Source organism: Enoplosus armatus, chromosome 20 (genome assembly GCF_043641665.1).
Source record: "Enoplosus armatus isolate fEnoArm2 chromosome 20, fEnoArm2.hap1, whole genome shotgun sequence".
In the NCBI taxonomy this organism is placed as follows: domain Eukaryota; kingdom Metazoa; phylum Chordata; class Actinopteri; order Centrarchiformes; family Enoplosidae; genus Enoplosus; species Enoplosus armatus.
Window position 1 is genome coordinate 4052963 of NC_092199.1, and position 64787 is coordinate 4117749.

Genomic DNA, 64787 nt, shown 5'->3' on the forward strand with positions numbered 1-64787 from the left:
CACGAGTTAACTCCTCTTAGAAAGACGTAGCTTTCATGACAGTTCAAAGCAGATAATGTACACGTAAACACCTGCAGTGAATAGAGGCCCTTCTGTTGGAAATGGTGATTGTTTAAACAGGTAACTGAGTGTTATTACAAGCGTAAAGAAGGTTTTATGTCCACATTAAGTGCTTCTTTACAATAAGGATGGGTACGACTAATAGATTAATCAATTAATAATCTGACATGTATGGATATGGGAAAACCTGTTCTAAAACTACCATATTGGCTTGAAAATTAGACTGTAGATTAGATTTTTTTGGGGGGAAATTGCATTTGAAAAAGGAGTCTCCTCCTCCTTATCTGTCAGGTAGCCAAGAGGTACCAGTGAGAAAATGTCAGAAAAAGTACTTCCAACAAGAGTGTGTGAGATGTGGGATTTACATCATGCTTTAATGGAAGCATTTCATGTTTTACCTCTATGTCTTATAGCCAGGGTTTGGCCAAAACTGTAGATTTCTTCTCTGTGCGATTACTCCATATATTACATGACCTAACCCTAACCCTACTCTATCTGTGAAAAAATGTGAGAAACAACATCCCTACTTTATATTATCCCTCCTTGGACACCCATGTGGGTATTCAGAGCACACGCAAATACAATTAATACCTTGTGAAATCTGACACTGGTGATAGACAGAAATAAAAGAGAACAGATTTAGGTTTAATCTGCAACTACAATCTCCTAGCTGACCAAAAAAAAAGAAAGAAAGAGAGGGAGTCAGAGCAGGTCACCTGTTCAGTATCCCACAGATAAATGTAAGATTAAGCTTGTTTGGACACAATAAACAAATGGACATAATCTAAATCCATATTTGTCACAATTACAAGTAAGAATCACTTTTAATTACCAAGTATAACAAATAATACATGACATATTACAGGGATTCTTATTGTAGAAACCTGAGGTTTCGTAATACACAGAAAGAACGATTTCCAAAATGTCTCTGTTTTTATATCAACTTTTGACTGTTGGTTAAAAATCTTTTGGTAACCCTTGTAGCAGTTATTTTTGACATGTTTTTAGAGTAGTAGAGATTGTTGGCCACATGGGGGCAGCGGGAAAAAAGCTATGAACACAAAATTGACATATTATCACCTTATAAAGTTGATATGGCAAACTTGTTAGCAAACAGCTGCCTATTCACATATCCAGCAGACATGGCACAACATTAGCATTCGCACCTGATCTCTCTATTTTTAGCCCTGTTTAGCAGGAAATGTCTCCCTTTTAAGCTGATAAATGCTCCACTATGTTCACCAGCTAGTCGATAACTTTGTCTGAATACCTTTTGGTGCTGGATAGTTAGTTTGGTAGCTTTTTCACTGATACCAGCTGTCTGCTACAGCTGGAAACAACGCTTTTACATAAAAGCAGACATGTGATCCATTGTTAATATAAATACATTGCTTATAGTGTGATCAAAATTTTAGATAATCAATGCAGGCAACGCCAGCACCTCATAAATACAACTGAATGAACATATTTATATCCTGATTACATTCATAAACATTCAGTATTAGTTTGTGCAGTTGCCTATTTGAGCATCATGGCATACAGCACATTTATAGCTACACTGTGCATTTAGATACCTATTGGGAAGGCCAGCGTAATAGAGAAGAAGAAATGAAGATAAATGAGGTGTGTTGAACACACACACACACACACACACACACACACACACACAGCCAGTGGACTATTAAGGAGAAGGGTGGCGGCCCACTTCTTCCCTATCCAAACACTGCCACCCCACAGAATGTAGGTTTATTATTCTAATGTTCAGCCGTTTGCCAAAGGCTCCAGACAAGCTAATAAACCCCGTAAGAGATGGTGGAACCAACACACCCTGAACAAAGGCTATTCTGAAAATAAGGAAGTAGTGCAGCATAAAGGGACATGATACAAACAGATGTGTTGACAATACTGTACTCTGGATACATGACACAATGCAAAAAATTCACACCAGGCTATTAGAACAACTGAAAACATGTCATTAATTTTCATTTTACAGCTGCTTGCTTGTACATGGTTGTGGTCAAGAACATAATGACAGCAAAACCAACTCACAGAGAAAAATGGATGTTTGTGCCCAGATATTCTGAAATCATACAGCTGTTTATTTAAAAAGGATAAAATGGGCAGAGGGTGGGAAGTGAATCCACTGGGAAAACTGGCATGTCTGCCTTGTTTGGACAGTGAGAAGATGGCCCACATGGAAAGCATCACGTTCCATCTTAAACAGCAAAAAATCTCTGCCTTTTCTCAGACATCCTCATTTAGGATCATCCAGGCCAAACCTCAAACATCCTCCCACATTTTAGAAACCTACAGAGAGAAAACTGCATCCATTCCCACTGTCGCGTGAGTAGTGTGGGATTGAGGATGAGGAGGAAACAAGGAAGGACCAGTGGACTGAGTGCAGCTGTCAGTGAAGAGGTGGTGTTTTTTTTTTGGAAGAAATGTTAAATAAGATGTCGACCATTAAGTGGCTGTAATCTGTATCAAACTGATATTAAATGTATTTAAAAATGACTGCAGAAAAGAGACTGGGCATCTCCTAGGTTGAGTAAGCTAAACATGATAATGAAGGCTGCATGGGAAGGTAATAATGGCTTTTATGTTCATGTGTCAACTTATAAGAAGAGATAAAAAATAAATCCATACATAATGAAAACAGAAAAAGTCAACAGTGTCGCCTGCTCTGTTATGTGTGGATGGATGAACTGTACATTGTTTGAATGGTCGACATCTCTCGCCCTGTCTGAGTGCACAGGCAGGACTAACGGCTCGGCACGCTAATTACTTCAGATCCACTTCCCCTCTGCCTGCGTAAGCCCTTATGCAACGCTGTGACGCCGCTGCTGCCCAACCGTGCATCCCACCACCCACGTAGCTTCTGATCCGCACCCTCAATCTTCCCTGCCACCTCTGCAGCCTGCCTCCCACCACATGGTCAGCCTCTACCACTTCAGGACTGTGTGTCTTGTATGTTTGAGACGTCATGTTTTCGGAGCTTGTGTTTAAAAGAGAGAGTGTTTGTGAGTCGTCCATCTCGTGGCCTCTCAGCAGGAGAATATAATCAGGCCAGAAATCACACAGAGAGCGAGGAGAAATGTATTTAAAAATATCCAAACAACCAACCTCAGGGAGGGGTCGTCCCACTTACACCATGTACCTCTAACTGCACGAAAACTAAACGAAGACGAAAAGGGAAAAGGACAGAGACAGAACAGTTAAAACGTTTTTTAAGATTGGTCAAACAATCTTTTCAAGATATTTTAGGAACGCTTGTACAGATGCCATTCAAGACTGATGTGCCAGCTCTGAAGTCCAGAAACAACAGGGGAAAATTAAATTGAAATAAAAAAGCCAAGTTTGGAGGAGCTCCACAGCTAAAAACTACTGATTCAGTCAGTGACGACAGAGATTCAGTTCAGTCAGTTCAGACACAGCAAGTACAGTGAGTCAAAGCTGAAGCAAGGATTCGGTCTGTAAACTGTAATGGATATTTACAGACATTTTGGGTAACACATTTACTGTTCGCTTTCGTTTTGTCTTCCAAATAAGTTTGGCTAAACGGACAGCTCATGTTTCTTACCACATCTGACTTCTTTTTACCAATGTTGCCACGTTCTCAGCAATTAACTTTGTCTGTAAAAAGTTATCATAACTGATAGAAATGATGATGTTATAAACTGGATTTGCTGCCAGGGGACAGGATACAGCGATACACAACTACAATCTCAAATAGCTGACCTGTTTGTCTGTTTTCTCATGTTTCTGACCGCCGCCTGTGAGGATGGCCGTGGGCTACACCACAGTCAGAAGGTGTGAGATGGATTACAGCAGGATGCCAGGCAGTTGACACAGGACAAGAGTAAGTGAGTGGGAAAATGACTGTAAGTGAGAAAGAGGAGAAAAAGAGTGTGAGAGCAACAAGGGAACGGAAAAGAGGAGAGAAGTAGGAGTCAGAGAGGCTCCAGGCCTGTACTGTACATCAGCACATATGGGCCTCCCTGCAGCAGCTGTGAATGTCATGATCACACTAACTACCACAGCTGCTCATGGGAAAAGGGCATGTTGTTTTTTATGCTTTTTTTTATGCTCTTTTTAAAACACACGTAATCATCCACAAGTGACGACAGATGATGCAACACACTGCATGTACATGCCTTGTAAAACATTCTCCTGACGCAACTTACTTTTTGGTGTAAGCTCAGACTTGGGATCAAGGCCAAACATAACAAAATTGTGCCCACGTCCTGTGAATTACCCTGACATCTGAGCACATTTAATCCAACCACTTACGCTGTACTGCTCTTTCCATCAATCAGAGGAATATTTTTTAATTCTGGGGGCTGTACCACAAAGAAACATCAGGGTAACACCAAAGTTATTACAAATCATAGTGATAGGGACCATGAATGTACAAAAAAAACAACTTTTCCACGTCGATCAAAGAGGTGGACCGAGCAACCGACAGAGCCACACAGCTAAAATGCTCAGTGGAGTTCCAACCAGAGCTGATGTAGTATGACTAATTCGATGGCTTCAGGGTCCACTTTCAAGATATCCCGGATAAGAAGTGTTTTCTCCTCCAAGGACATTTCCACCCACCAAGTTACTTAGTGACGTTGACGACAGTGACTTTGCTGTGAGTCCAGCCATTCTGGCATCTTATCAGGGCTGTTTACGAAACTGTAAATCTAATCACTACTGCAGCGGTTCCTTGGGACTCATTGTTAAAGTGGCTCCATGAAAGGATGCAGCGACGTGGGTCAATTCTGAGGGGAAAAATGGGCACATGTGCGGAACAGATGTAAAAATGTGGTTATAATAGCAGAGCAGTGATTGAGTAAAGAGACACAGAAGAGGTCCAATCTCCATTTCTCTATGCAGCATATTAGAAACTTACAGGGAGAAGGGTTCTTTTATTATTTCACAGTCATCAGTATTCAACGGATGAACGCTGTACTGCTTGTAGAATAAAAAACAGCATCGCTTGCGTCATGTTCAGATATAAAAACAACCCTGAATTTTTTAAATGCTGTGAGTAATCTGCGGATTTGTGGAAGTGAATGACTGCACTGTAGTGCAGCAGGTAATGTTACAGAAATCGAATATTTTCTTCCAACTTCTCAAATCTTTTTCTTTGTCATATCTGACATTAAAATGAAGGTTTTGGGGAATTCACTTTTGGTCAGACATAACATGACATTGACAATTGATGGGAGATTATGATTGGCATTTTTCGACTTTTTTTTTTGACAAAACAAGAAAATAATTGGTTTATAATTTGGTTAATTTTTGTGCTACATGGAAATCTGGCTAGTGTGCAAGTGACAATGTGTCAATTAGGAATCCAGAGCACTAAAATCACTTAAATGAACAAACGTCATCAACATGAAACCATCGTGGTACTGTACAGAGCATGTATTTGTTTCTTTACAGAGATGAAGAAAAGGGTGACATAAATGATTGAACTGGTAAAGAGGCAGATAAAGTTCCAGTGGACTTTTATTCAAACTCAAACAGGTTTCCAACAAGCTTTCTAAAAAGAGAAACTTTTGGCAGAAGCTTTGGAAAAGGCACGAGATTGTGGACTGGCATTAGAAAGTAAAAAGTTTTAAAATATGGATGTTGGTTGTTTTGGTACCAATGTTCCATTTGCATTGAAATGGGGCCATTAGTCAAAGGAGGTGACAGAATATTTGGGAGTAAAACATGTCGACAGATTAATGGCCGTGGTGCTCTGCACCTGAAAAGTGGGACAAAGTAAAAATCACATGAGGTTTGAGCAGAGAGAACTAAGCGGGAGGCCTTGTGTGTGTCATATATCTGTTGCTAAATCCTCTAAATACTTTTTATCAATATTTTTCAAATATTCATGATCACAGACATCACTTTCTTGGATCAAGACAGAGACTCATCTCCAGCTTAGACAGAAAAGGAAGACACAAAAGAGTCCTGAGCTGTTCCCAGGCTCAGGGATCTTGGGTCGCTGGTGCCCTCAAACAGCTGTGCAGTCCAGCTGTGCTCAAAACTCAGATGGCTAAGAATACCAAACCAATCCTGGGGAGGAGATAAGGTCACAAGCCCTACATCTGTAAAGGAGGCTGACGGATGGGATAGATTTTTAATTGCGGATCACTGTTGGAAAACAATCTAGCAATTAATAATTTGGTTTATCGAGTGTCAACATCACAAGTTTGCAGAGCCCACAGAGACGTCTTCAAATGTCTTGTTTTGTCCAACCAACAGTCTAAAAGCCAAAAATATTCAGTTTACTGTCATATAAGACAAAGAAAACCAGAAAATATTCACATTTGAGAAGCTGGAACTAGTGAATTTTTGCCACTTTTGCTTAAAAACTACATAAATGATTGATGGATCATCAAAATAGTTGCAGATTAAATGTCTGTCGATCAACTCGACTAATTGTTTCAGCTCCACTTTCAATATAAGATTGTGGTATGAAACTAGATAGATGTCTAGGATCTTTGTTTTCATAATACTGTATCATGTACATATATCAAAAGGCACATTATGAAGTGTCTGACCACTAGTGGTGTTTTGTTTGTATCTCATGCTCTACTACCACACAGATGAGTACAAGTAATGCACTGACTGCAGGGGGTAGTAATGCAAAATAAAACAGGGGATATGCGAGGTCCTTCAGTTTCATGCTATTGAATGCCACTGATTGACAGTTGGTCAATCAGTAGCAATAAGCAAGCAAACAGCAGAGAAGAAGAGGACTGCTGGACGATGTAAACAATACTGGTTTCAAAATATATAATTTTCTAAAGTGTGTTTTGGTGAGAAACCCTGAATGTAAACATTACAATGTTTGTTTACAAGAAAACTCCGCAGGGTAACTTTAAATGTTTTTGTTTTGTGGTCTGAAGGGCTGCATTACAGCTAAGTGACCCAAATTTCAGCAATCATATCTCAGTGAAAATAAATCAATACAATACAAGATTTTTCCTCAGTGAGTGTGATATAACAAATACAAATATGATTAAAGTTTAGGATTTAAAGTTGGCAGATAAATTATATAAAATAATGTGTTTTAGTCACCAGTTTGTGTTGACAAGAAGAACATGAATTGCCCCCATGTTATTCACAGACACGTGCACCCAGCAGACCAGGATCAACGAGTGTTTACAAAACTGATTTCTGTGACTGACAACTTAATCAGACCTGATAAGAATCTGGTCTTCCACACAGGTTTCAAAGAAACATTTGAAACTAGATGAAAAGCTCAAGATATTTGCTCTAAAGGAAGAAAAGTAGGACTGACATTGAAGGCCAACTGCGCTTACTTTGTTTTGTCAACATACAGCATGTGTTGTGTATTCAGCATATTGCCTGAGTTTTATACAGTGTGTTGTGACACGACAACAGATCCTTAACAACCAGCAGCCTGCCAACTGCACCGTGAAATCCTCCAAACACAAAAATCCACATACAGCAAGTCTTCCTTTAGCAGAGTTACATTTGAAGACATTTGAGACATCATTCCAGGAGCTAAATACATTATTTAAGTCTTTAACTCACGATGTATTCCTTCTTTAGTCTTGTAGAGGCTAAACAGACATAAGCCTGTATACTATTCTGCGTCACAGCTTATTGTTTGAGAAGCCACGGCGAGTCACAGGATCATTATTTCAGACTGTTTTAAATACTGCGGTGTGGGAAACTGTGCAACATCACTAATTACAGAAAGCAACCAGCGACAGAGGAGTAAAGTCAACACAACGGGACGCCACATAAACAAAGAAACCCATAAAATACTAAATCAGCATTTCATTTGGCATGATGGGCCCTCAGGAAAACTAAAAACACAGCACGTCTTGATGTTGCCTGACAGCAAAACACCTCCCACTGTGTTCCCATTGTTGTCTTGTCTTCTAAAGTTTCTCTCTTTATTTGTTCTTCAAGGAGACGGTTTGCGTGGCCTGATACAAAGAATGGAGGGACTTGACCTTCAGTTTAAACGGCTCAAACCTCCATCCCTTAATCGACAAAGTTAAACCAGAAACCAACAAGGTGTGTTCCTACAAACAGATAATTAAGACGGTATATGAACACATACTGAGTGCACACACACACACACACACACACACACACACACAGGTATACTTTCCAAACATCTCTCCTACTGCCAGCACATACTGTCCCTTCAAGGCTGCCCACATCTTACAGATGTAAGTGTGCCTTATTGTACTTTAACAACAGCAATTATCACACAAAAAGGTGAGACGTAGCTACCTCATAACATATTTTGATGATAATGGCTTTAATCCCAAAGGCCACGGGAGTATGCACACATATTTGCCACCGTGATTTAGAAGCCATGTACTTTTTATTTTCAACACGGAGTGGAAGAGTGGGAGTATATACAATGTCATCTCATGCCTGCCAACTCAGACATGAATAAGCTCAAAAACAAAGCAGACAGCAGCTTATAATGCTGATGAAGGAATGCAAAATGAAATATTAAATAGGAAGGCTTATTTTCCATCGGCTACTCAGCAAAGTAATTGCCAAGATTTGGGAACACTGCAACATCGCAAGAAAGTCCATAGGGGCAAGAAAAACTAGCAGTTAGATAATCAGACAGGTTGTAAACAAGCCAAAAGTTTAAGCAAATTGTCTACATTATCAATACTTTTATTTGGAGGTAAACTGAAAATGAGAGCACCTGAAATGTCAAATAGTCTCTCATAGCACAGGTAAACTGTGTGCATGCACGACTACGGTGAATCCATTAGGTCAAAGATGAAGCAGGAAGTTTCTTCGTTATCTTTTCCAAATACACCTGGGGGTGTTTAAAACCTGTTCTCCAAACTACAAAACTAAGACCCATGTTGTAATAAACCACAATTATACTTTAAAGCCTGGAATTATACTAAAGAGTCTGATTTTAAATCTGGTTCCACGTCGGTAAAACACACAGATTTGTGAAGGTCGATAAATCTCCTATTGAATAATTTATCTCCTCTTTCTTACAAGCAAAGAGTATTATACTTTCGAGTCCTTTAAATGTCAATCTTTGAGCTGTATTTCTTAAATACTAAGTTCATTATAATTTTTACTCTTTTACTCTTAAAATGTCCAGAATCTGAAGTTGGCCTTGTATGCTTGGTCATATTCTCAAGATTGTTTACTAATTCTGTGTTCAGATGGTCTAATCTGACCTAAATCTGGAAACCTTTCAGATTAGACTATATTCTAGTTCTTTAGACTTCTTTCTTTATTGGTTTAAGTTCTCTATTCACCACTGATGCATTAAGCAGTTTATTTCCCAAACTATGGTACTGAAAAAAGTCCAGTGTAATTTTAGTTTCAGAACCAAAACTCAGGTATTGTATTGGCACCTTTTTGAAAGGTTTCAAATGATACCCAGCACTACTTAATATTTGTTGGAAACTTTATTTTATTACTGTACCGAATGCAATATAAAATACATATTATTTAACCAAGAAATGATCTCCTCCTCACACATACTACATTTAAAGATTTAATACTGGATTCAGATTCGATAAAAGGCTATTGAACACGCAGAGTCATAATATTCCTGTCATGTCATAGACAAAGCATGGACACGTATGCTAACACCCTCATATCCTGACGAAGCAGTCCCTCTGAGAGGTGTGCTTATTAAATCACTTGAGAAATTAGAAATTATCAATGCAGATAAACTGTGGCCTCCCGTTGTCAAAGCTCACAGTCCGCCCTTTTCAAACCTGCTGAGGTAAGCGGTTGACCTCTGCGTGTGTTTAGGCTGAAGAGATTTGAATATAACATCCTGCAGAGTTGGGGGTTTAGGGCTGAGACTTGCTCTGCTGTTTGTTTGCTCTTCTTTGTCATGTTATCATCTTATTTCAAGTGTTTGGCCTTCGTTTACAGATGAGGCAGCTGCGCACAAAAATAGACGAGGGGCTTTTTTTTAACCTCATTACTTAAATGAGCACTCTTGGGATTTTCTTTGTTATAAACACACCACAGAGCCGCTGTGCACATACAGTATGCACCATGAATCCCTCTTAGTTTACCAACAAGCTAACTTTTGTGCACAAAACACTGAGCTATATTCTTGTTTCCCTGAGTGAAACACAAACTGTGGAGCTCTGGTTCCACAGAGCTCCTGGAAATGCAATAATACCATGAAAAGTGCCTCCGTGTCGAGCCAAAAGTGGCTGTAGACAGCATCAGAGGGGGAATGCCATTCATTTTAAGAATTCACATGTGTTATTGCTGCACCCCAAGGCAGGTCAGTTAATACTTGTGAACCACTTTCTCTTACAGACAAGCTAGAAAACAGACCGTGGACTGTTTTGTGTTGTCACTGGGATGTAAAATCTGCCACAGTCCAAACAGACAATGAACAGTGTACTCAGTTTAGTGCCACGATAAGATTTTTGTGAGCTCTTGCACACAAAAAGATGTTTAAATTCTGGTTGCTAATAGAGCTAGAATGACACCGCAATTAGGCATTTGTAGCTCCTGCAAAGTCTGAACCCCATTCATTGTCTATGGAACAGACCTAGATCTCAAGTCCCAAATGATGCTACAAGTTTAAGGATTTTCTTTGTGATTTCCAGCTTTAAGAAAGAGAAGAACAAGCTCACCAACACTGGACAATCTGTCCTAGACCAGAAAAATAATGTGCACTTGCAAACAATAACTAACTTGCAATGATGTCCCATAGACTTCACAATTGGGAACAACTGGAGAGCAGTACAAGGAGCAGTATCCAGGCCTCTATTTCTAAAAAGAGAAGATAATAGCAATACGATTTGTTTTGTGGAGATGGATGGAGAGGCCACGATAAGGAAATTGTTGATTTCTGATCTGTCTGAGCAGGAAATGAGTCTGGCTATATTTGCTGTAAGAGGCACTTTGTTATGTCTAAAGCCAGTCAACCTGCCATGTCTGATGCACACGTTTGATAAAAAGGGGAACTGTGGTATTTAGAGAGGACCAGAAAGCCTCCAGGCGGCATTTTACATTGTAAAAGGATTTGTTTGGGAGACTTACACTTAGACTTACACGTCCTGCTGTGTTTTTAACTAAAGAGAACAACATCAACCCTGAGGAATTCATTTAACCTTCACACACCTGTGCAGACGGACGGAAAGACCTTTTATACCTTAATTTCAAGTATCCATAAACTTACAGCAGGACACACAGCTACAACAACGTCGACAAAAAACCTTTCCTTAACTCCTTACATTATTATATTATAAGTTAGTTACAATTCAAACCCAGTAAAAGCCTAACTTACCATCAACGGTAGAGTGGACAGTCCGGGGCAGCTGCTCTGTTCTATAAAGTCTGCTGAGAAAATCTGGATGCGACGGCTTCTTTGTCCGTTTTAAATCGTCTTATCCACAAACTCGTAACTTTACGAAGGTGTCTGTTGACAAAACTACACATTAAATGTCTTTCTTTCTCGCCCTCGCTTCTCTTCCTGCCGCGGGAAGCGCGTTTGTTGTTGTGCGGGGAGCTGGACAGGCGGTGCTCGTGTTTAGAGACCAGAGGTAAGCTAGCAAGAAAAGTAACGGCTACATCCGGCTACGGCTTTCAAAATAAGATAGCCTACTTATTTCCTCAAGTATGAATTTCATCATGATCCAGTGGTTCATGATCCTATTTGGTTTGTGATCCTTTAACTTGGGATCTTTTGTTGTGACCAGTTTAACCTAAGAGTTATTTTTCCTTCTCGAATTATTTCATTTCAAGGATATTTTTTTTGGCCCAAGGAGGTAAAAACATGAAGGATTTCACACAAAAAGGCAGAAAAACAGATTAACAGATATATGTGTTTTTCTCAGCAGTGGAAGTATTCAAATCCTTTGTTAAGTAAAATATCATTACCACACTGTGAAAATACTCCACTACAAGTAACAAATCCTGCATTCAAAACCTTACTTAAGTAAAAGTATGTAAGTATTATCAGCAAAATGTACTTAAAGTATCAAAAGTAAAAGTACTCATTCAGAAAAATAGTCCTTGTCAGTGTGTTACTATTATATATGACGTTTCTGGATTAATACTACTGCTGCATTAATGTGTATGTTGCATTTTACTACTGTAGGTGTTTAAGGTTGTGCTATTATGATGTACTTTATATACTGTTGGGTAGTTTAATCTACAGCAATACAACATGTTCTATAAGATCAAAATGTGTTTGTAGCGTTGCTGCGAGAACCACATTTCTCTAAAAAGTCAACCTTTCATGAGCTCAGACCATCAACCCTTCAGTTTATGAGAAATACATTTGGGAATACATGGTTTTCACTGGACAAGAACAGTATGAACGATTGTAACCTGAAAAGTAACTAAAACTGTCAGACGAATATATTGGAGTGAAAAGTACAATATTTGCCGCCAGGATGTAGAGTAGAAGTATAAGGCTGTAAAACATGCAAAGACTGGCCTTGCCTTGCTACCATTGTAGTATATATATACACAGAAATTACTTCTTCGTGCAAAATTGCATGCTTTTATTTTGAACGCCAACTTCCGGTATTGTCCTGTCTGTGAGATGCGCACCTGGACTGCTCTCTCTCTCTCTTTCTCTCTCTCTCTCTCTCTCTTTCTCTCTCTCTCTCTCTCTCTCTCTCACACACACACACACACACACTCACACCATTACCCTACAAACACCAGTAGTGGCACACTTTTGCTCACAATCTGCCCTAAAGCCAAAGTACACACTCTGTGCCCAGTAGGGTGAATTATAATTAAATGATAAATATAAAAAAGTATACAAACTACATTACATACTTTTATATAAATATGGTAGAGAATCATTATTAGGGCCTATTAGACACGTTACAGGGTCCAGTATTGAGTGAATAAACTGAACCAGTGTGGTTGGGTTGTAAAGGTTACAGTACCTCTACAGGCCTCTTCTGGTTTGTGATGAAGATAAAGTACCCTAGATTCCCAGACTGTTCCAGCACAACCAGTTCTTTGCTCTGTATTCTAAATATGTAGAACGAGGTCATACCTGACTAACCTCAACCCTCTCAGGCAAGCTTTTCTGCTCCAGAGGAGTAAAACAAGGCTATACATAGTCCCACAGAGAGTTTTTTTTTATCTGTGGTGCTGAATGTCACCATGTTTTTTTCACATATGCAAGAAAATGAGATAAGACGCATTGTAATAAGTAAAATTCCCTTTTCAGAGTTGAACTCTGACTGACCCTCCTGTCCCACATACCATGAGTCCACATAGCCTACTTCTAGTACATACTACAGTACTGTTAGTGTATATTGCATTACATCAATCATAGTCACCGTACAGCACAGTCCAGCAAAAAGTACAAACATCACTAAGAGTCTACAGCCATGCTAGCAGTCCAATGAGGCTGTGCATATAGTCTGTGATTTTAGCTAAATGCTAATGCTAGCATGAGAACATGCTCATAATGACAATGCTAACTTGCTGATGTTTTTTGCAGGTACAATATTTACCATGTTCTTACCATCTTAGTTTAGTGTGATGGCATGCTAACATTTGCTAATTAGCATTTAACCCAAAGTACAGCTGAGGCTGACAGGAATGTCATTAGTTTTGCAGGTATTTGGTCATCAATTTCCCCCCGGGGATCAATAAAGTATTTCTGATTCTGATTCTGATTCTGATCAACCAAAGTACTGGACAAGTTTTGACCCGATACCGTCAGGGTATCACAGAAGTTATTAAAAATCATCCTAATGGGGACATGAAAGTACATTTTAGGCAAACCATCCCAGAGCTGTTGAGACATAAACCCACAAATGTCAACCTCAAGGTGGCGCTATTGTAATTCATCCTCTCGCGGCCATAAATGTGTATACAAAAGTTCATGGCAATCTCTTCAATATTTTTTAGATATTTCAGTCTGGGCCGAGGTGGACGGACCAACATGGCTAGAAACAGGCAATTAAAAGCACAAAAAATCTAGTGAAATAAAAAACACAACTATAAAACAAAATAGAAACAGGTAATATAAACAAACAAAGCAGATGGCATATTTCAACTTGAAAAATTAAATTAATGCAGTGCGCACACAAAAAAATCCCGAAAACATTAGCGTTGCCAAAGATGGATTAACACAAACATTATATCTCTAAATCTATGCCTACTTTTGACATACCCAGTAAAGTAGCAGAAGCTAACAAAATTAGCATACCTCCGCCGAACACAAACACACACACACTCCTGCGTGTTTGCCTATATTGGATAATTCACTTTGTGTGTATGTGGCACATTTCCTAAGTTTTCTTTAATTTTCAAAAGAGCTGAAATCCATTTGGAAGGAAATTGGATTTACTGAACTGGGCGGCTTTGTGAAGCTTTGTGTGGCTCCAGCTATCAGGCCTGATGGGAATGGAGGAAAATTGTCCCTCACTTATCTGGCCACTAGAGAATTTGAGAAGAGTTGTTACAGTAATTGATAATCGTGTGGGGGTTGAATGCAGTGTGTCTGCTGATAATGACTCCCAAAATCAAAAGTCTGCTCTTCGCCACTCGAGCACGGGGACATTGTGCTCCCACTGCTCTCTGCTTCTGGCTGGGTCGGGGCGTGCATGCCCAAGATGCCTATCATTGCCCAAAGCAGCCAGCCCATCTGCAATTATGTTGTGTTGGCTGATAATGACCTCCCCCCTCTGTGTCCACCATGGAGCTCATTTTATTCATAAACATGCCGGATGGAGATAATTGGTAAAAGAGTAATTGGTCAATGACGCTGCAACTCGTTTCTCTCAGGAATGGCCTCTAGATCTCCACTAGTTGAGAGTCCATTTCCTGAATGTGAAACTGCAGTGCTTCCCATTATGATACATTAGGCAACTGCAGAGGAAGCCACGAAAATACATTTTTAAGGTTTTCCCAGGTTCCATATTATGGGATCAAGTACTTACTTGATATTCCCATTTGTGCACTTTGCATTTGATTTATATGACGTACAGCATTTTCTGTAGAGGACACACCAAGCTCCCTTTGCTTGAATGTCTTTATGCATGGACCTCCACGCATTTCTTTCTTTTTATTCAACAGCGCTCTTCTCTCAGCATTTTTACTTGTTTTCAGTGAAACAATAAAACTGATAAACATCTTATTGTGAACCAGATAAAAAAAAAGCAAAATATTACAACTGCAAAGAAACAAATACACACTCACACCCCAAATCTCCAGCAATAAGCCCAATACAAGCTAAATGTGCAAGGAGGAAAAGAGTTTACCCAAAGCAAACTGCACGAATGACATAGCAGTGGGAACACGGGGCAATGACCTGCTGACACCTGAACCCAAACACACCGCCTGGTTTACCTTGATCTGCTGCTCTCACGGTGTTGGGAGCCCACGAGGAACAAACTAAACCATATATCATGTGCTTTGTACTCTCTGACCTGCCTCCAAGCCCAGTGACTCAGTAGTAAATTATAAAATTGTTACAATATGAACTCCAACAGAAAAGAGACGTTTTTATGTGGTTGAGTGATACAACTGACAATGTATGCCATGAATTCACAAGTTTAAAGGATAATTCTGCTTTATTACAACTTGGGTCCTATTTTAATAGTCTTGACCATCATTTCTATCAGTTATGATAACACTGTAAGTCAACTATTGAGATTTGGGAACACGACAACATCAATACAACAAGAAAAACAAGAATTTAGATGATCCGACAGGTTGTTAACAAGCCAGCAGTTTAGCCAGATTATCTAAACCTCTTTATTTGAAAGTTAAACTGAAAGCGATCACACCCAAAATGTAATAATCCCTTGTTGACCAGGGGAATTGTGTGTGCACAACTACAGCAAATATGGTCAAAGTTGAATCAATGACAAACATGTGGTTAAGTTTAAGGAACAAGTGGTCATGTTTTATTAGACGTGGAAAAAAATGTTATGTGGTTGTTTGAAAATGTAAAAAAAACAACACAGCATGGACGAGAGAGTGCAGAGTCTGACAGGTTATTTAATGACAGTTTTGATGGACGGCAGCTATAAACTGTATTTCCACTGAAACAGCAGAGTCGGTATTGTTATTAAGAGTTTGTCCCTCAGCTGAACGGAGCATATGGTTTTCATGCTTCTCCTAATCAAGGACGATTATGAATCATATTTCCATATGTCTTGTCGTAAAACAAAGCAATCAGTAACGGTCTACACGTATCTCCCTGATTGTCTTCACTAATCTCCAAGAGACAGATGTTGCGCATGAGTGATGTGTGCAGTATTTCTGCAGGTTCAGTCAGAACATGTCACTTGATATGAATATTAACATCTTTGGCATGGCTCCACGTTGGCTCTGCGTGTTTATTTTCTGCAGGAATTTAGCTTCTTTTGTCGTTATTGGCCGAAGCTGCGAGGTGCCAAAGACTCCCTCAGCCATCTAATCTGGGTATCACTGTGCCAATGGAATTATTTGTAAATTATTGAATAGTGCACTCACTTTGATTCCCAATAGCAAATGTTGTCCTTTTGTAATTGAGGAGCTTAATTAAAATATGCAATTACTTCATGCAGAGAGGAATATTCAATGAATAATTTGTTGGTTTGTATTTTCTGAAAACTACCAAAACCAACAGAAAGTCTTTAAATGATAACATTCAGCATTCATAAGTGACTTATATGTATCTCGATGGAGGATACTGCACCGTTAGATAATCGGCTTAACTGACCATGCTTATGCTGATAATACTTCAATTAACTGCTGCACTGGCTGTGGTTTTCTGCGCTCCGGCTTTCACGAAGCAGCCGGTCGGTGTGTGCACACAGTCTGAGAAGATTAGGCAGAGAGGGGCCTCCTTTGAAGGTGGCCATGCAGACGGCTAATTTGAGAGTGAATGGGCATTTTCTTTTGGCCTGGCTGTGGAGTATGTCTGGTTGGCTGGGCAAAGCTGTCTCCATCTCCCTTTCTCCCTGTCTTTCTCGCTCTCAGAGTGAATTAAAAGAAAGTCTGGTGTGAGGTGCTGGAGCCCTGCCAGGAGGCCCACTTATCTGCGGTGTAACTCTGACCACTTGCCTGAGAGGAATGAGGCCCTCCACTCATTAAAAACAGAGATAGCTTCTCCTCAAAGCCCCATTTAACAGTTTCCTCAACTATTCCCTCCACCTCAGACTCCACTTTCCTGACCACAAAACCACCACTCCTACCACTGTAATTATGCTCTTATTGTCACTCCACCTGCCCCCCCATTTAACCTCTATGATTTTTCCAGGCACCAGAAAAGCCAGAACTGCAGAGTAAGATGGTGCACCCTCTCCATTCCCCTCAGGACTCTTGAACAGCCTCCACAACAATGGTGCCAGGACAGATTAAGCCCCTCAGCGTTCGCTTTGGCAAGACCTCGGTGTTACATAAACCCCGGGCACGTTGGTGTCTCTCAAAAGCTTTCCCTGTCGTGTTCAAAAGGCAGACCACGGCCAGTCGAGCACACAGAGACAGCAGGTGTTTACAGTACAGCTCTGTTACTGGGGGTGGATGGTCAGCTAAAAGGCCCATTGCTAATGCTACATGACAGTTCAGCATTTGAGACATGAGCACGCGGCATCTTCAGCGTGGCTAGAATGACTGAGGAGGCTCAGGAGGGCCACGTTAGGGATGCTGGACCTGGTGTAAGACAGACAACAGCTCAATGTGTGCGCACCCAAAAGCAATACATGCTGGTTGACCTTTAGATGTTTGTAGGTGAAGCACTCTACCTGCCATCCACAGAGAGGTAAAGCACTGCAGGTATTCTCAGAGGGGGTCCAGCTCACGTTCAGTACACTCAGCTGCTCTCTTCTGTGACTCACAAAGGTCTTCACAGTTCAAAGCCAGTAAATCTACTTTGAGTCACACATGTATTGAGTTGTCACACTCAGTTCAGGAGCAGAAACAAACGACAAACTAGCTTTTAATCAAGTATTGTATATGCTCATCAACATCGTACCTTTTAAGTTGATATGGCAAACTTGTTAGCAAATTTTTGCTTATTTGCACATTGACCAGATAAGGAGCATTATCATTAATTTGCAGTCATGTTTGTCTCTTAGCTCTGTTTTGGTCTCCACCAACTCCTGAGGGAAATATCTGGCTATTTAGCTGCTGAAATGCTTGACTATGTTCACAAGCTAGTTGCTGACTTCGTCTGTTACAAATGTGTAAAAATAATTTCCAACTAATTTATTGTTTATGAAGCTTTCAACCACATCTTTAGGCCTTCCTCTGTAGATGGATACCATATTTAAGTCATGCGATAACAAGTGAACCATCTCCATAAAAACTGAGCAACTCCTGAGGAAGGCCATGAGATGTGATCAAAAGCTTCAGAAAACAACAAGTAAGTAGGACCTTGTGTTGAGAATACTTTTTGTCAAGCTGCTGTTGTTTTCAAGATCAAGACTGAAGCCTCAAGCTCAACAAAAATAGACAGTTGAAAGGGTAAAACAGCTGGGTATTGTAGTTTTAAGTAATCGTAACTCAAACAGGGATAAATAGGGCATTAGTTGGGGACTATTTTCAGCAACGGATGAATACATATTTGGTGTTGTAGTGAGTATTTATAGCAGCAGGACAGTGTATGTGTGATTGAATCAAAATAAACTACAGTGTGTGTGTTCATAGTAATAAAGGAACGTGTCACCCAGTGCAACAGTGTGGCTCATTGATGTGCTTTTGATAGTTTTTGGACAACAATGGAGCTCCATGGCACAGAGGAATAGAATGAATCAGGCTTTGGTGTCACAGTTTTGGTCTTTTCATGGGATTTGTTGGCAATAAGAAAAAAGTAGAATGGCGTTAGAGCTGAAACACGAGCCTTGTCCTGGTCTGGGAGCACAGAGGGGAGGATGTGCACATGGTTATTAATATACACAGTGGCATGAATACTGGGTAATGGGTAATGTGGGTCAAACGTGCAGAGTGCACGTGAGTAAGAGAGGCAGAGTAACCCCCCCCCCTCCATGTCCTGACATTAAGGGGACGGTGGGGCATCTTGAATCAGCTTTGAGTCCGAAACGGCCTCTGGCCGGTCTGCAAGCGACATGTGTCCTCAGCATGCTCTGGCTGCAAATACACAAAGAAACAAGGCATGCACTTTGTGTTGCTGTGATAGGAATGGTGTTGTTTCTGAACGTTTCAGACTGACTGTCAATTAAACCAAATGCAAAGTCTGTGCAATGATCCTGGTACAACTTTAAAGGATAAGAAAAGTTACTGTGCTTGTTTCAAAAGGAGAAATTGTAATGTGACAAGACACAGTGTACTGATGAACTTGCTCTACATACTCACTGTACCCCTCCATGCACTCAATGTTCTCCCAGCATGTTCTGTCACACTTTCTATTTTAATGTCAGTCTGGGTCAAATCATATTCTCACTTTCTCTTTAAGCTGCTAAATGTGGGGTTTATCAAACAGACTCAAAACAGAGTACCAAGATGTTTAGATACGTCTCAAAATGCATTTAAAACTCAATGAGTTACAGTTAAGAATGACACCTGACACTATTTTAACTGTTGTTATGCAATTAACCATACTGAACTGGTTCACCAGGCATGCTCAGACAAAGCCAAGGATTTGACTTGACTTTGGCTTAAAAGTCTCAGTTGACAAAACACTCCACTGTACTGTAGTGTGCTGTTCAATAAAAGCCAACTTTCATCATAAAGACTGAATCCGTTCCATCAAAGAGAGAGAAAAAAAAACACAGTTCATGCATAGACATGCTTTAAAGGAATAGTTTGACATTTTTCTTGTATATCTATATGCTAAATATGAAGCTACAGCCAACAACCGGTTAGCTTAGCTTAGCATAAACACAGGAAGCAGAATGAATCAGCTAGCCTATCAAACAAACAAGATGTAATATGTCAATTGGTGAGTTTAGAGGCGCTGGTAGGAATTATCTCACCTTTGAACAGAGCCACGCTAGCTGTTTCCCCCTGTTTCCAGTCTTTCCGCTAAGCTAAGCTAAATGGCTGCTGGCTGTAGCTTAATATTTACCATCCAGACATGAAAGTGGTACCAATCTTCTCATCTAACTGTCAGCAAGAAAGCGAATCAGCGTATTTCCCAAAATGTCAAACTATTCTTTTACATTCAAGAAAGAATAAAGATGCTTGTTATTTTTTAATACTTTAAAACACCTCTCATGTTTTCTGAACTGTCCTTGCTCTAATCATTCCAATAATGTCTTGTCATCATGTCCAAGAGGAAACCCACTATCATAACCAAGATCAGCTGAAAATACTCTGAAAATGATCCCATTTTGGACGTTGAGTAAAATCCCTTTTCAGCTCCAAAGCCCCCCAGCTTATTATCTCTGATTGAAGGTCCTGAAATTACCTCCAGACTTGGTCAAATAGTTGGCTTAATGAAGGGCAGCTAATGGGGCTGAGAGCTATGCATGCATGTCATGTATCCATGCGTCCCATCATCAGCAGTGCTGGGAGCAGCTGGGGCCTTGAGTTCATTTTTCGCTGACTGTTATAATGTCTGGATTTTTCCTTCTTTGTGGAATCAGTTTATGTATTTCTAATACTCTTCATCGTGACATCTGATCGTGATGTTTTCAGTGGATTTTAGGTCAAACACAGAAGAGAAAAGGGTTTATCTGCAGCTGTAACATATTTTCTTATCCTCATTAGATTCCGATCCTCTCATATCACATAGCATTTTAATGAAGTGGATTTTTTTTTGGTCTCTGTGCAATTTGTTTCCTTCATGATTAAGAGCTGCGTAACTCAAGTTGTTTCATCTCCCCTCTCCAGATGGCAGCTATTTGAATAGGCATGCAAAGCTCTGATCAGCACAGGCCATTCAAAACAAAGAGAACAATCAGGCGTACTCTGACGTACACAGCGATTTCAGTATTTAGCCTTGTTGTATACTTTCACCACCTGTTTACTCTGTGAAAAGAAAGAGGAAACTTGAGCTGTTATCTTTGAAAGCTCACTTGGATGAAGCTCAGCGATGCTATAAAGCATGACTGACAGCTACAGTGTGGAAATATTTGAGAAGGTTCTGTGCAACTGTGCATCTGCATGCATTTGTGTCAAACTCATTTGTCCCAATTTTTGTGTGTTTTTCTCTCTTTCGAGGAGCTGCCTGGCGACAGCAGCGAGAGCCACCATCATCTGGGTGCAGTAATGGCTCAAAACACAAAGAGCCCCATTTAGGAGGCCTAAGCAGCCATATCCCACACCCACACAGTCAAGAGGACACCCAGAACCATCCAGCACACAGCCTGGAGTCATTATGGAAAGCAGTGTGCACAGCAGTAAAACATTCACAGGAAAACATTAAGCATTAAAAGAAAGCTCAGTGAAGAAGAAATGAGAGCAAAAGGATGAAACAATGAACAAAAACCTGCTGATCAACACATCTGTCCAGGAAGTGTCTCCCTCCTGCCATCTCATCCACAGAGATTTATGTTCATCAAACACACACAGGAATTATTCCCACTGCTTACAACAATATTTTACAGTTTCAGCTATCGGAGGAGCTCAGGGGTCCACATACCATGTGTAAAATGAGTCTGGTGCCAGGAGCTTCCCTGGACTGGTCTGTCAGGGACTTGGAGCCAGAAAAGATCTCAGAGGCAGACAGAGAGCCCCCGAACCCCAGTGAACTCTAGGCAGCGGCAAACAATGGTAGAAGATTATTAAAGGGGGATTTCACCACTTTTACACATCAAAGTCTGCTTACAGGTAGTACATTGTGAAAAAGTTTGTATAAAGCCTTTTAAACGACCTTTTTCTTGAGTCAGCGTAGGTTGGGGGCTGAAGACTACAAGTTTGAAAATGAAATAAATCGGGGGGGTGGAGTTAGAAAATAATGAGCTTACCAGACATCTGTAGCTCGCTCCTCATCTCTGCTTGAAGATAGAAGCTTGAGGCTACATTAGCCGCTACTAGCATAACACAGCCAAATCTCTGACCCAACTGTCAAGTTGCATTGTGGGTAATGTAGGCGCCATATTTTGACAAGGAAGAAGAATGTGTGGATTTAGATATTTTCTTTGTTTTAAACTGTCCGTCACGACTCCGACAATGTTATACATATGTATGCATATACTGTATATAAAGATATATGTGTACTATTTGTTGTGAATTAAACACATGATATACTGTAGGTGTGTGTGTTGATGTTTCATGCCTTTTGCTATGGGCTCGACAAGAGTGTCTTAATGAGATTCCCAAAGTGCAAAGATCCTTAATTATTTAATGAGTGTGACTCCCAGGGTGAGAAAAAACAGAATTACTGCGTGAATGCTGAGGTTGAAAATCATCAAAGGCCCTGATATCTAACACACAGGCACTTTCACATTCCCACACTGAAGCGTTTCCCTTCATGTCATAAATCTGAAATTTATTTGGCTTCACAGTGACGGTGATGAAATACGACACTTCAGCCATCAATATATCCAGCAGCAGCCTTCAGTACGGTACAATGCAGCCTCTCTCGCTTCAGAAAGCTGCTGACTCTACATGTAACCCCACACCGCTGCAGCCAAGGCAGGGCAATTGACTTGACCCATGAAATATTCACACAAAGATGTTTTGAAACACACACATTTGCATTTATTAAAAGTCACTCTGGGTCTAAATAATGGATTGTGTAATGAGACACTGGAGATGGCTCAGCCTGACAATGAGAAGAAAGTACTGGGCAGGTGCACGGAAACCTACAGAAGCACCTTTTTAACATACTGTGTAAACTGACACCGCTTAATTATCAGTGTTAAAAGGCGGCAAAACTCACAGCAGGAGGGCGAAAGGAGGCCAAAGATCTCTGATGTTCTTACAAATCACTAATCTAACCGAAAGATTTATATGAAAAACAAACAGGAGGACTAATGTTCGCCTGTAGTTATTTATAAATCTCAGACATCTGGGACAAATAGCTCCAGCAATGTTAAAAAAAGTCACTACTGGAGCTTAAAGACAAGCTTAATCAAATGCACATGTCTTGCAGTCAGTTGTAAATAAAGGTAGTGATATTTACTGTTTGTTTTCATCAGTTCATCATCTCTATAAGGCACACACTGCCCCCTGTTGACCAGACATAAAAACACAGACAAAAAGCTGTATCACAAGCATTTTATTTTAAAAAAACAAAACAGAGCTCATTCAAAAAATCATCTTTGTACAAAAAGTCAGTAGAGAGGACACTTGTCATCCTGACAAGCAGACAGTGTGATAGTGTTTTACAATTAAATACTGAACATTATCATGAATATAGTAGCTTTTTTGTGTCACAGTTTTTGAAATTGAAATTGAAGAACAAGTTAAACACATTCTGGTTGAAAACATTCATTCTTTGTTCCATAATGAAATTAATCTTTAGTAACCTCAAATGTTCCAACATTATTTGCTATATGTTTTAATTGTGTTATTTCATATATTCTATAATATATAGATATATATATTCTTTTGTGTTGCTCCAACATACTTCAGCTCAGTTGAACTTCATGTTATGGACATAAAACTGTCTAAATCTAATAAATGTGGAAGCAGTAAAACTGACCCACAACCAACAGAGAAAATTAATCATACTGCGAATGAATTATATCAATTATTATTACTTCTGCATGCTCTCCTTTTCAGTTGCAGGATTCTTAATAGTTCGTGGAGTCTTTGTTGTTTTGGCTGCTTTCTCCGTCTTCTCTTTTTTAACCTCTTGCTTCTTCACCTCAACCTCCTCGACCTCCTCGTTTTCTGGCTTGTCGGCGAACTTCCTCAGCTTATGCTTGCCTTTGCCTTTGGGAGCTGAGAAAGTGAGCGAAGACTTGATGAAATCCAGGGGGAAGATGCCCACGTCTCCGTCGAAACGGTTCTTGGTCACCTGCAGGGACCTGCGGCCGGCACACGTCACCAGCTTCTTCTCTTGCAGAATGAGGACGTTGTCTGCTTCTTGGCTGGCCTGGAAGGGGTTAAAAGTCAAGAGGCGTCTTTGTTAACGTCCTGTCCTCCGAACCGGTCACTGTTCCCTCGGTTTTCCTTTGAGGTGAATCAAACTAAAAAACTACACAATTTGCAGCACACTTTAAAACATTCCTCTGTATTACCTTTGCCGAACCAAAGATGGATGCTGTTTGCAGTTCTCGGTCATCCTCCTCTTTCCTGGGGTGAATGATCAGGGTGACGTGGCAGCTGCTGTTGGTGGCAAACTTCCTGAATGCTCCAATAATGTGATCCTGGACTGCAAACCTGGACCACATGAAACATCATTTATTCTCATATCATCAGCTTTATTCAAACTGACATAGACAGAAATCTTCATTTTTGTCATAACTTAACTCTTACTCACTTGTCTACTGAGAGGCTTTCCTGCCCCATCATGAACTGCAGGTTGTCAATGACGACATGGTTGATATCATACAGGTAGACAGCGTGTTGCATAGTGTCCAGCACTGTCCTATAGAAAAGGTTGGAGAAGGGTCAGACCAAAATAATTCATCAATCTGTTAATGTAAAATCTACTTTCTACTTGCAACAGTTATAGTAAAACTTTCAAGTATTTCAGACAAGTACTTTAGCTTTAGGCCTGCAACTAACCATTATTACTTTCTCAAATTAATAAAATGTTAGAAAATAGTGAAAAAATGCTCATCACATTTTCCCCAAAGTCCAGGGTGATGTCTTCAAATATCTTATTTTGGCCAATCAACAATCCAAAACTCAAAGATATTCAAGTTGCAATGATATAAAACAAAGAGGATCAGTAACTCCTCCCATTGGAGAAGCTGGAACCAGAGAATGTTTGGCATTTTTCTTTTAAAAATGGCTTAATCAATTAATAGATTATCCTAATAGTTGCCAGTTCATTTTCTGTTGATCAACTCATCAATTAATCGACCGATCATTGCATCTCTCTTCAGCTTAAATTTGGTACAAAATCAAAGAATTTGAAGCAAGGAGGATGTATATCCGTGCAAGTACAACGAGCTGGATTTCTGAGACATTGATAAGACTTGCTTGATGTTCTGCTGCCCGTGGAACGTCATGAAGTAAAGTGGCAGCTCTTCAAACTTGTCTGCCCAGAAGTCGTACTGCTCCAGGTTTTCCTCCAGCCTCTGCATGGCAAACTGTGTCAGCATGATCTTCGCCAGACGCACGTTGTTGATCTCAAAGCTGCCCCATAACGTGTTGACGCCCTGCATGCAAAGGTCCAGGGCAAGCTCGCTGATGAAGGTGGTCTTCCCACTGCCAGTCGGACCTGGTTAATAGAGAAACATACATATCAAGATAAACTATAGATATTTGATTGTAAACTGTGGAGAGCGGATAACATAATAAAACATAATAATGACATGTACCAGTGTTTACACCTCATATTCAAACTCCACTTGTGTTTTTAAAGTCCTGTTTTTTTCCAATCAGCGAACACCAAAATTCAAAACACAGAATTGGAAGCTGCTATTACTTACAAACTGATTGATAATAACAAAATGACATTTTAAAGCTGCATTAATTTATTGTTTTGCCACTTGGGGGCACTGAAACACAACACTGACTTTTTAATCACCTAATTAATATATTTTTTCACCAGCTAGTCACCAACTTTATCTTATACCTGTGAAAACAGTCAGCTCCCCCTTGCGGTGTCCCTTCAGGATCCTGTTGAGCTCCAGAAACCTCGTCCACTTGACTCCAGCCACCTGGTCTGTGTTCACCAGCTCCCCGTACACGTCGTCTCTGAGCTGCCTGAAGGACACTATGGACTTATGGGCCGCTGGTATGGAGGATTTGATGATGTGGCTGAAGTTCATCCCCTGGGCCAGCGCCTCAACGGGACGCGGCCGGTACTCCCCGGGCCGCACCAGCGAGCAGCGCCTCAGACCCAGCTTGCGTGAAAAGATCTTCGACGCCTCCCAGGAGCGAATGTCGCCTCCCAGCCACAGCGTCACACGCTTGAACTGTTCCAGGTAAGGCAGCAGAATCGGTGGAAGGCAGCTGACCCCACGTGGAAGAGCAACACTGGGGAGTCCTGTGGCCTGGCTCACAGCCAGAGTGTCCAGCTCGTGTCCAGTCAGCACCACCTCCGAGTCCATACGGCCCACCAGGGGGAGGCCAAACAGGCTGTAGTAAGAATTACACTTTGGGACTGTAGCTTCATTATAAGTAACTTTCTCAGTGTCTGTGCGTTGGGCGGAGAGAAGCTTCACCCCCTTTAGGGAGGAGTCGGGTCCACCAAACCAGGGGAAAAGCAGACTCTTGGTAGGCTTGAAGAGCCTCACGCCAAACTTCTTGAGGGTTGCATTAGAGACCTTTGTGATCTGAAACAAAACACTGATAAAGCTTAACATCCTGTGAGGAAAACAGTCTTGAGGTGTTAAAATGTTTTTTATGATCCTGTTAAACTTAACTTTTAAATTCCTGATTTGAACTAGTTTTTGATAATTGCACCAAGGCCAGTTCCATTGTTCGTATTATTAAATATTTTCTTGTCAGCTTCTAGCCTCTTATTATCTAGCAAGTGTTTTTATTCTGTTCAGACCTTTGCAGGAATTAGTTTATTAGTTCTTTATACAGTAAGTTTTATATCATTACTCACAATTTAAATGAAATGTATTTACAACAGCAACACATGTAAAATCCTTACTAAGAATGACAAATTATCTACACATTAAAAGATGGACAAAATTTATAATATATATTAATTCAAATAATGTAAATGGGGGCTTGTTTGAAGATACACTAGCACATCTCTCACTGATTCACACTCAACATTACCTGGAACATGGTTTTGATCAGCTGAGCCTCATCCTCAGGGAGGTCAGTGAAGGGAACAGAGCTGGACCAGATCCTCTGCACCTCCCTCAGCTCTCTCTCCCTCTCCTCCTGCTCCTCCACACTCTCTGGATATCCCAGCAGCACATGAGGGCTGAGGAAGTCCTGCTCCTCCTTCTGCATCACCTCCAGGCAGTCCTGGAGATCCTCCCAGCTCCCTTCCACCAGCGTGTCTTTACACAGAAACTGCCCGGTGGTTTTGTCAATGAACAAGGAGAAGCTGTCCTTCCTGACAGACAAATCGACAAAGATGCTCGGGATGTGGAGGCAGCTGTAGCCATCGTGGAAGGGAATGTCTTTGGAGCGCAGATACTGTTTGATGTCTGTGACTGTGATGGGGCTCAGAGGAAACTCCACAGTAGACTTAGCATCCTTTTTGTAAGCCCTGGTCCCACTGTGAGCCAGGAAGTACCCTTTACCCCGAAGCTCTAAACCACATGGAGCCTCCGGTGGCCTGTGGGGGAGTCTCTGAGTGATAAGTCTCACACAGAGGGGTGAAAAGTGTCTTTGGTGGGGAAGCCTCGGGGCTGCCACCTGCGAGAGACAGGTGGTGCCCTTCAGCAGCAAGCTCCTCCACATGACTTATCTGGTTAGACCACTGAACCTGCAACAGACATGAAAATATGAGGAGACATCAGCCTAACACAAGAAACACACAGCAAAGTTACAAAGACAACGTTATGTCTTGGGTGACCTATGCTAACGTTAGTCAAAGACAGGACAGACAGCGACGCAGAAAACCGTTATTTTTTTAACAAACGGACGTTGACTATACAAGAATGTTAGCTTGAATGTGTGCGGAAGCCTTAACTAGAAATACATTAAGTTTAATAACATATCAAACACACAAAACCCAGCTTACTGGCTCTGTAGTCTGCCCTCACTATCCTCCATGCTTCTGTAACCCGGGTTTTCGGTGCGTTTTCAAAACAAGTCCGTGTAAAACATTCAACGAAAGGTACCGAACTGCAAGTGTTCATGCTACGTTTTAATTAAAATATTCTAAAGCTTTCCATGTTTATTTTATGAAATTAAAACCACATTCAACGGTTTAATTTGGTGACGGAAGAAGCCTTATTGTGAAGTCGTATTTTCTTTAACCGTCGTGTCCGTTATATGTTTCACTCCGGAACCTATCATCGACGGACCGCAATATATACATGCCCGTCAAGTCGCCCTCTATGAATGTGGTTGCTATTTAACGTCTTTGGCGGTTTGATTTTTGTCCAGCGGTTTTAGCAATATCTGAATTATTATACATATTTATACAAAAGTTGATTGTCGGTTAAACGATGACATCCAGAGGGACACCGAGCCGCTTCCTTCAGAGCGTTCTTCAAAACGGTGTCGGTCGGTACGTCTGCCAGCTCAAACGGATCTCCATCATCTTCTCCAAAAATGCACAGAGCTCGTTGGGAGTCAGGTAAAAATAAAAAAACAACAAGCCGTGTGCTTAAATCAGTGACCGTGTATGTAGTGTGGATGCTGAGTGGGTAATAAAGGGCTGTGATGTGTTGATATGTAGCAAAAAGTAAATAGTATACCTTCATATAAAGACACTCTTTACTAGTTACAGGTGAAAACCCTGCCTTACTTAAGTGATTTCTAAAAAAAATGTATTTGTTGATCATATGCTTTGTAGGTGAAGTCTTTATTTGTCAAGTAGCTATAGCTGTCGTTATGCAGTTAAGTATTTTGCTCTGAAGTGTAGTGGCTTTGAAATATAAGTACCTCAAAACTGTACTTATGTTAAGTATAGTGCTTGAATAAATGTACTTGGTTACATTCCGCCATGGCCAGTAAAGAAAATAATCGTCAGTTGCAGCCTAACAAGCATCAGATGTTTTTGGTTACCACTAATAAGACATTGGGAGTTGATACTGTAAAGAAGCGACGCAGACCACTGTCAACATCAGATCCACACTGTCTCAACAAAACCCGTGTTACCTTCCAGTCAAACAGCAGAGTGACCACAGCATCCCTGCCTTCTTCTCTTCTTTTTCAGGGAGTTTATTGAGGAGGGAGTGGTGGATTACGCCAAGAAGAACCCCGCAACCGTTGTGTATGTGTCTCCTCAGGCGTGCAGGATACCCAAAATAGTCGCAGAATACTGTAAGTGCTCATGAATCTGTGTTTTGATGAGGCATCTGACTAATCCTGAATATCTGTCCTCGTTATAGCACAAGGTTTTTATATATAAAATAAAGATTTACAGGTTCTGTAATCCTAAATATTTCCAAGGTTTTTTTGTTTTGTTACTACTCCTAGATACTGTAGGGGGCAGTATTATACTAGTGTTTATGAGACCTTTATTCAGGTAGAAGTGAAATGCCACTGGGGGTTTCAATTGGCTTAGTTAAATAGTCTCGCCCAGAATCATATGTTCTTGTTGACACTGTCACACCTCACAATAGGCAGCTTTGTCAATCAAAAAAGTATGCACTTCCTCTCTAAAGTCACTCATGTTCAGTTATTTCTTCTTCTTTCATGTAGTGAACGGCAACGTGAGGGAAGAAATTCTCACGAGCAAAACATCTCCGCAGATTTCAGAGCTCTTGACAAAGCTGACCAACCAGTCTGGCCTGGACATCATCCGCATCCGCAAGCCCTTCCACACAGACAACCCCAGTATCCAGGGCCAGTGGAACCCATTCACCAACCGGCCCCCGTCTATCGGCCCCATCAGACCACAGAAACAGATCAGTTTGGATGTTTCCAGAAAATTAGAGCTCAATTTCTGATTACTCTTACAAGATATGTCCTTTTTTGAAGTGTCTGCAATCTAAATTAATTCAAGTAGTTCTCATGTTTGCAGCAGTTTTCCAATGCGTTTGTTGGATAATTCTTCAGAAAACCAACTGAATATTTTTCTTACCCTGACCTTCTGTCTGGCGGTGGCAGCAAAGCCACTTTAGCTTGTGCAGTAAAGTGCACACAGCACCAGCTCTGAATGCCACATTTGAATAGACTTTACATGAATCCACCAGGGGCTTGTCAGCTGGCATATTAAAAAGCAGATAACTGTTTTTAATCTCAAGGTTATTTGAAGATTTGTGTAGCTCTTCGGAGAAGATGGAACTTTGTATGAAATAAAGAAAAAAAATTTTGTGCATTGGTGTTTAAATTTAGATTTTCTTTTGAGTTGTTTTTGAACAGCTTGTCAGAGGAAGATCAACGGAGCAGTGGTGCTGCCTGCATCGTGAAGTTTGATTGATTTAACTGCAGTAATAATACTTCACAGACACAAATCAGATGTATACCTTTATTTGTATCACATGAGGAATGTACATGTTTTTACAGTTTAATACTGCGGTTTGAAGGTTTCCTCGCTGCACAACCTGATATGATCTTAAATGAACATGACAGATGGTTGTGTGATAGCTTGAGGGACAAGTCTTGACCTTCAGCACAGAGCTCTCCTCTGTATCGGCTGTAACAGGAGCTAACATCTCCTGCAGTGGGTGATTTGTTCAAATTCAACTAGGCGGATGTTGGCAAAAGTACTCGCTGCTTTCTTTGCAGTTCTAACCCTGAATTCATCATTTTTGACTGCAAAAGGCATGCTGGTTGACCCTGCTTTCCCTCCACAAATGACCTCAGTGTTCTTCTCAATAAAAACCAAGTACAAGTCATCAGATGAATACAAATAAGCAGACTTGTATGGAGGGAACGTGAAAGGTGCCCCCCGGGACAGATCGCTTGTTTCTGCTGATTGATGGATACCAGTCTCTGCTGGCATATGTAACTGTGGCTGCAGGAAATGGTTAGGCTATATGTGAAAAATCTATGTAGAATAGGAGCGTGAGATGACTATAGAGGATGGTGATGAGTGGGAAACAGTGGGGCTGAGCTCTGCAGCGGGACACTGATGCTGATTTCACAGATTTTCTCCAAAATGTCTACTTGAGTTGCATTTTTGATAAGGATGTGAATGCCCTCTCCCTTAAACTTACCCTCAGACGTATAGACTGCAGTTATTGTTTGCTAAATTTAGTTTATCTGGAAACCAAATTTAGGTGAAATTAAACTCTACGGTCAGGAGTGGTTGCTTTAATTGTTCAGCCTGTTTTAATAAAATGCATGAAATTAAAACATTGGCTGATGATGTGACAGTGTTTTCTGTCGTTTCATGCTCACTTCCTGCATTTTAATTTATCTATGGCACCAATTGCAGATATCAGAGCCACTGTGCTCTCATCACACCCGCTCTCCCCAATGGGAGCTGGCACAGCTAGACCCACGCTAGGACATTAAAGGCTCTAAATAAAGATGCTGTTGCTAAGTTACTGCTGCTCTGAAAATGGTCACTTTACCCCCCTCCAAGCTTAAGTTATACCTCTGCTCCGTCAGAGCCATATATGTAAATGACTCTGGGATCATGAGGAGTCCATTCCCAGAGGAGGACAGTGGCCTTGTCGCTTGCCACAAGCTAAAAAACAACTGAGTATCATGGTGTCTTGAGAATAGGATTTGGTGAGAACATGTTTTGCATGTAATTTCCTGACTTCCCCTCAGGGCTGTTGACACTGACATTTTTTTTCTCCCCGAGCTGAACATAATGCAAAGTGTTTTTTTATTATCTGCACAAAAGCAAGTTGAAATTGAATGAACTCAAATAAATAAGACACGAGAGTCAATATTAAACAAAGTCCTTTGTGTGAACAGCTCAGGTGGTTAAACTATCTTACAAGAAGATTTCACTTCAGTTATATTCTGAGAGATAAATTCATTATCTACATCGAGAAATACAGAGTCAACTTGACGGAAAGTGTCACAGTTTACAAGGGTTTATACTACATGACCTTTAACAAAGTACTTACAAAATAACAGTGCAAATTGTGAACTCTTTACACCAGTTTCTTTGGCCAACACCGAGATAAATAATCTACAACTACATAAAATATACTGTATCTTGCATATTGACACAGCAGGGTGTAATTAATGTTGTTGAATTCGCAAAGACAAGTGCTTCACTGTGGGTGTGTGTACAGAAACAAGGTGAGTGTTAAGTGGTAGCCAATACGCCAGCTATTTTTTACCTAAAGTCCATAGTACAGTATACAGTGCAGAGCCAGCGTCTATTGTAAACAGGTTGTCTTTAAGTGAGAATGAAGCTTTCAACATGTTAAGGATTGTCCACAACTTGATGACAACTTTTATATAACACATGGTTAAGTACAGTAACATGTTGAACTAAACCCAACAAGAACATTTGTTTACAACTTTGATTTAAATAAAATGAGATGCCCACGTGAATCACAGCTATTGCTAACTGGCACGGATCAGAAAACCATTACTCATTCCGATTTAAGGATCCTCATCAATCTCTCTGAGCACTGTTGGTAAGTTATAATTCAGGGACACTGATTCATATTTAAGCTGAGAAATGAATGCAATGAAAACTCTCACAAATTATAATATCAGATAGAAATGTGAGGATAACATTTACAGCATCTCTACAGTATCTCTACTTAAACTAATGCAGAAAATCCAGTTGTTTTCTAGTGCTTTCACAAACACAAACTCTTTGAAGACTGTTTCTAATTGATTAGGGGGGCCGCCATGGCCATTTGTTAACTCAGCAGGGTCCTTAAGAGAGAGAGAGTAATAGATGATACTGTCATGCAGAGGTGATGAGATGGGAAAACAAAAGAGGCAGCAGAGAGGGAGAGGGTGGAGGAATGAATATGAGGATGAAAACAAGTCAGAGGGATTAAAAAGGCAACCAAGAAAAAAAGCTGAAAACATGCAAAGTAGCTTCTGCCAACACGTCACAGTTGTATAGGACAACAGAGAAAACACACCTAAATATGTAAAAGGCTGTCCAATACATATGCTCTTGGATTAGTGGGATCTGAAATGTATAAGAGCAAGTCATCTGCATATAGCGAGATTTTCTGTTCCGCTCCGCCTCAAATAATTCCCATCTTTGGATTCATCCAAAGGACAAACAGTGAACGTGGGCAGCAGCCAAGATTAAAATATTTAAAATCATTGTTATTAGCGCTCACAAGGTTATATGATGAAGAATAAAGCAACTTTAGCAAAGTCAAAAAATATTCCAAATTTGAAATATGAAATTAAATTATTATTTCTGGCAGTCGAGCAATGTCACACACATCAAAAAAAGAGGGTCTATTTTTAATAAATTCTGTCTGCTCTTTATAATAATATAGCAGAGCAGACTCTAAGAGAAGGGCTAACAATTCATAGTCTGTGTTTCCTAAAGAGACAAGCCTATAACTTCTACACTCAACAAGATCTTTTCCCCTTTTTTAATAAAAGCTGCGAATGAGGCTTGGCCAGATTGACAACAATCAGTAAACATAATCAGTAGAATCGGTATGCTTAGAACAAACAAGGTCACGTGTCGTCCGACCATACGTGAAGGTGTTTAAACCTGTTCTGAATTGCCAGAATGCAAGGACAAGACGCTATGAATCATACAAAAGGGGATAAGGGACAGTCTCTCCTCAACGATATTCATGGTGTACACACAAAAAGTGACTACATTTGTTGTTGAAGATTGAAAAAAGGGCCTCATACGCAACCAAGTAAACACTTTGAATGAATCATACTGAGGCCTTTAGTTCTTCCATCCGGACCAGGGCATTTATCAGACTGCATAGTGTGCATTTCCTGGACTATATTCTCATCATGAAAGGTCTAGAATAAAGTGGTTTAGAAGACCTGCAAGTGCAAAATATCTCCTGCCTCCTTGCATCATCATCTGTTTCCTGCACTGCTAACCAGGACGCTCAGGTCAAATGTTTTCCGTCTGCTTCTACCTGCAGAGACGACAGCGCTCTATGCAAACAGACAAGAAGCCACCGTCCTCTCATCGTGGAGGCGAGCCAAGTACTGCTGTTACTGTCAGCGACGCCTTGACAAATGAACGCTGCGAGTCACCACGGAGGGCTGCTGCTGAGCCACCGCCACAAGAGCTGATTCAACACTTTGCTGGAAAGACAGATCTTTATTTACCGCCGGCCGTGACACGTTTACAAACCACTCAGAGATTCATTTCACTCACTTCCCTCCTAAGTTATACACGCGCTATTTAATCACAGCGCTGCTCACCTTGCCAAGGAAATACTGTGGGCTGTGCTGCTCTTGTGTTGTTTTGGCATTGCCCTGGTGTCAGGTAAACACCCAGGATGCCTTTGTGGGCGGCATGTGTGAAGGTCTTCTCTACTGTGATAGAGATTACTGCGCCTGTAATTCACACAAGATGAAAACCACTTTTGTCTCTTTACCGAGTTTTCTGTCTGTTGAAATGGTTGGCATGGAAGTGTATTCTTGATGCTTCAGTCTGACAAAGTGTAAGTACCTGTATAAATATTAAAAAGCAAATAAGCATTTTCTTTACAGTATCCCATCAGTGTGTGTGTTGTGGTTTCCTCTCAGCCTACGCGGCCCTGAAGCTCATCTCTGGTCTTGTGAATTCAATCAGTCTGACCACAAACTGACTGACTCCTTTAACGGTCTTTAATAGACTCAATACAGCTGGATCTGCTTTCTCACACAGATGCTAAAAACAGAAAGGAGAAGAGAACGGTTTCACAGTTTGCTTTGGCACTGACACAACAACATTGCTACTAACAGCTGCAACAAGGATGTGGATGTAATTATTGCAATTTATATGAGAAAATGAAGAAAGAGTGGTTTAAATAAATTGAAAAGTATGATTTGTCTTACCACCTGAGCTCTCTCATGCACTCTAACAGAACTGGCTTCTTACTGTAAAGTGATATTCCACATAAAATCACACAGACAGCTGTAAAACATCAGTACTTTGCTCCTTCATAGAGAAGCTTTTCAAATATGAGGATTTGCTCATTTTCTCAGTTTGTTATCATTTTAAATTGGATATTTTAGGCTGTTGTTCAACAGTATCAACGACTTTAAAACATTGCAAATTGCGATGGGCATTCTTCACTACTTTCTGGTGGGAGGTGGGATGTCGGCCAATTCACCCCAAAAGGATGAATTGGTGTTTTGGACTGTGTAACATTTTGTAAACTTACATCCTTTTAGCTCTCAAAAGAACACTGAACTGTCCAAAACCAGAGGAGGCCTGCCAGCTGAAACAGCTACTGTCACCATCAGCCTCATAGACGGACTTTGCGTGAGTCCTGTCCTGCGACTATGGGTGCATCAAACCGGTTCTCCCCCAGACCAGGGAACATCCTCACTTCAAACTTGCAACTCGCAGGACCAGGCTCTCAGGTTGCGGGCATGTTAGGTGGAAGGTGGGCCAGTAGTCGAATGCATAGCCATGGAACAATACACAAAAGATAGATTTTGGGTAGAGTATCGCTTTAAGCTCCATAGCGGGGTAATATTACACGGCACTAAAAACTTCCACAGTCTCAAAAATACATGATCACCTCCTGGCCTGATTTATTTTAGCGTCCCATTTTGCACCTTTGCCTTTTTGTGTCATCTGACCACCAACGTTTACAAGCCCCCAGAGAGTCTACACCGAGGTAGCATCATTAAGCTCCCTATTCGTGGTAATTTTGAAAAAGTGCATGTCTACGGCCAAAATTTTCACAGCTCCACTTTTTGAATAGCGGCCTCTGGTTAGTGTAGTCCACTGTTTAAGTGAAATCATGGGCCATTTGTCGTGGGAGACACAGGAGGCTGCACATTTCAGTTCAGGTGAGGACACGGCCTGCAGGTACTCTGACACTGGATAAATAACAGCAGCGTTTGATACAACAGTCAGTTCTACCCACAACTACGGGTCGCTGTTGGGGTAAAAATAAATAACTGTGGGACACTGAGAGGGGCGTCCTAGATAGAGCTCTCGTCAGGCTGCATCAGGTCCAGCTGCGTGTGTTTCCTCTTCTCCAGGATCCTGTTGAGCTCCTCTGTGAAGGAGTGGTAGAGCGGCGACATGCCCTCGGGGTCGGCCTGCCTCAGCAGCACGTAGCTGTTCCCGTTCATCTTCCTCAGCACGCTGGGCAGAGTGGCTGACAGCCCGTTGGCGTAGTCCATGTTGGGCAGCGGAGGTGGCATGGGAAGAGGAGGCGCTGGGGGAGGCGTTTGGCTTGGAGACAACTGGCCCTCACCCGGGACTATCTGGAGGAAACCGTCACCCATATCCCCGAAGGTCGGCACCGAGATGGACCGACGACCCTGACGGCCATTGCAGTGGCTGGAGATGGTTTTAAGTTCAAGATGGGAGCTTCTCTTTCTCTCAGAGGCCCCAAGGACCTGCAGCCCCTGCTGGGAGAACTTTCTGTCATGAGGGGCCCGTCTGGTGCAAAAGCTCACATAAAGCAGAACCACAGTCAACACCAAGCAAAGCCCTCCGAGAACCGCCACCAGGGAAATGTACACGGCCTCCATGTGTCTGTAGGTCTGGAATTCAGGTCCTGGAGGCAGCGGGGCGGGAGGTGAGGGTAAAGGCTGCTCAGTGGGGCTGCTGGTGGAGAAAACAGTCGGGCTGGAAACTGTAGTGGGGTTAGTCGTGGCTGTGGGCTCCACGGGGAAGTACAAGTCTGTGTGCACCCTGACGGTGTAAAGATAAACCAGGACTGAGACGGAGTTCTCCACAGCAAAGCAGCGATAAGACCCGCTCTGTTGGACACGAGCTCCGATTATGAGAAGGCCATCTGTGCCGATGCGGTAGCCCGAATTGAGGCCGTATCCCTGGAGTTCTTTGCCATTTAGCGTCCAGCGTGGAGTTGCCAGGTTGGAGCGCAGTTCGCACTGGAGTAGCACATCGTCACCAGACATCACAGAACGCCTCCGATGCACCACTGAGCAACAGAAAGAGAGGAGAGAGACATGAGCTGAAAAGAGATGAAACAAGAGCGAGATAAGGCAGAGAGAGAACGTGGGAGAGACAAAAATGCAGCATGACAGAGAGGTGCATATAGAATGAGATGTCGGGTCATCGAGGTTACGTTTTCAAAGTGTAGGTGAGCAACCCGTGCGGCTCAACTTCTCCATCACATTTCATAAACCTCTTTAAACGTGGCGAGCCCTGCAATGCAGCCAGCACGACCGCCTGACCTCCAGCAAGAGAGGAACTGATTAAAATGTGTGCGCTGGGACCTGGGGGATGGGTAAGGAGCGCACACCTATGAAATCCCTTAATAGCTGCTAAATGCTTGAGTTTTCAGGCAGAGCGAAGAAGAGTGTGTGTTGGGCTTTTTTCGCCTCATAATCTGTGTGTGTGTGTGTGTGTGTGTGTGTGTGTGTGTGTGTGTGTGTGTGTGTGTGTGTGTGTGAGTCAGGCAAACTAACCAAGGGGAAGGCATGGAAGTGACGCATGTTACATAATGGATGTATGTGCATATGTGTGTGTGTTGTAACATACCATTTCCTGAATTCTCCTTACAGCCCCTGGTCCCTCTCAAGATATCCTGGGTTAGGTTTGACCTGAAATGAGGTGATTTCAAATTTAGTTAAAAGCTTGACAAATTAGAATTTAACCTTTTATTAGATTACAAACTTTTTCAAGTGAGTTGTAGCAACAATAACAATGAGTTACAGACAAACAACCGAAGACAGAAAAGCTTTCTAAAACCACAAACATAACTCAGACTAATCCAAAACAATAACTTAATGAGGCTAGATTATAAAATACCCCAAAACATCTGCAGCCAGAGGAGAGAAAACCCATGTTCTGTAGCAAAAATACAATTTGTAATTTCAGATTTAACTGTAGATGTTTCCAGGCAGAGGGAGCAGCACACATTAATGCTTTTTTACCCAGTTCAGAGCAGAATAGTAGTAAAGAAAAACCTGCCAGAGCTTCCTCCTCTTTCTCCGTCTACGTATTCCAACATCCTGCGTGAATAAAAACACTGGAGAGCAGACTTTTCACTCTCTTTCTGAATAATTAAATTGTTTTAGAGATTGTGCCGTTTTAACCAGGGAAGTGTAAGAGCTCCCATTAACATTCAATTATTTTTCCTGCTTTCTCACCGAATGCAACACTGGCCCCCAAACAAATCCACAGGAGAGGCTGATGTGTCTGCAGGCGTAAGGGAGATTAAGATGTCTGCTGCTCACTCATGCAGAGTGAGTGAAGAGAGGCACAAACACAGTCTCCAGTGCAACACTGAGCCAAAGTCGTGTGTGTTTGAGTGTATGAGTGTGTGTGTTGTTGGTTGGAAGGGGTTTATAATATGCACTCATAATGAAGGGTTCTCCACTGGATTTAATTTTACAGGCTCCATCTAATATCTGGTGGAATGCACATTTACTCAAGTACCACACTTACGTACAAATTTGAGGTACTTGTACTTTACTTTGTATTTCCATTCCATGCCATTTTATACTCGTATTCCACCATAATTTTGTTTATATTGTTCTTTTGACTCTAAAGTTACTTTACAAATTGAGATTTTACATAGAAAAACATGATAAATGATGTATTGTTATACATAAAACTACTCAACAAAACATTGAATATTTAAAATTAGCTCCACCAGCTACAACAGTAAAATGCTACTTACATATGAATGCATCAATAATAGTAATCTATTTATATAATATATAAATATGAGCATTTTTCTGCATTGAGTTCTTAATGTTGGTACATTACATATTTTAAGTGGCATTTTTAATGCAGGACTTGTAACAGAGTATTTTTACAGTTTGGTATTTGTACTTTTACTTAAGTAAAGGGGAATAACTCTTCCACCACCGTCAGTAAGAAAACCATTGAAAGAAGGATAATGATTTATTTCTACAGGTCCGTAATTTCCTAGGAAGTCTCCTGGAAAGAATTTGGTAATAGTTTAAGAAAAAATAAGAATTTAAATATATATATAATATTCAATTTCTTTATGTATTCGTTATTGATTTATAAGTTTTAATTTACAAGTATGTAGAATTATACATTTACCTTTAGACTAAAATACTCTCCAGGTTACACCAGATATTAAATGGAATTAATTAATTAAAAGTGTACCAATTGTCACTATTTTCCACATTATTAGTGCAACGTTTCATAGATGTTATCAGAAATAATGGTAACACTTTACTTTCACTCCCCCTGTTTAGCATTTATATTATACATATATACAAACATGTAATACATGGATTATAACACAGTGTAATGCAGTTAACAACTACAACGACATTACAGTGTGTAATAAACCATTTATTAAAAGTTTGTCTAAATATGGAGGAGAATAACAATGTCAGGCGGTTCTACCTCTGTTTGCTTTTCTGCTACAGATGCTGAGTTACACTCAGTGAAATGCTGATTCAAAGTGTGTTTTGAATCTGAATGTTTTGGGGTTTTTTGTCTAATAATTCTGAAGGAGCTCCTGCTGAGCTGAACAGAGCTGATGGGAAAGAAAATCCAGGTCGACTACATTGTCTTGCTTTCATAGAAATTCTGTTGGGAGGCAAAGTAAGCTGTATAAATAATGAATTAGACTCTCGTATTGTTGTTTGGCCCAGAAGAAAGAACTAAACAGCAACCAAAAAAAGGTCATGCATAAATGTACAAAATGTGTCAAAATGATTAATCTGCTTGTAGGTTTATTACTCGTTTCAAGACATGCTAACAATAATGATGTATTTCATTATCATGCCATTACTTTCTCATATTATTGCCCGTTATATTAAGAATGTGGAGGGACTGACACTTATTTACTCTCTGCAACATTTGAGTCTAATATCTCAATGGAAGGATATTTTTTAATTTCCACAGTTTTGAACATTTATATGGCTGTCATCCGTGCAGTAGGAGAACAAATAGAGGAAAAAGGAAGAGCAGAGTAAACAGGTGGAGCTGCAGAGGAGATTTAGGGAAATATAGACTCAGGATCTATGATGAAGCCATGCAAATTTATGTGTCTCAGCAAGAGTCTGGTTCGTTTTCTGCCAAATCTGGTACCTCATTTCCCAGTCTTTCACTACTTTCTTTAAAACGCTGCGAGCTGCTTGGTGTGTTTGCCTCCTCCATTTGTGTCTGCATGTATGTGCATCTGTGTCTGGGTGTGTGTTCCCTCACCTGTGTGCACGTGAAGATATGTCCACACACACCTTCCCGTCCCAGGCACAGAACGGGTCTCTGGCAAACACGCAGTCATAACAGGAAGTGTACCTCTGACAGGCTGACATCGGCACCTGCACGACTCCAGAGTGGGAGCCGACATAGATACTCCGCTGTAAAACAACAGAGAAATGATTCATCTCTTTCTTCTATATTTGCACGTTATTCCCTTTTTGCCCCCTTTTAATACAAAGTATTGTGATGCATTGTGATATACGAAGTGTATTAATTGATTAATCATTAATTACTGATGGAAATTTCCATTGCCTGGCCGCTGTACATTAACATATATGTCGTTTGTAAACACTTTGGCACTGAAATATTATTTAAAATGTTCTAATTCACTGACAAATAAAAAACAGCATGCTTATATTCTAATTCTATATAATAAATGAATTAGCAAACATGTTTTCATTTGCATCACTTTAGCATGAATAGGCTATTTAAACGTTCTGGTTACACACCAGAGCAGAGGATATGACCATGCTCTCTATTGGCTGGGGTTTATCAAACAACTGCAGCTCTTCTATAATATGCATTTCTCCGTCAATGTCCACAGCTCTGTGCAGCCACCCGTCATCTGTAAGAAAAGGCACAATCTTGTCAAACCTTGAGAGGAAATACAGAGTACAAAATCCAATAGACAATAATACAAACTTCACGCTTCAAAGAATAATAAAAAAACAAATTAACAAATAAGTAAAAAAGGTTCTCATGCTATAATCAATACTTATAGCCAATTACCTGCAGAACTAATGACCACCAGCCTCAACTGTACTTTATGTTTAGTGCTAATTAGCAAATGTTAGCGTGCTAACACGCTAAACTAGGTCTTGGTCTTGTTGGACAATAATGGAGCTCTACGGCACAGAGCAATAAGAAATATAACACATATAAAATGTGCTAGTAGCATCAGTTCACTGTTGGTTTTGTTTTTTTCATGGGATTCGTTGACTGTTCAGCTGTGAAACTCACCAGTTCCCAAAAACAGAACAGTATAAATGTTTCCATCCAGCGCCGGCTCCTTGTGCACGACTATCTTCACATAGTTGACACTCCTCTTGAACATGAGTGGGCGCACCCCTATCGGGTGCACCTGGCTGGCCATCAGCGGGTGCCTTCTGGCGAAAGTGAGGACATTATCTGGGAGGTCTCGCGATGAGTTGATGCCCTGGGACCTGTGCATATCTGTTATACACTAGAGAGATGAGAGAAATGATCACAGAGGAAAGATTGGGACATTTAACACTCACTTATGATGGTAGAAAGTGAGACTGGTTTTAATAGATAAAACTTACAGATCCGGGTCTTGGCTCTGGAACTTTCCCTGTGTACTCCCTCCACTTTGAGTCCTGCACCTCCATGTACGGCCCCTCGAAAGCCTTCTTCACATCTGAGAAGGCGTACTGGCAGATAGCAGATGCTTTGATATTTTTCCTGAAAGACAACCCCCACCCCGAAGACACATCCAGGGGACACACTCGGGATTAATGATTCAAAGTTGGATAAACACTGAGAGGTTATTATCTGGGGAGCCACTGCCACCCAGATCAAATTTCAAACACATTACTGATCATAAGATGACAACGACAGGTGAAAAGGTAACTCGGCTGCTCTCTATTCTCTGAAAACTGTGGGTGTTAAGGTGGTAAAGTTTTGTCTTTTACGCTCACATTTCCCTCTCGGATCTTATCAATTTCTCGTGAGTGGACGTGTGGGAGTGGTGTCACTGACAGGTGTGTAATTTACTTTATCTCCAGTAGCTACTCCCATCATCCACTCCAGAAAGAAGTATTTGTTTAGCAGATTTTTCAACACCACACTCACAGTACTGAAATACCCTCCCTGTGAGTCATAAATAAAGCAGCCCCATTTGTGGTTTTGGTGGAGCACCTGTGAAAGAAAAGGTTTATCCAACAACATAACAACAGCATGAGTTGGGAACCAGGTGACCCTTAATCTTAAGCCCTAAAGGTGAGATTAGTAATGGGGGGAAAATGTCTGCATCACATTCTTAAGTCCATTGTGTGCCCACCTCAGACTTCAAAAGCAATTCAATTGAGAAAAATGAGATGGAAGTGAAACCAGAATCTGTCTTTAAAACTGGTGAGCAGTATACCTCAGGGGCTTACTCATTCCTGCACGCTTGAGTCTAAAGCATAGCGACGACCACTACTCGCACAGGTGTGTGTTTTTTTTTTAAAGAAAACCAGCATTTAGAAAGACAAAACGAGACAGAAAGAAATAAAGGACAGCTGCTGAGAGAGAGGTTGAGATCGGTTATCCAGAAAAGGAAGTGCAGAAGTGAAAAAAAAAGGAAAAAGCAAGAGAGAGATAGATCGTGTTACTGTCCCGCTGCAATGATATCCTCTCCATCAGAATCTAAGCACCCTTGGGACAGTTTTATGCAGCATGACTCTGCATATCAGCATAAACACACACTCACACCGCTGCCAGATATTCCACCGGCAGCCATTGTCCTCTGATGCTGTCACGTCAGCTCTGACTGCAGCTTGGCTGGTTCTGTTCTGATAACAACTCAGCTAGGGTTTGAACTCATTGATTTTTTTTTCTCGTTATCAATTAATCTGTTGATTACTTTTACGACTTATCATTCAGTCTATAAAATGAAAATGAAAATAGAGAAATAAAGTTCCCAGCGCCCAAGGTGACATCTGCAGATGGCTTGTTTTGTTTGATAACAGTCCAAAAACCCCAAAATATTCAATTTACAATGATATAAATCAGAGAATATCTTTGCTTAATTAAATGACTTAAAGGATTAATGTTACTGTGATTCAACTTGATCATTTCAGCACCAAACTCAATTACTTTATGATGAAGCTGACCAGTATTTAAATGTGCCTTTCTAATGTAATCATAAGTGTGTCGATGATGTTGTTATTTTCTATCACGGCGGTCTCTCACAAGAGGGGTTAAAACCAAATCTCTGGTCGACTCATGAAGATAGTTGTGTCAGTGTGAGAAAACCTCCATGAAGAAATGTTTTTTCCCAGTTTCATGTGGAAGAACTTGACTGGTTTAAACACCGACTGTGAGCCAGACCTGATCGCCCAGCGTCAGTGTTGGACCTCACTAATGCTCTTGTGGCTGAATGGGAGCAAATCCCTGCAGCCTGGATCCACAATCTGGTGGAAAACCTTCCCAGAAGAGTGGGGGCTGTTATAGCAGCAAATTAATATCCATGGTTTTGGAGTGAGATGTTCAACAATCACACGCGTACATGTGTAATGTCGGGTGTCCAGATACATTTTGTCCATGTTGTGGTTTCTGGTTTCTCCAGCAGAAATCAACCATGTTTTGAGTTTTGAATTTGAAAATAAAAATGTGAGAACTGAAGCCTTTTGCTCACTTTGCAAACAGTCATCATGTCTGTGTTTGACTATGGAGATATTCTGTACTCACATGCTGCACACTCTGCTTTAAGTGGACTTATCGTTGTCCCTTGAATTTCATTACAGGAGATTAAATGTCACACTCATTATTGTGAGATACAGAAGAAGTAGGTTGGTCCTTATTAGCATCAAGACGAGAGAATAACACACAATTATTTTTATTCATAAGGGTCTTTTCCTAAAAGTTCCTCATTATTTTACATGTCCCCTCAATTTTCACTCTGCAGTTCGCTGGACCAGAGATCAAGGCCGGATAACTCCCATATGTAAATACTGATTTTTCATTATGTACCATATAATATGGAATGACTTGAAAGCTGAACGTCTTATCCCATTGAGTGATCGTTCAAACTTTAGCTTTAACTCTTTAGCTGATACAGAATATATAAATGATATGTCAGACAGTGTGGAATAAGATGATTTTAAAGCTTTAAAGCTACTAAAAGAGAAAAAGGGCCACAGAATCTGATGTTGTCTCTTACCATTCCAGGCCAAAGACGCCATAGAAAATGCTGCTTTGAGCGTCTCGACCCTGCAGGACAAACACACTGCGCAAGATGTTGAGGTGCAGCTCATATTCTGGGACTGAACACACCATTCTGGCCTTGAGGAAGGAGGTCCACTTCCTCTGCAGGGTCCTCTGGCCTCCCCAGTCATTCTGCACACAGAGGAGACGATGGATGAATGGATTGATGATTAAATGAAGTCACTTGAGCTGATATATTCTGGCATAAACACTTTCAAATGACACAAATTCAACAACTGTCACACTCATATACATATCAGTGGTGACTAACCTGTGATTGTAACACACATTTCTACTAAAAAGATAACAATGAAAGCATAATGTACACATAACTATACACATATAAAGGGGAGAGGAGGAAGTGAGGAGATGAGAGTTGCTCCGAGAGCCTACTTTAGCACATTTGCTCTAATTGCATTTCGGTAGCACTGGGAGGAGGCAAGGCTGCAAGAAATCTCTCCCTAAAAGAGTAATTTAGCACACCTCATTTAGACAGAGAGAAAAAAGAGATGGAGTCTATTTTTCTCTTTGTTTGTCGGAAATTATAGCGCTTCATATTTCTTCGTTTATGCCTTTCGCAGACATCTGTCGTTCATCACGGCGCTCTGCCTGCCTCGGCCTCCCACACAGAAATGGCAAAGTAGCTTAAATCGACATAACACATAAATATCGAAAAACAACAGCGCCTGCATCAGGAACACTTCCATCAATAATACCAACTCAATGTTTGGTATAAAAGAAAAACAAAGGGAAAGGAAGGAAATGCATCCACTCTTCGGGTTCATTCTTTTCACAGAACAAAACCTCTAGAGAGTTGGTGTTGGCAGAGAGGTTAACCAAGATGGAAGCCACTGAGACGACATCATAATCATTTCTTATAGAGATGGATGCACTGATAAATCACAATCTATGTCAATCAAAGCACCGTCCGGGTCATCGGGCTGTCAATCACGACGTAAATACAAGAGTCAAGAATCCGAGCGTAGCGGCGTAAAGATACGCCTGTGGGGAAAGACGACGTGATGGAGAGTGTGTTGCTGTTTGAGCCAGACATGAAGTCGGTTTCTAATACTAGACATAGCAGAGAAAAGGACAAATTGTACAGTCTGTCTTTCTTTGCTGGAGATATATAGAATTCCAAAATGGCCGATATTAAATAATGGCATTGATTTCTGCTCTTTATCTTTCTAAGACCTTGTTTCAGTGTAATTAACACCCTTCTCTCCCTTCTGAAAATAGGTCATGATTGCAGAGGAAGTAGATGCGGTCTGGCTGCGAAGTGACAAACAGAAGAGGACAACTAGTTAGGCAGCTCAAAAATGGCGAGTCTTCAGTGGTTTCAGGCCAGAGGCTACTGCCAGGGCCTTCGCTATCTGCAGATCTGCCTCCAACCAGTGTGCTGTCTGGCTGCCAGGGGGGGCTGATCTGGGGACCAGCTCGACATCTGCATGTGCTGCTGTGGCCTAGTTCAGACTGAGTTATTGCACTGTAGACTGCTCTGACAACTCCACAGCGCTGATGAAGAGAGAGGAGGTGAGGAGTCCAGACCTTATTTCCAGAAATGACTTATTTTGGATGCAGAGAGAACCATGAGGAGATGAACCGTTTGAGTAATTCAAATGATTTCACTGATGTGTGCATGTGAAGCGGCGCGTGGACAATTTAATTCTGATTGGATGTTAAAAATGTATTCCCAAGTGTTTACTCGATACGTAGCTTTCTCATTCATTTCTTTTTTCTCTCATACATTCATGCAAGTTCTCACAAAAGATGATGTACAACTGCAGGGTGTGAAATAATTTCTGACGCTTTTAGATACTTTTTACCCCCCATAGAAACACTGCAACAGTGATTTAAGCACAACAGCATACTGTGATGGTAATTACACCATCATGCATGGCTAAAAGAAACGACAGAAAGGAAGGAAGAGAGGAGGAGAGACCTCTAGGAATGGTTGCTGGGCACGCTGGCTAGACCGAGGGATGCTGATCGCAAGTGAAATGAGGTGAGAGGGGAAAAAGAGGAGGAGGAGGAGGAGTGGAAGAGGGCGAGATGGCAATGAAGAGAGGGAGAAGGTTTGCCATTGGAGGTGGAGGTTGGTGGACTGGTAATTTGCCTGGCAACAGTGGCACAGCAAGAACCACCGTCAGTGAAGAAACCGAGATTAGAGACGCCCAACTGCTGGTTCATTCAGTGCTGAAATTACCGGAGGACGGGAGAGAGAGAGAGAGAGAGAGAGAGAGAAATCGAGAACAGAAACTCTCCCTAAATCCATTCACACTTCACTCTGTATCAGTGACGTAAAGCATTAAATAATCCCACCATTTCTGCACTTTGCATACTGGCCACTTCTCTTCTTCCTCTTTTCAGCTCTTTCTTTCCGTGACCTTGCAAGCACTGTAAATCTGTTATGTGAGTTTTGTCTTTCCACACCCAGTGAAACCATTAACATGATTATGGTTAACAGCATTTGGGCTAGTTGCTCTCTCTGACCTTGCAGACTCGGGCAACCCTGGACACCTTGGTCTGGCTCGGGTAGGCAATCTGCTCCTGGCTTCTCTCCGTGAAGAAGAAGTAAATCTTGTCATCGTCACCGATAGAGCTGTTGATGCTCTCCTTCAGCAGCACAGAGCCCACAAAGTCTGCCTCTGTACACACACACACACACACACAAACACACACACACACACACACAGTGATCCACGTGTCCAAACACAGACCTATTAGCGGCCTAGGAAGTGTCTCCTTGGAAACTAAAGATGGAGCTTTTAAAGTATGATTGAATTGCCACAACTAAGCCAGTTAGAGCTGCAGTGCAATGCAATTTCTTGATGTAATTTTCATTCTGCAAATCAATCAGTTTTTGTAGTAACAGCAAAACATCTCATGAGATAAAAACGTGCAAAATGTAAATGAGGTTTGGTATATTTAGTAGTTTACTTTAAGTGAAATTTTATAAACTGGTGTCTGCATTTTTCCTCGCACACACTTATTCATTACTTGATGTATTTGAGGATTATCCCTTCTATGATAAATGATGTCATGTGTTGTATTTACCCAGAAGCCACCGGGTGGGGGCCTCCTCCGTCCTGAGCGTGGGGAAGGGGAAGTTTCTGCGCACATCTGGAGAGCTGCGAAACTCGTACTGAGAGGCCGTGAACATCTCCCCGTCTGATTAACAGATCACACAAGTGTGTTAGTGGAGAAATTTAGACATCAGAGTTAAATCAGATGTAAAAAAGATTCTAATTGCTGCAAAATTTAGACAGAGACAGAGCAGCTAGCATGGCTACAGTTTGAGTGTCTTATTGAAAGTTTTACCAAAATAGTTTTTGCTTGATTGTTGACAATGACGTCTGCACGATGTAATCAGTTTGGTGCCTTTTGTAATATTAACCATTTGCCTGTTGAAGACTTGATAGGGTTAAAACATTGCCTCTTTAGTCTAATAAATGTCTGGGAGCTTTATTCGCTGCTTTCTCCAGCTAAGACATAGACTATAATAGATTAAATGCTCATTTGGGAGACTTACCTACAAGGAGGCCAGTGTACCCCTTTGCTGGGTCATATGGACACCTGTCCCTGCCGTCCTCAAGGCCTGAGGAGAAGCTGAACCGCTCTGCGTCCTTACAGAGAGAAAAAAAGACAATTATTCATTTCATTTCAATTCTACTTTAATCATTAATTGTACCGAAATGAAAATCACGTGAGCTCTTACTATATAAGCACAAAGAGGTCTGAAGGCGTTTGTGCCGCAGACGTACAGGTGAGTCTCATTGTATCGCTGCAGGAAGCGGATGTGATTGTAACACTCTGTCTGCAGCGAACAGAGAGAAACAGGTTATTTCTGGCTCCACAATAAGCAAGGCTGGAGAGGAACACAGGCCAGTCAAAAACTTCATGTATGAGGGCTATTTTATGCAAATATTTAATGAATGAGTGTTTTTTTTTTAATGCTCAACCTCCACTTTAGTTTCTCAGGGTTTAAGGAAAAGTGGATTAAGTAGCAACTGAAAGGATTATCCACTTAGTTGCTGTCACAAACAATCTGCACATCACAAAGCAGAAGAGTTTCATTTATGTTTTCCAACAACAACAACAACAACAACAACAAATAAATGCTTTTGAGTTTTAAATAATAATAAGAGAGTGGAACTGCAGCCTTGTACCTGATTGTCTCTGCCTTTGTTTAGACACTGCTTCTTCTGTTCAGGGGAAGCATCCCAATCAATCTGCAAACAATGACTCAGTTAGCTCAATAAATAGAGAGGGAAAAATAGATAGATAAATAGAAAGATCTATGGACAGAAAAGGGAGAGATAAAGCGAAGAAAGCAAGTGTGTGATAAACAGGAAGAGGGAAAGAAAAAGGAGAGCACACTGAGTTCTGACTCTCTTCAGTAACCCTTGAATTAACGCCTGCTGCATTTAATCCAATATCCATAAAATTGGAGGAACACAACGGGATTTGCTCAATCTGCTTAAGGCTATTATTAGTTTGTCCTCCTTTAACACTTAAGAAACGGGAGAAAACTTGTGAAATCCGGTTTGCCGTTTCTTTGTTAACACTGGCAACTCCGTGCTGATCCGTGGCTTGCGGCGTCGCGGCACTCACTGTGAGGTTAAAAGGTGTGGAGATGTTGGAGGTGTTGAGTGCGTGCAGAGCTCCTCGACCCCCCACGTACAGCAGGCCGGCCTCCTCCTCCAGCAGGAGGGTGCTGTAGTTCTGGGAGGAGCCGGTGAAACAGGCGCTGCCCAACAGACCTGCAAATACATGACACACATTACTGTATAACAACAAAGGTTTCCTTTTTTTTTGTAATGGCCAAAAGTTTGTGACCAATCCTGTGCTTTTGGTCTGGGCTTATTTTTCATGGTTTAGGCTGTGTCAGCAGTTTGGGGGAGGCCACTTCCTGCCGTTATACATCAGGTACATGATCGTGTATTTAGTTCACTTGATTAGCCAAAAAAAGTTGCTCTCATCTGGTTATTTTATCAAAAATCTGTCTCTCAAACTTTATGGAAGTGCAATACGAATTTGTAGGAGTACCGATTTAAGAAATAATTAAGCTAATTTTATACTACTTTATTGTGGTTCCTGTGCGGCTGCTTGTGTTTAGAAGTTTGCCTTATTTTGTTACATGAAAATCTAAATGTTTATATTCATCAAACTATACCAAAAGTCAGGTGTCATATTTGCACCAGAATGTAAAAGCAGCCCCATGGAGAGCCACGAATTAACAGCTCTAAATGCTCCGCTTGCAACTAACTTCACACTCATTGGAGACACACCCCAAATTAACATGCTTAGAGTGTCTGCATGAGGGTGAGACTCGACAACAGACCTGGGAGATTGCTGAGAGGACTGTCGAGAATGTGGCGACGGGGGTACGGTTTGGGGGGGGTGAAATTTTAGGGCATTCAGCAGGAATCGTGCCCCAGTAATGCCAAATCGCATCAGCAGCACTGCCACAGCATGTGTGTGTGTAAGTGTGTGTGAATGAGGGTGATGGAGGAGGGAAGTTCATACAGTGAGTGGAATTAGGGTTAACTCTATCACTGGATAGTATGTGTTACTAAAGTAAAATTGGATGTTATTTGGTTGTGATCTTTTGTCCTTGGTGCAGACAAATAGATTATATATCCATCACAATAATAATTGGCCTGATGCACTAAACTAAATATTTGAACACACCCCGGTGTAGCACCTCAGAAATGGGGGCAGGTTGCTCTGCTGCTGTGAGGCAATAAAAAGGAGGGCATTGTTTTTTCTGTGGGTGTGGAAGATCAGTGCAGAAGTAGGTTTACAGAGCTCTGATTTGCACTAAAAGTTTGGTGCAAGAGGAGATGATTAAATAAATCTGACTTACAGAAGAATAAAACCGCACGTGCAGAAAGAAACAGCTGTCATCAGAGAACAACACAATAAGTGAAGATATCGACAGTGTTACACTGAGGAATATGAGTCAGCAGAGAGCAGATGGGCATATTAATCGCCACACGTCCTCTCTACCTCCCTCTCCTTCTTCTCCCTCTGCTGTGAAGTGATGGCAGCTTGTCTCAGCTCCCCAGTAATAAGACAAACCTATATTTGTCCCCCACCAATCGATTTACTGCGGTGTGTGAGGGCCTGCACGCTTGTCGCCATGAATCTGTTCTCCTGTTCATTGTGCGTCTGACGGAGCGAGAAGGCTCCAGTGCAGCTGGGAGCACCAGGGGGTCACAGTGTAACTGCTGCAAGTATACAGATGATTAGCCAGCAATGCAAGCTGAAGTATTATGAATTTAAAGTTAAACGTATTGAACTAGAGCAGCAATTTAGTGCCACTTCAGCAGCAAATGCCAAACACATCACACGATTGTTTTGACAAGCTGAGTAATACTACCCATGACTAGTAAACTGATTATGCTGTGTAAAATTGGTGGAGTTCCCCTTTAAATCAGGAACTATCTAAACAAAGAATACGTTACGCCAACTTTTGGTACTTGATAGTTCATTAGTAGATACTGGGTGACACATTTCAGTTGTTAGCAAAAAGGTACTGAGCCCCACCCGTCCACAGACATGTTGCAATGGCGCTGACTGAAAGACCCACATATCTATGTAGTTACCATACGTTCAAGATACAAAAAAAAAAAGATCTTTGTTTAAGATTGCGAGCCGGGGTTTATTTTTTTCTTACAGTCAGGTTTAAGTTAGTCAGGAAAAGCTGCCAAACCAGTTAAATGAAACTGGAATCCCTGTTTATGCAAAACAAACACACAAGAAGACAAACACACACACATTGTTCAAGGCTTTGACTCACCTCGTCTGTCTCAACTAACAGGGTTATTGATGCTTTTACTGCTGTAATTCACAATGACCATGACGATAATGAGGATGACAGCGAGTCTCCCCGCGTGTTTGATCTTGCGTAATAGAATTTCCCCAACATCACATGGGAGGCGTTTTCCTCCCCACATGACTGGCTGCTTGTCTAACTGTTACATGGACACACTGGGTGATGACAGAGGCTCTCCGGGAGAGTCAGACTGCAGTCTCTCTTACTGCCCACCTTCCCTCCTGTCAGTCTTTTCTTACTGCTTCTATCACTGACAGCCAGAAAAAAACCACACTGGGACCCTCTGGCTGGTATTATCATGCCCGACAGACTGATTATATGCATGGCAGGAAAAATAACACAGCACATATCACTCGTGGTAGAGGAAACCCTCCACAAAAGTTACAAACATCAACTGTGCACCTTTTTGAAAGCAGTGACATTTAAGAAATTTTAAGTATTTTAACTTCATCAATCTTCAAAACATTCATTTTGAGCCATGAGTGTAAATATCAGATGCTTCGGCAGCTCACTTTGTAAAGTGAAGTAGTTTAAATCAGGCAGGGGCCGCTGTTCTTCCAACATTTGTGAAGAGTTTCCAGCGAAGGCAGGTGGTGAAATGCCGATGAAAGGCCGGTAAAAAATATATATATTTCGAACATGTTTGTCCTCTTCAGTGAACTAAAAGAGTGAACAATGTTCGTAGAGCAACATTAGAGTTGGGACGTTAGTTGCAACATCCATTTGTGGCCAGAAGCGACAACTTTTACAGGAAATGTTGTCTCACCTTTGATTAAACTAACAAAGTGAATGACTGTAATAATAACTACAACAAGGGTCAAGAAGATTAAACATGGAGAGCTGAAAGAGTTATAATATTCCTATGGGTGTGATAGTTTGAATTAAAGCTCCACGGTGTATTTGTGTGTGATTATAGCATTTTTAACGGATTATTTCACTTTATTACAACTTGGTGATCAGACCAGACAGGTTGTAAACAAGCCAACAGTTCAAGCAGATTACTTAAACTACTTTATTCTGACGTAAAACCACCTGCTGTCTTCACACCACCCACACCAGCGTCTAGACTCTGGAGGATCCTGTCCTTCCTCCTTGATGATGATGCTGCACATTGATGGGGTCTGATCGCCTGAAGTCTTTCTCTATTGCTAACCTCAATAAATATACACACTTCAAATCCATCTCTCCTTATTAAACTGTGAGTTTTCCTGATAATCTGACTGCTCAAATATAGTTTGTGACTTATTTTTAGCAATAGCAAGTTATCTTGGTGAGTTATATAATGTACTAACTGATGGCCAAAACTATGAAAATTAGACCCAAGTTGTAATAAATCTGAATTGCCCTCAAGGATTATTCCTGTGGCATATGTTTTAGTTTGTAAAAGAATGTGAGAAAAGTTGAAAACAAGCACAACCCTTGTGTTGCTTTCAGCCCTTTCATCACTGTCACTGTCTTATCAAGTTCAGTTCTAGTGAACTGAACTTTCCAAGAACTGTCACTGCTGCTTCTCACGGTACGAAAACTTATGCAAGTCTGAATAAAATCCACAGATGAGACTGTGTGACTGCCATCTATTATTTCTCATAGCCAGTCATCCTCAGATTTGAGTGAGCAATAAGCAGCGCCTCCGACACTGCCAAAGGTCAGGACACACCGGGGGGGGTGGGGGGGATTCATCTGAAAGATGGGGGGGGCTTGGGCAGGAGTCACGCAGCAGGGCACCCTCGCTACCACACATAAAAGGCATGCACACACAAAAACACAGACATACACTATACTGCATCAATACATAGGACTTGTGTTGATAAGCAACAAAGAGGAGAGGGTGACAGACAGAGAGTTGAATGCAAAAACATGCACACACTCACACAAAAATACATAAAAAAACAAAACCTCTTCACGAGAGCATTACATATTCTCCAAGATCACGTTTAAAGAACTAGTTATGCAAACACAATGGCAGCCCAAGGCAATGTAAAGGGCCCACTACATGTGAGTCATCCAAGAGTGAGCAAAAGCCTTGGTTTCTGTCTTATAAAAATAGTGTCTGCATGATATAACAAGCACAGGGCTGATGAGGAGGACCACGGTGACGTACAAAATGTCGCTGGCCCCAAGGCAGCGGAGGCACAGCGACCTTGGTCTCAGCCCTGGCATGGCCGGACTGCGTGTGTTGTTTTATGCAGGCAACACGCACTTGCTGGCGCATGTTCAAACCCCTGACATGCCTCAATCTCCAGTGACGACACAACCAGACGTATGAAAGAGAAAACCAAATGTTCACTTTAGTCTGAAAAATCAATGGGCTGCAATCACAGCTATGCTCTGAAATCTCTTCGGTTTAGTCTCAGCTGTTTGTGAAGAAATAAGAAAATTGGTCGGTTTTTTTTGTTGTTTTTTTAACCTGAATGCACACACACCACACACAGAAAATACAGAGCTTCTACATAGTGCAGAAAGTACAAATACACAACCACATGAATCTTGTATAACAATCACATTTTAATTCCAAGTGCAGTTTGAAAAATCAATACGTCATTGTGTTTGTTTATGTCTCCAGAGCGACACCTTTCAGAACTGATGCCACTATAAAAAAAAAAGGACGACACTGAAGTTTAAAAACACGCTATGTTTGTTTAGGTTAAAGCCCAAAAACAACTTGGCCTATTGGGCTGAAAGCTGCATTCATTCACTTTTTCAACAAGCTGTAAACACAACATTAGCATTAGCAACACGGAGCAACATTAGCATTCATTTGGAGTTGTGTTTTTGAACATCTGGTGAATGTTCACCAGCTAGCTGCTCGCTTTGTCTGTCTGCTGTCTGGTGCTGGGCAGGTAGGATACAGTTGATTTAACAGTTTTGTCTCTAAATATAGAGTCGGGTTGTAATTCTCTGTGTGTTTGTTGCTACGAGCTAATAACCTCTTTCACATTACATACAGTCATTCGATCCATAGTTACTATAAAATAATACACAACCAAGATGAAAACATAAAATGTCAACAGTTCCAACATTTTTATCAGCATTAGCATGGCCATGAATATAGTCACACACACACACACACACACACACACACACATTGTACCTTGTGCTTTGCTGCAAAATCAATGAGGAAAGTCAACAGAGCGCTGAGGTGTGCCAGAAGCCTCTCAGCCTGCTGGCTGGTTTCTATTTACTGTTGTCATCCTGTATGCATGCGTCTGTGTGCGTATGTGTGTGTGTTAACGCAGACCTGTTTGTTTGTGTTTGTGTGCAGTAACGCAGAACTGTTTGTGTGAATGTTCAATGAGGGGAAGAGGTCAAAACAACTGTCCCTCAGAAACATCTGTCAGGTTTTCCACTGGATACAGACACACACACACACACACACACACACACACACACACACACACACACACACACACACACTTCACACTTATTTCATCCTTCATCTGTCCCCTGAAAAAGGAGTGAAGACGTTTCTGTCAGTGACTCAGAGGATCAGAGGAGTGTGTGTTGTGTGTTTGCCAGAGTGACTGTGTCTCAACACTGAGCCGTCACAGGTGGCGCATCCAGAATGTGTACACTCATGCTCAGACATATTTGTAATCCTCCATGTGGGGTCCGAGATGATAGTAAATCCACTGTATGATTGTGTGTGTGTGTGTGTGTGTGTGTACGACAGTCACTGGAGTGTGTGACTTCCTGTGTGACTCACTGATCACTGGACACACTAGAGACCATGTGACGCACACACGTGCTTCTACAAAGATTTGGGAACAAATGCTGGAAGGAAAGACTGACTTAACTTCTTTGGACAGCGTCACAACTGTCAGTTGTTGTCAACTTTATCCACATTATATAAGCATCGCTTCACTTCTTTACCAGGCGCAAGAGTCAATGAACGTGACTATGAATTATGTAAGAAATAATACACTAGCTGGGTGCCCTGGTATACAAAAAATAGGAGGCAAAGAATGGGAAGCAGACGCAGAAGCAGAAGCAGTCCGTTATTTTCTACATCAGGACATTTGAAAGTGTATTTTCACGTTTGTACTGTTGCCAGTTGCTGCAGGCAAATACAGAAGCTGTGTTCAAACTGACATGTACTTTTTAAAGTTTGTTTGTAGTCAGTTTAAACCATGGGTTCGGTGAGTTAACTGGAGCGAAAGTACTGTTGCTATGGTTACCTGCAGTTTACGCGACAACATAGCGGAGGAAATTTGTCTTTGAGTACACCTCAGCAGAATGAAACATTGTCAAGACGTGGACATTAGACACAACATGAAAACATATTTAATCCAATGTAATCATATTAGAATATCATTTTATGTCACAGACAAAGAAAAAGGGCACCATGTTTAGAGATATTTAGTTTATACTTGGCCTTGACTGTTGCTTTTGTACACCTGTATGTGAATGTGTTGTATGTATATAAAAAGGCAACATATAAAACAACAAACAAGCATTATTAAGATTTCATATTTCATATTCTAATTGTATTGGGCATTGATTGCATACTGATTAAGATCGGTGGTTAAACTGCAACTACATTTGCAAGCCAACCAGAAACCGTACATGACCATGGTATAAAAGAAAAGAGACTATTTACTTATATACCTCTGTCTTTAAAGGTTCAGTTCACCCACATGACAAAAAAAAAAACATATTTTCTCACTTTGTGGTATTGCTCCATGCCCAGATCTTGAGATATACAATGAGATACATTGGAGCTGAGTGAAAATTCAGAAAGAATAAGTTGACATTTCTTTCCAACAAGTGTCCCCATTACGCTGGAAGAAGGTAGATCCAATGACAACAGTTCACAGGTCTGTGGCTCGCAGGTATCTGACAGAGAGTACTGACATGTATTGCTATTCTTTTTGACCGCCGCTGCTCGTTAATTTGGTGGCGCATCACACTGCTGCCAGTGTTAGTGCTCTCTTTCTATTTGAACTGGGCCAGACTGTGAGGTTCAGATAGGTTTTTGACTTGTGTGTTGCAAATCAAGACCTCCACTACAAAAGAAATGCCGTTCACCTTCATTGTTTATCAATAATATCATTCTTTATTATTGTACATATCAAAATCTTGGCAATAAAACCATTGTTAGAGACCACAAGAGCACCTACTACTAGTACCATTACCACCCTAATATGAAAATCAATTTCAGGAATCTCATGGTTTTGAGAAAAATAGGAACTTCGTAGTCGGCTGTGTGTACTCAGTTCCTCATGAATAAAGATGTCAGCCACTGTCAGAGAGATCACTTGTTAAGCATCACGTCAAAGAGGCAGTGTTATGTTTACCCCACGTCTTATGATGACACAAACACGATACCTTTTTCAGAGCTTGTGTTAGATCCAAAACTTTCGCAGGACTTTGTTCAACCGGGGAGACTGCAGAATGAGATGAAAGACAGCCAAGACTTTCATCTCAGGAAAGAAAGAAAGCGAACCCCACGTACAACACACAAATAGTCCCCGTGTTATTTCAGGTCTTGCTAGATGCTATCAGTGAATCACCAATAAGATCCTGTCAGAATCAACACTATCAGAGGGGAATAAGATCAAAGCATCACAGAGGTCTCAGTGGATTTAAAAGGTCCAAAGCATAAAAATGTCGCCACAGAGAGAAAAATAAAAAGTGGAGTGACCGTGCTGTCACACAGCTGAGAAACAGATTAAACAACTTCAGTTAAAGCAGCTGCGGCCAAGCTGATAATGTGAGTAAATCATCAATGTTTTCTCTGTTCAATAGGGAGTAGATGCAGCTGCTCAGGCTGTTTGCAAAGACAATAATAGACTTGGCTGAACAGTAAATTGGTGACCATCAGTGGCCTGTCTCCTTGGCACTGTAATTACCATACTGCATGAAGAAAAACCTCTTCATCTACAAAAAAGCATCAAGTTGACAGGGTTTATTACCACCACCACCACAATAATAATAGTGCTAACCATAAGAAATATTACTACCAAGGCCTCTTTTGCCATCTCAGCTTGTCATAGCAGCAACAGACGACTTACAGTGCATCAATATTTCACAACTGCATTACTTCAGGTCTGGTGGCAAAAGGAGGCAGAAAATGCCAAAGCAGGGACCCTCATGGGCAAACGGCAGAGTTCAGAACACAGTCAAGCATTCACCTCACCTCTGGGAGAAAAACAGAAACCTGTCTCATAAACACACAAACACAATCTAAGTTGAGTTGTCAAATTTTGCCTTAAGGCTCCAAACTTAACTGGATTCTGCAACTAACAATTAATCTGCAGATTATTATGTCAAAAAAAAGTCATAGTCCAAGGTGGCGTCTTTATATGTCTTGTTTTGTCCAACCAATAGTCCAAAACCCAAAGAAATTCAGTTTGCAATCACGTAAGACAAGGAACCAGGGAATGTTAACTAAACATTTACTAAAAGGACTATTCTGTTATCTAAATAGTTGCTGATTAATTCAACTAATCGATTAATCAACTAATTGTTGCAGCTCTACTGGATTCCTGAAATGCGACAGCTTGATTTACTATTTTCAGGATCCCACACAAAGCTCACAACTGAGCCGTTTTATCGATAAACAGACAACGTTTTCATGTTGAGACCTCGTCTGCAGTGGTGAAAAGTAACTATTTACATACATTGACATCCAGCAGTGAGGTTAGCTAACTACTGGTTAGTTAGCTGGTTAGGTTAGCCAGCGACTGGCCCCAGAAGTAGATCCCATTGCAGTTAGCTACGATAGCTAATCCAGGGGGCTAATTTCTGTGGGTGCTTTTGGTCGGACTCAGAGACAAGATTGAAATGAGGATGAAATGATTTATGTAAAATTGTGTTTCCTGAATTTCTGCAACAGAGGTGATGAGTATGAAGTTAGCATGACCCACAGTCAAAGTGATGAGATTACAGTTCAGAGTATTTTTTAAATTGTGGCACTGCTAGTTTGTCTTAAACCTGCATAATGTGATTGTTTGGCAACTTGAAGGCAGATATGTTATCACCTTATAAAGTGGACATGGTGAACATGTTAGCAAACAGTTTACACATTCAGCAGACATCGAGCAACATTAGTATTAATTTAGAGTCACGTGTCTGACATCCTGACAAATTTAAGTCAAACTCCAACTCCTGAGGGAAATATCCGGCAGCTGCCTGCTGCTCTCATCGATCTCATTTCGAGGTGAGAGTGAACCAAAACAGCAAAGTTGAGGGCGGAACAATCACAACAATGAGCTGAAAGATGCTAAAACCCTCCATTGAGTCGGGTGATCATTCTCTTTGGGTTTGTCACTATTGATCCATTGTTAATATAAAAATACTTATTAGTGCAGCTTTACGTAATAGATGAGAAGACTTACTACCACCACATGTTACCGTTTCAAGGTTCTTACATTATGCTGGATCCTTTCTTTTCATTTCTTCGATGGGTTTCTCAAAGCACCATTCCCTCGAGATTTCCATACAGTGCATAAAGTCACGGTGTGTCATTTTCCTTCTTATAAATCTGAGCTCCCTCTGATACAGCATGTCCCTGTACTCCCACTCACGTAGGCCATCTGCAAAGCATACTGTAAATTAATGGGCGCCCCCTCACCCCAGCTGAGAAACATAATATAAATCCTCCCACAGAGCTTCCCATAGGTAGTGACACCCACATACAACATCCATCCCATTTCCTATTTTCCATCCACAGTGCTGCACGCCCAGGCAGACACATCGTCTTTATGAGGTGAAGCTTGGCACTCTCCACCCCCCCCTGAGTGACATGTGTCCCCACAGGGAAAGTGACAGAGGGTGTGCAGATTTTACATGATGTGACTAAATGCATGCCCAAACAGCCCTCTCTCCCCACACACACACACACATGCACACGGTGTACTCAGACACACATGGAGACTGACGAAACGCATGCTGACACACGTGCACATCCTGCACTCTCACATGCACTCACATGCCTCCCCTGATGATTAGAAAGTAGGTCAAGGACGACTTTCTACGAGGGCAAAGAGAAAAATAAAATCTGTGATGATAGACTGACTCTGGCTGCAGCACAGAAAAGTGCCCACAGTAAGCAGAGTATGTATGATTTATAATCCGACGCAGAGTCAGACTCGGAGATGTGTAAATAAGTAGCCAGAGGCGTGACGATTCAAAGGAGGCTTTCAGAATAGACAATGAGTTCTGTCTCAAACTTGCTTAATGAGGCTTAATGAGTACATATACATGCTGCCCCATCTAATGAACCTTTAGTTAATCGAGTGTGTCATTTTCATTTGGTTGATAAATACCGATATCAATATCCAGGCCAGTCAGCTCCCATTAGTTGCAGTAAGCAGCTCCACAATAGTAGCTTTAAAAGTAGAGCCATGTTTTTCTCAGAGCTGCAGGGTCTGCCATAAATACCTATTTCTAAATATTCTCTACAGCACAACAAATCAGCTCATTTTGTGGAGCAAAACTTGGACCTTGAAGGAAGAATATTCACACAATGTCCTCTCTCTCTCTCTCTCCAGAAACTGTAAACTAAATATTCTTTTTTTTTTAAATTCCTCACAGGTTAAATCACAAAAATGTACGGTGAAGTAGCAAACAAACACTGAGAAGTGGCTCCTCCTCTGTTATATTCTCATCTCTCTGAGTGATTGAGCAGCATCATCTCACACTGCAACACTCTCAACAGCTCTCATGACATTGCACCGGAGAGCTCGGCTGGCAATAGAACCGGCCCTGTTCACTCCACCCCTCCTCTAATAATACTCTTCCTCAGAGGACTGAAGAGGAGTGGAGAGGAGAGGGGTGGAGGTAGGAGCACAGCCACCCGATCAGTCTGCCAGTGCCGGAGTTCCCTTCTCGCTGCAGCTGCAGTGGTAGCCTCTGCCGCAGTAATGGGGAGCGAGGAGAGAGGGAGGGGAAAGGTGAGCTGGTGGGAAGCGAGGAGGGGTAAGGTAGGGGGAGGAAGGTGCTGATGTGTGTACATATCCACCCTTTGCCAAAATATACTTATTCAGCACTATTTTCTGCACGGACGCTAATCAGGTCCACTGTGTCCAGGTCCTCCTTTATGAGGGCCTCTTGTCTATTGTTTCATTAGAAGTGTTTGCTGAGCCGTGAGATCTAGGACAGGGCTTGAGAGAGGCGATTAATAACTCTTGAGCATGAAGTGAGCTGTCTTCAGGGCCAACTTGCAAAAGTGTGCCACTTCTTTAACAGGCAAGGGAGGAAGGAGGCACAGCAGCATCGAATAAGGACAGCGAGGTGAGCGTTTAGTGGGCTTGTGCATATGTGTTTATATGGATGCATCTAGAACAGGGTTTCTAAAAGTCTGACACTGTGCCCCCCCCCCCATCCTCCCCTCCCCACATTAATATGGTCCTATTATTATTCTTTGTCTTACTATCTATTTGATCATGTTGCCATGTTTTGCAACTACAGTTCCCATAATGCTTTGGGGGATGTAAACAGAAAAGTATAATGTTGCCATGGATCCAAAGAGTTACGCTGTAAGCTACAACAATTGACACTATTAAAAGTATCCTGAATTAGCTATTAGCAGTTTCTGTTTGCAGAGTACTTTGATACTGAAGAAAACTTAAAAACATGATGATTCTCAGGCAGGTTCTGGATTTATAAAGACTGCTCTTTTTCTATGATTTCTAAGTTGATTTACAGATGTTATTTTCGATGGACAATGGAGATAATGGTATTCTCTGAAAGTCACACTGTATCAAAAACATATGTGTATCACGTTTGTGTGTTTAGATTTTGAGAGGAAGTAGCTTAAGAACTTTAATTTCCTCCATGAGCTGTGTGTCGCTGACCGTGCTGGTAAGCAGGATAAATCAGGGGGCAAAACTACATTAACTACTTGTCTTTCGTTTCTCTTTCACCTCAAACAGTATCTTTGCCTCACATCTCAACTCGCCTCACAGTTTGAAAATGGTCCCTCACCTTTGGAGAAGACAGTAGTCCTGGGAGTGACATCCAGGTCCAGGGACGGGCTGAAGGGGAAGGCCCACAGCTGCGACAGCCTGGCCAGGAGCATCAGGAGCAGCAGGAGGGGCAGGAGGGGCTGGACTGATCTCTGGTCTCCCATGTTTAACACACAGACCTGGGTCCAAGCACAGCACTCGATTTGTTGAACACAAAAAATCTGAGCGTGAGATGTGTTTATCTTCAGGCCCAGCAGCGAGCAGATGCAGACTCTTTGATTATCCTTCAGCTGAGAACACGCAGAGAAAGAGAAAAACAATGTGTATAACTCAGAGAGAAATGATCCGGCATACCAAACTAGATGCTGTTGTCTTGAGGTGGAACTGGAATTCAGAGAGATTGATTCAAAACAAAATGAACATTTGCAGAACAAACACTCCACCTGAGGGAAAATACTGTACTGAACATATTAATTATATACAAACTTGTTGTGTTAAAGTCAGTGGTGGAAGAATTCAGATCCAATACAACAATGTAAACATATCCATATTATTATATATGACATTTTAGGTTGTTTATAATAATGTAACAATGGAGGTGGAGCTACTTTTACCTTTTTTATACACAATTGGGTATTTTAGTCCAGTGGGTCCCAACCTAGGGGTTGGACCCCTCCAGTGGGTCACAAAATGAATCTGAGGGGTTGTGAGATGATCAATGTGACAGTTTTGCGCCATTTATACTTTTGGCTTTTTTCTAATCTGTGCTTTTTCGTGAAATACTGGATCATTTTAACTATTTGGGCCTCAAAGAGTTATTTAAATTAAACCATCTGTAAAGTTTAAACACTGCTGTAAGGGGTCACAAACCAAAAAGGTTTAATCTTTACCAATGCAGTAACCATAGTAACTATAGCTGTCAAATTAATGTAGTGGAGTTACTAGTATAATATTTCTCTTTAAATATTAGAAGGAGAAAGTAGCAGAAAATGAAGAGTATAGTACAAGTACCTCAAAATTGTACTCAAGTTCAGTACTTGCGTAAATGTACTTAGTTTCCTTCCTTTGTTGCGTACATTAGTTGGTGGGAAACACCTCTGATTGCATAACAAAGCTTTCAGAGATATACAGACACTTACTCCACCAATCTGCCCTTAATGCCCCTAATGTTTAACACAAACAGACGCTAATGACGATTTAAAACATTTCAAAACATCCACGATGAACTTTGCTGAAGAGATACCGTGTGTGAACTTTCTTGCCTACCTGAAAGCATAAGCAGAAAATAACTTGCTGATACGCATCATCACTCTCTGATTACAACCAATTAGCCAGAGTGAACGAGTAAGGTGCTGTTACACACATAAAAGACCATTTAAAAAGTTTTGGGAGTCAAATAATGCGACCCTGTGATGTGATATTGCAACACACAACTCCATCTCTTAATTAGCTGTGTGCATGTTAATCTAGAGATTAGGCCCCGGGCCATCAGCACAATCTCCGCCTGGCTGCCCGTTCTCTGGCTCTGATCAGGGGGTCAACACTGTGAATCCCGCTCTGTCGCATTGTGACACTGGAGAATTCCCAGCTCAATCTCCACGGCTGCTGCTGCTAATCACTCGCAGCATGAAGCACAATGAGGCTAATGACCTCTCTGTTAGCAGCCTGGGTGCTAAGCTTTGAAACCAACCTATAAGACGACATAAGTGAGAGATGAGAAGGGAAAGAGTTAGCCATGGAGCAAGGATCCCCTCACCTTCCAGAACTATTTCCTGAGGCTGGCTTTACTCAATGTAATTCATGCATTTTTGCGCTTCACAAAACCTCCCTAAGTTGCATTCAGGTTTGTCATATTGAAGCTAAGTGAGGAGTCCTACAGATAATTTGGCAACATTATATTTATTCCTCTATAATATAGTTGGTTGGTCTTCACAGATGAAGACAGTGAGATGCAGCTGAAATCACCAGACAAAGCCTGCGAGTGAACCTGCATTATTCGGCTCAGTGGGGACCCTTTCTCCTCCAGCGTTTCGCTGTCAACAAAGCCCTTATCTCCAAAACAAAGCGTTGACTTCAAATCTATGCAGAGCACACATCATGCCATCAAACTACAGATATGTGGCGTGTCTGCTTGTGGTACTGACTGCAGGCAGACAGATCCTCCTTTGTTTATCAATACGTATGACGATGATGATGACGATCTACTATAATACCACGTGATGGAGGAGAACTCCCACCACAAGGTTACACCGTGTACGCTTAACAAGAATCAAGAACAAGAAAAAAGAATCAGAATCGATGCAGCAGAACCAGGCATATCATCTTTTATATCCCACACACTCTTCTTCCATGTCAAAACACAGCACCTACATTACCCACAATGCAATTCAACCACCTCCAGTTGGTTCAGAGATTTGGGTGTGTTGCACTAATAAACGCTAATGTAGCCTCAAGCCACTAGCCTCAGGCAGAGATGAAGAGTGGGCTACAGAGGTCTGGTTAGCTCGCTTCTCTCTAACTCCTCATATTTTTTTTAATTTTCACACTCGTAGTCTTCAGACCCAACTGACACTGAGTCACTTGATTTGCTTCTGGAGCCACAAAAGGATTTATGCAACATGAATACGCAGTACTTCTCCCCAAGAGTTCCCCTTTCACATTGCAACTGAGGGCAGAGCAGCAGTGCAACGTGAGTCTTGTTTGCTCTCCCAAACTTTGTCAGCGCCTCCAAAACCACTGTGGCAAAACAGAGGACAGCAGATCAACCAGACAGGCGGGCTTGCTGGTGAGAAGCCCTTTGGTGAGGTTTTGTCAGCTGCTGCCCCCACAGCAAACACGCCATTGTTTCAACACGTGTGCATTTGCGTTGTGTATACTGTTCCACAGGAGATGGCAAAGCACGTTGACAACATGGTGTTGCCTCACTGATGAAAGCATGGAGCTCTAGGAGGGGAAAGGTAAACACATCGGCCTCTGCAGTGGCACGGCCAATGTGTCACGCATGATGGGAGAAGAGAGGAATCGAACAAAACAGCAGGCAGTGTCTGAAACACCTTTTACTTAGCAAAGACTTCTTCCTGTTTATTGATCCACAGAGCAGCAACAGATCTACAGGACATTTTTGCCTAATTTCAGTGATAGCCTCATCAAACACCCTGAAATCGAGTCATTACTTTCCTACAGAATATGAAGAAGTTTGCAGAGTATGATGACGCTGTTTTACAATATGAGCATCTGTCAGGCAGGACAGAATGATTTGCAAAATACTTAGCCTGACATTTCTGCAGACAGATCGATAAAACAGGTGAGCTATTCTTGTATTTCCCTTCAACTGATAACACTTAAAATGTCAAACACACCGCCACACTTTTGATTATGTTTGTGCTAAAGCCATCAGCCCCCAAAGACTAAATGAATACACTTTATTGAGGGGATTATATGCTATATATGCTAAACTTGAATATGCTATTTTTTCTTGCTTTATCTCAAACCGCTGGGAGCTGAACCACAAATGAGATTACTTGTACATTAACGGAAGAATGAGTGAGTGTTCACCCTGTGGGCCACATTCACATCATTCTCATCAGTGATGTGGAGAAATCTTAAGACAAATCTTCTCAGAAAAGTATGAAATTATGATTGTGTCGCAAATCTGCCTCTTCATATATAGAAAATATATAGAATTTATGGAAGAATTGTTGGTTCTTCTATCTGATAAATAGAGCTCATAAAACCTGTACATCATGCCATCATACTCAAAAATAAGAATATGTGTATATTTATATACATACAGTGAATTTATGTACTATTATTAAATTCATATACTACATAATATGTGATGACAGATCAGCTCGCCATGTTTGTCTTTCCTCCAGCGAATCATGAGATGGAGCACTTACCAGAGGCATTTATAGTTAAGAACTAAAATAACATAACAACTCATTTTGATTTGAGAAATCTGAGGAATTATCCAAAAAGTCCATCTATGACTCATTGGGAAGTTATTCTCCATTATATAAAAGATGACTCCAGAAAAAAATAGCTCTCTTTAGCCAAAAGAGAGGGGGGAAAAAATGATACTGACCAAAGCAATGAACGTCATCAGTAATCACAGCGTGCAGCATGATACCTCATGTGATTAAATCTGCTTCTTCCAACAACCTCCAACAATGCAAGGACCTCTTGTAATGAACTGTAATTTGCACATAGTGTGTTGTATGCTGTTTATTTGTCA

General features: G+C 41.3%; 4 protein-coding genes across 4 annotated transcripts in view; 1 reads left to right on the forward strand and 3 right to left on the reverse strand.

Moving 5' to 3' along the window:
* Positions 1 to 11470, reverse strand: part of LOC139303291 (leucine zipper putative tumor suppressor 2 homolog) — a 27082-nt gene extending 15612 nt beyond the window's left edge. The window contains exon 1 of the mRNA XM_070927057.1: positions 11336 to 11470. The gene's annotated coding sequence lies outside the window, so the exon portion shown is untranslated. The remainder of the gene's footprint in view (positions 1 to 11335) is intronic.
* An 11827-nt stretch (positions 11471 to 23297) lies between these two features.
* Positions 23298 to 27411, reverse strand: twnk (twinkle mtDNA helicase). Its single transcript, XM_070927537.1, has 6 exons — positions 26776 to 27411; positions 25616 to 26318; positions 25018 to 25258; positions 24350 to 24457; positions 24108 to 24249; positions 23298 to 23962 (listed from the first exon to the last, which is right to left on the reverse strand). Exons 1-6 carry the CDS (start codon positions 27409 to 27411, stop codon positions 23621 to 23623), a joined length of 2172 nt encoding a protein of 723 aa, XP_070783638.1. The 3' UTR covers positions 23298 to 23620.
* Positions 27412 to 27993: 582 nt separating this feature from the next.
* Positions 27994 to 29905, forward strand: mrpl43 (mitochondrial ribosomal protein L43). Its single transcript, XM_070926709.1, has 3 exons — positions 27994 to 28255; positions 28838 to 28944; positions 29326 to 29905. Exons 1-3 carry the CDS (start codon positions 28125 to 28127, stop codon positions 29571 to 29573), a joined length of 486 nt encoding a protein of 161 aa, XP_070782810.1. The 5' UTR covers positions 27994 to 28124; the 3' UTR covers positions 29574 to 29905.
* A 5726-nt stretch (positions 29906 to 35631) lies between these two features.
* Positions 35632 to 60717, reverse strand: sema4gb (sema domain, immunoglobulin domain (Ig), transmembrane domain (TM) and short cytoplasmic domain, (semaphorin) 4Gb). Its single transcript, XM_070926708.1, has 14 exons — positions 60573 to 60717; positions 48419 to 48567; positions 47974 to 48036; positions 47523 to 47621; positions 47337 to 47430; positions 46862 to 46975; positions 46298 to 46452; positions 43761 to 43936; positions 41161 to 41299; positions 40838 to 41060; positions 40327 to 40442; positions 39821 to 39975; positions 37166 to 37227; positions 35632 to 36602 (listed from the first exon to the last, which is right to left on the reverse strand). Exons 1-14 carry the CDS (start codon positions 60715 to 60717, stop codon positions 35632 to 35634), a joined length of 2661 nt encoding a protein of 886 aa, XP_070782809.1.
* Positions 60718 to 64787: the final 4070 nt, after the last annotated feature.

Coding starts and splice junctions, on each gene's coding strand:
- twnk (XM_070927537.1), bottom strand. CDS start 27,411: ATGTGGAGGAGCTTGCTGCTGAAGGGCACCACCTGTCTCTCGCAGGTG. Junction 24,458..25,017: donor CACGGGCAGCAGAACATCAA/GCAAGTCTTATC, acceptor CCTTTTCTATAG/GACAGTGCTGGACACTATGC. Junction 23,963..24,107: donor CCATCTTTGGTTCGGCAAAG/GTAATACAGAGG, acceptor AACCCCTTCCAG/GCCAGCCAAGAAGCAGACAA.
- mrpl43 (XM_070926709.1), top strand. CDS start 28,125: ATGACATCCAGAGGGACACCGAGCCGCTTCCTTCAGAGCGTTCTTCAA. Junction 28,256..28,837: donor CAGAGCTCGTTGGGAGTCAG/GTAAAAATAAAA, acceptor CTTCTTTTTCAG/GGAGTTTATTGAGGAGGGAG. Junction 28,945..29,325: donor CAAAATAGTCGCAGAATACT/GTAAGTGCTCAT, acceptor TCTTTCATGTAG/TGAACGGCAACGTGAGGGAA.
- sema4gb (XM_070926708.1), bottom strand. CDS start 60,717: ATGGGAGACCAGAGATCAGTCCAGCCCCTCCTGCCCCTCCTGCTGCTC. Junction 46,453..46,861: donor CCCCACCCGGTGGCTTCTGG/GTAAATACAACA, acceptor GTGTGTGTACAG/AGGCAGACTTTGTGGGCTCT. Junction 37,228..39,820: donor ATATCTTCACGTGCACACAG/GTGAGGGAACAC, acceptor ACCTCATTTCAG/GTCAAACCTAACCCAGGATA.